The following is a 72,089-nucleotide window of genomic DNA, read 5'->3' as shown; positions in this document are numbered from 1 at the left end:
AAGCCAACACTTAGAAAATTATACAGAAGACTTATGCTTCTATATCATGGAAACCTTCTTTCAAAAATAATTCAAAGTTATTGGATATTTTGAATACCAAAGAATATCACTAAGAATGCAATTGACTATATTTCAACAGACAGAAAATATTCATTATGGATATGGGACTTTTCTCTGACTCAATTGTCTTTCCATAGTTAGATGGTCTGACTTGTCAGAACATCAGAATTTATAATGAAGACCCAAGAATGGTAATAAGAAAAGGCCATGCCTTTTTATTTTTTTAATTATTGAAAATCAAATGTGGGAAGTAGATGAGAGAGATGATAGCAGAACTAGCTATAATTCTATTTAGAAGTTGAACCAATGTAAATTAATTGCTAGATCTTGGAGATCAAAAGAGCCTCAAAAGTGCCTTAGTCAGCAAAACTTGACATACTTGGCAAACAGAGATGGCTGGCAAAGGCAAAAGTGAATTACAATATAAAAATCTTACATAGAAAGATAATCATTTATTATTATCTGTATCCTTTCATAAAGGAGAGAGAGGCAGTAGAGGGTAAAACCACTTCAAAGAAACCATGGAAATATATTATACAGATGAAAGTCAAAATTAGGATATTTAAGGATGAAAATGGAAAGATAACAACAAAGAGAAGAAAAATAGGAACAATTTGCAAAAATTTCTACAACTTAATGTTTTCTCTTTTTTTGAGATTTATTTTATATTTTTAGATTTCAGCATTGATCTTCACAAGAGTTCAAATTACAAATTTTCTCCCCATTTATACCCTCCCCCCCACTCCAAGATGGCATATATTCTGGTTGCCCTATTCCCCAGTCAGCCCTCCCTTCAGTCACCCCACTCCCCTCCCATCCCCTTTTGTCTTTCTTTCTTGTAGGGCAAGGTAAATTTCTACGCCCCATTGCTTGTGTATCTTATTTTTTAGTTGTATGCAAAAACTTTTTTTTTTGTTTTTGAACATCTGTTTTTAAAACTTTGAGTTCCAAATTCTCTCCCGTCTTCCCTTCCCACCCACCCTCCCTAAGAAGTCAAGCAATTCAACATAGGCCACATGCGTATCATTATGTATAACCCTTCCACAATACTCATATTATGAAAGACTCACTATATTTTGCTCCTTCCTAACCTACCCTGATTTCTCATCAAGTCACTAGCTTCCACTTGCTCGAATCTCATTTTTATGGTAGTATTTTCTTCAGTGGTCTTTTGGACCACCAAAGAAAGAATCCGAAGTCTGAGACTGAATCTGGGTGCATTTTCGCTGCCTGGTTACATTCCTAACCAACTAACTTGACCCTTGAGTTTTTCAGCAGGGTATGACTGCTTGTAAACTAAAGAACTCTATGTTCCAAGCTTGGGGGGATGTGCCAGCTCTGCCACACCTTCCCCAAGATCCCCCAACCTGGACTGGACTTAGATCTTCAGCAGGCTGTGCACTCCTGCTCTGATCCCCCACTTAATTCCTCCCACCAGGTGGACCTGGGGCCAGAAGCAACTGCAGCTGTAGTTCTGTAGCTGCCCCACCTCCACTGACCCCAGGGCAGTAGCCAAACTGTGAACTCCTTCCACTCCCGTAGCTTTTCCCACTAACCTTCTCTGTTGTCTTTGGTGTCGGTACGTTGAGAAGTCTGGTAACTGTTGCAGCTCACTGATTCAGGGCGCTAGGGCACGCTCTGCCCAGCTCCTGGTCTGGTTGGTCTGCACCGCCCACGCTGGGCTGTGCTCCACTCTGCTCTGCTGCGCTCCCAGCTCCTTGCGGGATAGACCTCACCCAGATACCATCCAGGCTGTCCTGGGCTGGAGCCCTGCTTCCCTCTGCTCTCTTGTGGGTTCTGCAGTTCTAGAATTAGTTCAGAGTCATTTTTTATAGGTTTTTGGAGGGACTCAGCGGGGAGCTCACGCTAGTCCCTGCTTTTCAGATGCCATCTTAGCTCCGCCCCCGGGTATGATAATTTCTTGAAAGATGATATCTAGGCTCTTTTTTTGATCATGGCTTTCAGGTAGTCCAACAATTGTTAAATTATCTCTCCTGGATCTATTTTCCAGGTCAGTGGTTTTTCCATTGAGATATTTCACATTGTCTTCCATTTTTTCATTCCTTTAGTTCTGTTTTATAATATCTTGCTTTCTCATCAAGTCACTAGCTTCCACTTTCTCCAATCTAATTTTTAAGGTAGTATTTTCTTCAGTGGTCTTTTGGACCTCCTTTTCCATTTGGCTAATTCTGCCTTTCAAGGCATTCTTCTCCTCATTGGCTTTTTGGAGCTCTTTTTCCATTTGAGTTAGTCTATTTTTTAAGGTGTTATTTTCTTCAGTATTTTTTGGGTCTCCTTTAGGAAGTTATTGACTTGTTTTTCATGGTTTTCCCACATCACTCTCATTTCTTTTCCCAATTTTTCCTCTACTTCTCTAACTTGCTTTTCCAAATCCTTTTTGAGTTCTTCATGGCCTGAGACCAGTTCATGTTTTTCTTGGAGGCTTTTGATGTAGGTTCTTTGACTTTGTTGACTTCTTCTGGCTGTATGTTTTGGTCTTCTTTGTCAGCAGAGAAATACTCCAAGGTCTGAGTCTGAATCTGAATCTGTTTTTGCTGCCTGGCCATGTTCCCAGCCAAGTATTTGACCCTAGAGTTTTTTGTCGGGGTATGACTGCTTGTAGAGTATAGAGTACTTTGTCCCAAGCTTGAGGGGCTGTGCTCTTGTTTTCAGAGCTTTTTCTACATGGGAAGCTCTGTCACACCAGTGCTCTTCCTCCCCCAAGAACTGTCAACCCAGGCCACATCTCATATCTGAGCAGGCTCTGCACTCTGGCTCAGATCTGCCACTTAATTCCTCCCACCAGGTGGGCCTGAGGCCAGAAGAAACTGCAGCTGTACTTCTGTAGCTGCACCACCTCCTGCACTGCACTGTAGTGCTGCACTGCAAACTCCTTTCACTCTGTCCCCACAGGTTTTTCCACTAACCTTCTCTGTTGTGTTTGGTGTTTGTGGGTTGAGAAGGCTGGTAACTACCACATCTCACTGATTCAGGGTACTAGGGCGTGTTCTGCCTGGGTCTTGGTCTGGTTGGTCCTGGCACAGCCCACGCTGTGTTCTACTCTGCTCCACTCCCAGTTCTATGCGATAGACTTACCCAGCGACCATCCAGGCTTTCCTGGGCTGGAGCCCTGCTTCTCTCTTGCTATTTCGTGGATTCTGCAGTTCTAGAATTTGTTCAGAGCAATTTTTATCTGTCTTTGAATGGTCCTAGGGGAGAGCTTTAGGTCAGTCCCTGCTTTCCAGCTGCCATCTTGGCTCCATCCCTTAATGTTTTTTCTTTCAAGAATTGTAGAGCCCTCATACCCATATCTTAAAATCAGACATGCTGAAGTGTTTACAGAAGAAGTGGGAATGGTGCTAAAGAGAATAAAATAAGGGGAAAATAGCTGCATTGGATCAAATATATAGAGAGAAGTTCTTTGCTAAAGTCTGTAAGGGTATTGTAGGAATGATTTCTAAGATTTAAGGAAAGTAACATAACAAAAGTAAGTATGAGAAGACACCAATAACTATCTTATGTGCCTTCTATTTCAGGTATACAAAATCTTTATTAGTGCCATCTTTATGCAAATTGAGGCCATCTTTTATGAGGGTGGTATTGGGAATAAGCAGCCTTTCAAAAACAATAATCCTCAAGATACCACAGCTTTACCTTTTTACAACTGACTGAAAGATGAAGAGAATATAATATCTCATTCTACTTATTTGTTAATTACAAAAAAAAAAAAAAGCATTTTTTTCAGTAGAACAAAACATTCTCATAAAGGCTCTTCATGCAAGGTTCCTTAGAATATGTAATGACCGAAATAACTCTGTTCAGTGACCCTCTGATAATAAACATCGGGCAAGGCATGTAATAGGGAGAGGTATATTCACTAAAAATATTTACTGCTGTGATGCATTAAGTCCTGTTAAGGGAGTGATTCCCTATAGATGTGAAGTCTTCCAGGTGCTCCTTGTTCCAGATGCCATGTACCACCAAGTCTTATGCTATCACAGATGCCCTTTGAAGAGATCAGTAATCATTTAAAGGGCTTTGGCTTATTCTTCTACTCAGAGAAAAAAAAAAAACAGGATGCATGAAGAATAACTTTTGATCAAATATGGACACCATACAGAATATTTATATGTAGGAAATCCAGGACAGGTAGATGGTGAGCTGGGCTAAAGGTTAAAAAGGAGGGTCCCTTCAGAAAATTGCCAAGCAGTTTTAGTGACCCCAAGCTCCACAACAGCAAGGACCCATCTGTTCAATATGTTTTCCCTGTAGTTACTGTATGGGAATAAGACCTAGAACAACATTTCTGCAGACTAACAATAGAGGAGCATCACACAAGTGACAACATGAAGGTGCATGGTGTATTTGAATAGATTGTAACATATATCCAAGAAAGAACTCCTAACAATGGGAATAAAGTATGTCATCAAAGAATTGCATGACAGAAGAGAGGATGAGTCAATTACATTGTGAATAAGGTATGGGAAAAGTGGAACCAAGATGGCAAAGCAGAAAGAAGTATGCTCCCCAACACAATTACTACATAAAGATCGAGAAAATGCAGCAGACCAAGTCCTGGTCTCAAAATTCAAGGACAAATCATAGTTCCTTTTTGTAGCTTTGGTTATAATAGAGAAGCAGACAAAAAGTTCTGGGGACAATGGCAACAGGGATGAAACCTGGAGCATATCACACACAGATTTCTAGCACACAAATTCCAAGAGGATTGAAGATGCACACAAAGTCAAGAAATAATCCCATTCCCACAAAAAATGGCTCAACTTTGTGTAGAATGAAGGGAGAGGTACTATCTGATAGGTCTGTCATTTATTACCCTTTTCCCAATCACATATCTAGGGTGAAATGCACCTTAGGGTGCCTCTTTCTGAGTGAAGAGTAAGCATGAGCATTAGGATGAGTACTGAGCAAGAAGCAAGTTCAAAAGCAAGAAGCAAATGTGTGACTCTTATCTTAGGAGTAAAATAGGGTCTCATTTCTGCCACCTAGTCCAGTACGCAACACCAAGCAGCAGTCCTTGGAGGCATCTGTGATTGTAGTAGGAGAAGTAGCAATTTCCAGGAGCTCTCCGGCCAGAGACAGTAAGGGGGTCAGACAATAGGTAATAAAGGATTGCATTTTGCTGGCACCAGGTACAGCTAGTGCTGATTGGCATCTCTATTATCCATACATGCTTCTACATTGTGGTTCTAGCCAGAGAGGAACATTTGGTAGACAAGTAAGCAGAAGTAAGCAGAAACCATGGTTGCAGTTCTAAGGCAGAGAGGAGCATTGATACTTGTGATTTCTGTGGAACAGAGGCCCTTGCTAGGTAAAGACCAGAGCACAGATGAGAACAGCAGTGAGCACACATCTCCCTGGATCACACCACCATGGAGCACTGAAAAACTGCAGCCTCCCATAACTAACTCTGAAAACAGTAGCACAAAAAAGGCCTAAAGCTTAGGACAGAGCATCCCCATCCGTAGGTGAGCAGAATCAACTTTACTATAAAATTCAAAGTCAAGAAATAAGCTGGAAAATGTACAAACAACAACAACAAAAAATGTTTAAAGGTACTACAGTGGCAGAAAAGATATGAACTCAGAAGAAAACAATCTGAAAATTCCTACAACCAAAACCTCCAAGAAAAATGTTAATTGGGCACAAGCCCAATAAGAATGAGGGCAGCTATGTGGCTCAGTAGACAGAGTACCAGGGCTGGAGTCAGGAAGAATCATCTTCTGGCCAAAGACACTTACTAGTAGTATAAACCCTCAGCAAGTCACTTAGCCCTGTTTCATCGGTTTCCTCATATGTAAAATGAGCTGGAGAAGGAATTGTCAAACCACTTATTTGCCAAGAAGACCAAAAAATGGAATTACAAGGAATCAGGCACAAATGAAAAACAACTGAAAATAATAATAACAAACCCATAAAAGAGACAAGAGTGATAGAAGAAAAATTAAGAAAAGAAAGGAGAACACTACAATTAAATTATGAAAAGAGAATTAACATTATGGTAAAAGAGGCACAAAAATACAAAAAGAACCTAAAACCTTAAAAAACAGAATTGGTCAAAGGATAGAAGAGGCAAAAAGATTCACTGAAGAAAAGAACTACTTGAAAAGTAGAGCAGGCCAAATGCGAAAAGGTCCAAAAGCTTACTGAAGAAAGTAATTCCTTAAAAATAGTCATTGTTATGTTGATTAGACATTTCTGACTCTTTGTGACCCTAATTTAGGTTTTCTTAGCAAAGATATTGGAGTGATTTACCATTTCATTCTCCAGCTTATTTTGTAGAGGAGGAAACTAAGGCAAACCGGGTTAAGTGACATGCTCAGGGTGACAGAGCTAGTAAATGTCTGAGGCTGGATTTGAACTCAGGATCCCCTTACTCCAAGCCTCTAGCAACAGCTTTATTTACTATGCCACATGGCTATACTTAAAAATTAGAATTGGACAACCATAAGCTAATGACTCCATAAGCTATCAAGAAACAATAAAACAAAGTTGAAATAGAAGGAAATGTGAAATATCTCATCAGAAAAAACAGCTGATCTGGAAAACACATTGAAGAGAAATAATTTTAGAGTTATTGAACTACCTGAAAGCCGTGATAAAAAATCTATTTTTCAATAGCCTATAATTTTTAAAAGAACCTATAAATTCAAGAGATCATCAAGGAAAACTGCTCTTATATCCCCTAACTAGAGGATAAAATAGAAGCAGACTTTTAAGGAGGGACAAGAGAGAGGGAGAAGGGAGAGAGAGGGAGAAGGGAGAGAGAGGGAGAAGGGGGAAAGAGAGAGAGAGAGAGAGAGAGAGAGAGAGAGAGAGAGAGAGAGAGAGAGAAGGATAAATGGAAGAAAACAGGCTGAAGGGAAATTCTGTTTATAATTGTAACCATAAATGGCGATGGGATAAGCTCTCACATAAAATGGCAAAGGATAGCAGAATGGAATAGAAACTAGAATATAACAATACAGTGCTTACAAGAGACACACTTGAAAAAGAAAACACACACAGAGTTAAAATAAGGGACAAAAGCAGAATCTATTATGCTTCAGCTGAAGTAAAAAAGAAAAAAAAAGGAAGGGGTTAGAAATCATGGTCTCAGATAAAGCAAAAGTGAAAGTAGACCTCATTAAAAGAGATAAGCATGGCCAACTACATTTTGAGGCAAGGTACCACGGACAATGATATAATGTAAAAAAAAATTATAGCAAGTTTCTCTGGTAAAGGCCTCTTTTCTCAAATATTTGGGAACTGAGTTAAATTTATAAAAATAAGAGCCAATGATAAATTGTACAGGATTGTGAGTAGGTAGTCATTAGAAAAATAAATACATTTATCAATAATTATATGAAGAAACTGTTCTAAATCACTATTGATTAAAGAATGGTAAATTAAAATAAGTCAAGTACCACCTCACTCCTATATGAAATGACATATTCTGGAAAGAATGAGGGAATAGGTATACTAATGAATTGTTGAAGCAGTTGTTAACTGTTCCAGCCACTCTGGAGAATAATTTGGAACTATGCCACATACCATTTGACCTAGTAATACATTAGTGGGTATAGCCCAAAGGAAAAAAAAAAGAAAAAAGAAAAAGATCTACATATAAAAATATTTATATCAACTCTCTTAGTGGTGGAAAAATTGGAAATTGATGGGATGCCCAGCCATTGGGGGATAGTTGAACAAGTTGTGGCACATGATCATGATAGAGTACTAATGTGCAACAAGAAATGATGAGGGGTTGGCTTTGAAAAAAAAATACTATGATCTATATGAAATGATGAAGAATGAAGTGAGCAGTACCAGATGATTGTACAAAATAATAGCAATATTTTAATGATGACCAACAGTGAAAGACTAAGCTACTCTCATCAATACAATGATCCAAGACAATTCCAAAGGACTCGTTAAAAAATGCTATCCACCTCCAGAGAAAGAACTGGCAAAATCTGAGTGCAAATTGAATTGTGCTTTTCTTTATTTTTCTTGCTTTTTTGTGGTATGGATAATACAGAAATATGTTTTGTATGATTTCACATGTATAATTGATAACATATTGCTTGCCTTTCCTGTGGGTGTGGGAGGAGTTAAAAGGAAGGAAAGTATTTGGAACTCAATCAAAAAAAGAATGTTAAAATAAATAAAAATATTTTTAAAAAAGAAACTTGCTCATATAAGCAGAGGGAAAAGTAAAAATAGAACATACTGGTCACATCCTGGGGAGAAAATAAAAACTCCTTAGAACATTATTGACAAAATTGAAAATGTATAGGAGAAAGAGAAAATGTTGCAAGTAGCCAGAAGGAAAGAATTCAAGAGTCAAATAGTATAGTCAAGATCACATAAGAGCTAGCAACCATCACCAAAAGAAGAAGAGAGTTTGGAATATAATATTCAGAAACTGAAAGATATGTACTTATAACCAAGAATGACATAACTGACAAAACTGAGATTAAACCTACATGGAAGAAAAATGAACTCTTAAAGAAAGAGAACTTTAAGCATGTCTCATGCTGCTCTTCAAAAAGAGAGAGAGAGAGAGAGGGAGAGAGAGAGAGAGAGAGAGAGAGAGAGAGAGAGAGAGAGAGAGATGATGATGATGATGGGTGAATGTGATGAACTTAACCATTAAATATAAGACAATAGTAGAATAGATTAGAAAGAAGAATATAATAGCATGTTGTTTATAAGAAATTAACTTAAAACATGAAGATTCATAGAATTTAAATAGAAACATGGAGCAAAATTTATTTTGCTTCAGCAAAAGAAAAAAAAATCAGTGGTAGCAATTACAATTGCAGACAAGTCAACATCAAAAATAGACTTAATTAAAATAAGTTAGCAGGGAAATTACATTTTGCTGAAAGGTAGAATGCACAATGAACTAATGTCAATAGTAAATACATATGCAAGCAGCTAGGTGGTGGAGAGGATGGAGTGCTGGGCCTGGAGTCAGGAAGACTCATGTTCCTAATTTCAAATCAAGCCTCAGATACTTACTAGCTGTGTGGTCCTGGGCAAGTCACTTAGCATTATTTGCCTCAGTTTCCTCATTTAGAAAATGAACTGGAGAAGGAAGTATACCTTTGTGCATATTCAGTATCTTTGCCAAAAACAAGAACAACAAAAATATATAGCATCACAACGAGTCAGATATGGCTAGAACAACATACACACATTTATAATTATATATAGTTATAAGTATATATATATAGATATATATACATGCACCCAATAGCATAGCATCTAAATTCTTTTATGAAAATTTTGATGAATTAAAGAGAGAAATGGATGGAAATTCTATAAAAGTGGGGAACCTCAATTTACCCCTATCAGACTTAGCTAAATCTGACCAATAAATGAACATTAAAAATAATAAGTAACTGAGACTTTTTGAAAAGTGAGATATGACAGATTCTTAAAACAATTGGGTAGGGAAAAAAAGGAGCATACATATGCCAACTGATAAAGCACTTATATAAAAATGACTATGTATCACACATAAAAATTCACAAATGTACAAAATCAGAACTATTGATCACATCTTTTATAAACCAGAATGCAATAAAATGTTATTTAATAAATAGCTACTGAAGAAAGTGTTAAAATTGATTGGACAATAACTAACCTAAATCATAAAGAATAGGTAAGTGAAAGAAAAATCAGCAAAATAATCATTTTCTTGAAATTGACAACAATGAAACAATATACAAATTTTTGGCATACAGCCAAATCAGTTTTTAGAGGAAAATGTAGAGCTATAAAAATTTTTATCAATGAAAGAAAGAAGGAGCAGATCAAAAAAATGGCACTTGTATCTTTAAAAATAAAAAACCTAGGAAACCACCAAATTTAAAAACTACACTATTAAACCCCAAAATAGAAGCTCTGAAATTAAAAGAAGAAAATGACAAAATTGAAGTAAAATGATCTATTCAATTAGTACAACTAGTCTTTAAAATATAAAATAAACCATTAACAATCTTTATTTTAAAAAGAAAAAAATTGTTAATATCAAAAATGAAAAAGTTAAATTACAAACCAATGAAGAAGAAATAAAGGGATTATCAAAAACTATTTTACTTAGTTAAATTTTTAAAAACTGATGATCTAAAGAAACATAAATATTTACAGCAAAAAAAATAAAACACAAAATGCTTAGATTAATAGAACAAGAAATAAAAGACTCAAATAATGCAATTTCAGGAAAGAAGAAATTGAATAAATCATGCATGAATTCATAAAGAAAATGAAACTGGGACAAAGTGTATCTTTGAATGATTAATCTCCTGGTTATTTGAAGACCAAGTGATTCCAATATTATGTAAAATAGGAAAAGTAGAAGTCCTACTAAATTCTTCTAGGATTAAAAAAACAATAGCCTGGTCTTTGTATCTAACCCAGGGAGAGGCTGAAATATAAAAACAAAGTGCATATATATCCATATATGCATATATGTATATCCCAGTAGAACTAATGAATACTAATGCAAAAATAAAATGAAATACTGGCAATCTAATGCAAAAGCTATATACTGTAACAACAATGTTGCTAGCAGCTGCTGTGGGGGTGAAAGATGAACAAGACCAGCAACAAGAGCTGCCAGCACAGGTTCTTTGATATGTTTTTCTAAGGAAAGCAACTTTAAGGGGTTAACAATCTCACTTTAATTAAACATACATATACCATTCATTTAGTTCAGGTGGAAGAGCCAGAACCCTGAACTTCAGAACTAATACAAACAGAAATTACAAACAGAGATAATATAAACAGAGCAAATAACACAATTCAGCAGACAGGCTTTGTCTGATCAAGACATCACATACATAGTTACCAAAAAGAGAAGCAACAATGTCTGGGTTTCTTCAAAGTTGGGAGTGCGGGGTGGGGCTCCTTAATGGCTGCCCAGAGTCTCTGCGCCAACACTCTTCCAGTGAGTGAGAGCCCCACACTAAATGCTAACCTCTGAGTTTATATACCCTTCTAAGGGCCTGAAAGTTTCACACCTAATCAGCAAAAGGGTGTGGGCCTGGGCCTTTCCACCTAGTTAGCAAAAGGGTGTGGGCTTGGGGTTTAGCACTTAGCAAGACTTAATCAAAGACACTTGATTACTTTAGCATTCTAAAAGAGAAAACAATAAAAAAAGTCCCACCTTAATTACCAATACATACACTATGACCAGGTCAGATTTATACATGGAATGGAGTGAAGGATTGGTTCAATATCAGGAAAACTATAACTATAATTGGTCCCATTAATGCCAAAAAGAACAAATCATATGATCATATCAATCAATCCAGAAAAAGCTTTTGATATACTCTTTCTTTAAAATCACTAAAAACACAGCAATATACATATCTCTTCTTAGTATATGAGGTAGTATCTACTTAAAATGCAGAGCCACCATTTTCTATAACATGGATAAACAATAGACCTTTCCAATAAGATGACATCGAAAACAAGGATCACCATTACAGGGTATCATATTCAATATAAAGCTAGAAAACCTACTCTAACAATAAGGAAAGAGAAAAAGATATTGAGGGAATAAGCAAAAGTAAAAGGAAACAAAATTAATTTTTTGACTATGGTTTATTTAGAGAATCTTTAAGAATCACCCAAAGAATTAACTGAAACAATTAACACCTTTATATAAAATGCAAAGTAGAAAGATATAAAATAGACATACATCATCAGCATTTTTGTATATTAACAACAAAATCCAGCCAGAATAAAGAATCTTTGTAACAAACTTCTCTGATAAAGTTTTCATTTCTAAGATCTGTAGTGACCTGATAGAATTGTATAAGAATAAGGCCCATTTCCCAATTCACTGAACAAAGGTTATGAACAAATAATTTTGAGAAAAAGAAATTTAAGCTATCAATAGCTACATGAAAAGAATGCTCTAAATCCCTAACAATAAGAGAAATGCAAATTAAAAGTCTGAGGTTCCACCTATATACCCCTCAGATTGGTAAAATTCACTAAGATAAATGACAAATGCAAGAGTTATTGTGAGAAGACACATACATTAATTCACTGTTGGTGGAGTTGTGAACTAGTTCAGTCATTCTGGAAAACAGTTTATAATTATGCCCCAAACCTGTTAAATTGCGCATACCTTCTGACCCAATGATGTCATTGCTAGATCTATACCCCAAAGATTCAACAAGAGGAAAAGAACATATATGTACAAAATGTTTATAACATTTTTTTCAATAGCAAAGAATTAGAAACTGAAAGGTTTCCAATCAACCGGTGAATGGATGAATAAGACAAAGTACGTGAATATTATCAAGTACTGTTATAAGAAATTATAAAGGTTTGGTTTCAGAAAAACTTGGAAAGACTTAAATAAACCAGTGTAAAGTGATCTGAGCAGAACCAAGTGACCAGTATTTGCAACCGTATTATAAAGACAAACAACTTTGAAAGATTTAGGAACTCTAATAAATGCAGTAACCAACCATGATTCTGAAGGACTCATGATGAAAGTTATTGAGAGGTTATGTATTCAGAGTGAAGACTGAAACACATTTTTTGGACATGGCCAATGGAAGAATTCATTTGCGTTGACTGTACACAGTTGTAAGTGGGGCTTTGTTCTTTTTGCTCTTCCAATTGGGGAGTGGAATTTTGGAGGGAGAAAATGAATAATTTTGTCAATTGAAATGAAAGAAAAAATGTTAGGAGAAAGCAAGAGAGGCCTCCAGTGCATCAGTTGGATCTCAGGGGTGAATTCTGGAGAGGAACTTAATTCGTATCATACAGGAGGCAAGGATGGATTTTCCTCTACATCATTGTGGGGAGGTCCTGAACCAGTGAGATCACAGATCCATTTGAATATTTTTTTTCCTTTATTGTCTGTCTTTATTTCAGAAATTGCAAAAAAAAATCATTACATATCCGGAGTATGTTACATTTATTATTCCCTGCCTATCGCTTATCCAACCTGGAGGAATTTGGAAAATATGTACAGTATATGGAGCAAAAGAAATATCATATTCCATATCTAATTACTACTTACAGATTGAAGCTATGGCTAATCAATCTAGACTAATCAAGGAAGAAAGATGTCTAATCTACAAACACGAATGCTACAAATCTGTACAAAATTTCTTGATTCAATAAAATCATATCTTCTAGTGTCATCATGGTACTACCTGTCTAATGGGAGAGCTTTTTAGTCAATGTCACTCAGGTTTTTGGCATTCACCTGCATTAAACTATCTCAAATTAACATTTAAATTCCTCTGAAAGTCATCCTTATGGATAAATTAATCCCTACCCCTCAGACATTCTCATACATACTATGCTTAGAGGTTCAAGGCCAACTGCTCACAGCCCTATAAGATTGTATCACCTGAGATATCATTATTTTTCCATTAGCTACCACGGCAGGCAGCTCCATGTGTTCATCTCAATAAGGGCATTGGAACAAATTCTTTAAAAAATTATTATAAAGCTATTTTGAATAAGTAAGTATAATAACACCTCCCCCCACTCAACTATTCCTAGAAATGAAAGGAAGGAAGGATGGTAATGCTTTGCCTTTTTTTAACAATCAGACTTCCTTTATACAAAACTGACTCATCCCTCAATAAGGTAAGTGCTGCCAAGTTGCTATCCCTCAGGGGTGTGGGATAGGGGTTGGATGAACACTTGCTATGTTTGGTTTGTGGTTGTTGAGATAATGATTGGGTATGGGTTCGACAAGAGATCCCTCGCAAAACTTAAATTGTGTGATTCTGGGTGAAAAGGACCAAGATATGAGTCTGGAAAGCTGGGAAATAATTATATGTGGCTTGACTATAAAAGAAATAATGAGAAGAACATAAGGATGCACAATTCTTACATTTCACCCTTGAACCCTCTCTTTCCATTTCTTTCTCCCTTCCTCCCTCTGTCTCTGTCCCTCCCTTTGTCTGTCTCTGTCTCTCAGTCTCACTATGTCTCTCTGCCTTTCTCTGTGTTTCTTTCCCTGTCCTTGCCTCTTTCACTATTTGTCTGACGCTGTCTCTGTCTCTGTTTGTCTGTGTCTGTCCATCTGTCTGTCTGTCTCTCTCTCTCATCTTCTCCCCATACGTGCTTCTCCTCTCTTTTTGTTAATAAGACAATAACCAAAAGCAGTTCTCCAGAAAAGTAAACTTCAGGAATTTTTTTTCTCTGTGAATCACTCCTTGCCTCCCTCTGGTGGTGTGGGGCTGCAGTTGCTATCAGAAGGGCTCTACTTCGGCAAACTACCAGGTAGATGCATACATAAGCTCAAGCTGTACCCGCTGACCCAGCTGGCTTTGCACAAACATCCTGGCTCTTCCCAGCACTGACCTACAAGTTCACTGTCCGGGTGCACATACAGAGAACATCAATTATCTCCAAAACTTCCCAACCTCTATATCTCTCTAAGTGCCTTTCTGGGATACTATCTAGAGATTTGTAATATAAATTTCCAAAATAACCTGACAACTCATTTGTTTGTTCATTCACTAAATCCTCAACCTTTATTTTCTCCTCATCCTTTCCCCTCGAAGAATTCACTCAATCAACATTTAAGCAAAAACATATTATAAGAATAATCAAACATCTGAAATACTAGTAATACATTGTGAGTGTCCACTTCACTTCCCTTCCCTGACTTTTCTTTCCCTCAAGGGAAAATTATCTTATTCCATCCTATTTCCATGACTTTGTAACTTTGGGGTTACTATTAAGAATTATATCCTCAATTTGTAGAAGCTTTTTCAATGGATTATCATATTTACACTGAACTAGAGATTCTGCCTAACATTTGCATGATCTCATTAAATATTCCCTTCATTTTTCAAGAAAAACTGCTTTTGTATAAAAGTGCTTTTATATAGACATCCTATTGTTCTATGATTGATCTCCTAACGAAAGACCATGAGAGTTATTGGTAGGAAAAGATTGACGGGTCAACTGCACTCCAGGTTAACTTGCTAAAGCAATACCTATGAGAAATCTGGTGGTAATGGTGGATAAAGACATTTAGAGAAAAATTCCATGAAAAGAAATTATCTATCCTCTCAATGTTGTACAAATAAGCAATGAAAATTTCATTGGGAATTCATAGGGAAATTCATAGGGAATAAGTAATAGTGACTAATTGAAGTATACAGCCTATCAAAATTCTACCAAAACTTTATATCAGAAACATGAATAAAAAAAGATAAACTGTATTGCAGGAATGTTAACTGGCCAAATAGCGATTAGGGTTGTAGCACAATAATGAATACAGATAGATGATATTTATAAAAAAGAAAATTCACCCTTCTTATTAAACTTCTCTTTACATAAAGTATGGTGATTAATAGCAATGATTATTTGAAATATGCAGCACATTTCTAGCATTCAATTACTGGAATTTAGTATATAATTTCAAAATGACTCTAGGAAGAGGCCTGCCATACTTACTCTTCAAGCTAGCAACAATGAAATTTTGTTTAACATAATTTTTTTCCAACACATTTCAGAAAAGAAAAAGTTTTTGTCTTACCAGTTTCTCTTGGCTGGAATTTACCAGGCCACATATACAAAGGAATAGGAGTTAAGCCCCTGGGTCTTTTTATTCCTTCTAAGACAGTTACTCCTACTTTTAGATCTTACTTAAAATAGACTTAGAATCATACTATTTTAGAAAGTAAAGACCTTTCTTCAAGTTTCAATGTGCACTCGCAACATTAGTAAAGAAAACATCGCTGTTAGATAATAGTAACTTTGATGAAGATTCATTCTTTTATTTCAGCTTGTAGAACTAGCATAATGTTAATAGAAATATATAATATTAAGACAAAGGAAAATTTAATTAACTCTAACTAGTTTTCAAAATAAAATACTATATTGCATGGACCAAGTGATGTGGTAACTAATTTCTCTTTTCATTGAAGTCTCCCTGGATATTTGGTAAAATTTAGATTTAAGGACTTTTTATCCTTTTTTTTACTGCTTTTCAGTCAAAAGTGTAAACTCAAGTACTGATAATTAAATTATACATTAGAAAGCTTATTTTAATGAATGCTGAGTTCAGGAAATTCCCTTATATAAACCATAATCTCCCTAGATCTTCTCATCTTGAAGGGATTCTTGTCCATATCTTTTAGAGTTTCTCCAGTAGGATCCACTCAAAACTAATAGCCTTCCCCTCCTTCCTTTATTATATAAATATCAATCTATCATATCAATACTATCAAGTAGAATTTTAACTGTCTTTCTGTTTTTTTCTTCTCATTTACATGAGATAACTCCTTTTAATGCATTTCTCAAGTACGACACATCAAGAATAACATACTTCAGTAAATATCCCTATCTCTCTGTATCCTTTAAGATAGTTACATATATATGAACTATTTAAATATTGATATATATATATAAAACTATATTATCTGTAGAGCTATTGATCTCCAGAAGGATTAATATTATATGTATACACACACACATATATATATACATACATATAAATAGATATATATAATATATACATATATGTGTGTATATATCTATATATATGTATATATAAAATGAGAGAGAGACAGAGAGGATCAGAAACATAGTACAGGGGATATAGAGCTGACCAGCTCTTCAGGAAGGCTTCGGTTTATGTTCCATCTCTAAAAGATAATGATTGTGTGACTCGGACTAAATTGATTGATATAATAGTGCCCTAGGGAATTTTTAAAGACTGAAAAGTGCAGAACTGATGCAAATATGCTTTGTTAGATTGCTTCCTTGCCAGAAGTTCCCCATAAAAATATTCAATGTATTATCTCTCAATCTATCTACCTTTCTGTCTATCCGTCTGTCTGTCTGTCTGCCTATCTATCAGAAATAGCCCTGTCTCTATGTATCTCTATATTTTGAGTCAATTGAGTCACACAAACACACAAGTACGCACATACACATATAGCTCAAAGTTCTGTCTATCTAGCTGTATGTAATATTTGAGGGCAACATATATGTTTCACCCATCCTGTTTTGTTGTGCTTTTTTTTTCTTTTTGATGAACGGTCAGTATCTATTTCTACCTTGATATAGTTTTTACTTGAGAGGCCTCGTAGTATTCTAAAGATGGTATATCTAACACCATAGCATGTGAATAAGAGCTTTTGAAGAATTTTGTCATCAATAAAGCATGCTATTTTGGGGAGGAGGGTACAACTATGCTTGAACTTTGCATAGGACCTTCTCATGACACTAGCAACAAACTTTGTGTCTCATGTGGCTTCCTGTTTTACCCTTCACTTAATATCAATACTCAGCAGACCACAGAAGACATCAGTTTATCTACATATCTATTATGGTCTTAACACAATTTTAAAATATCCTTAAAAGGCACTATTTTAGGAGATCCTATAAAATGGTATTTTTTCTTTTGAATCATTTTTAAGATCATAACTTTTTTGTATTCTTTACATGCATGTCTTCATCAATTGTATATGTATGTGAGTATGCATACACACGTACATCTAGGAAAGCCTATTGCTTCTCTTATCATGCTCAAGGATATCCTTGATGCATGCATAGATTATTCTCACAAAGATTTTGGAAATATAAGTAAATGATGATCTGGATTTAGCTGTAGGAACATATGGCAAAGCTAACTAGTTGAACCTTGTCCCTCTAGTGTTGCTAAGGGAGAAAGATCTTAAAAAGAAAGACTTTGACCTAATTTAGCTTTTTGTGTTGGTCATTTACTAGCTGAACCAAGGGAACGCAGACAAGAGACCTTAGGTCAAAATATTTCTGTCTAGAACTCAATTTCTTTCCATGGATATTTCTCAAACCTGCTACATATTTAGGTCAGGGAGATTAAAGTTATTAACTCCAATCACGCCCTTGGCAGCTAGAGTAGGGGCCTGCAAATTACCTTAAACTTTCTTACTGACATTAGAGGGCAGGGGAAGGGTAAATGATCTTTTGCCTGAATTTTTTGTTATTACATGAAGATCTCTGTCAATTTAACAAAGAGATGAGGAAAGAGGCACATGGATTAATAGTTGATGATATCTTCACAGATATTAGGAGGGGTTTTAAAAGCAACACATGTGAACCTTTCTATTCTTTCAGAATCTTATTTCCTTTAAGATACCTTGAAAACCAATGAGCCCCTTTAAAGAAAAACTGGGTAAGGTGTCATATTGTTTTGGAGACTTGGGAAAGGAAATTTGAGGACATCAAAATTAAAAGAAAATTTAAATTTATAAAGAGGCATTAGGAGGGTATAAAGATGCAAAGAATATGCTTAGAGGAGATAAAGTATAAACAAACACAAGCAGTTTAAAAGAGGAGGCTTGGAGATGGAACCAAGATGGAGGAATAAAGAAGCACTCACCAACAAGACTCCCAATTACCCCTCTAAATAACTTTAAAGTAATAATAGCTCAAATCCAATTCCAGAGAGGCAGAATCAACAGAAGGTCAGATAAAACAATTTTCTAGCCCAAGATAGGGCTGGAGCAAAGTGCAGACCACATTGAATAGGCCATGCAAAGGGCCCAGCAGTGGGCCTTGGAGGCAGATTCACTGGCAGCAGCAGCAGCTTGAGGAGTCCTCAGCCCATGAGTATTGTAGGGATTGGACAACTGGTTAGCAGAGGATTACAGGGGACCTTTTGCTGGTGCTGGGTTCAGGGCCTGTTACATTGCCCATATACAGTTACAGGTAGCAGTCCAAAGGCAATGAGGAGTGATAGCACTTGTGGGTGCCAGGGACCAATGAACCTGGTCATGGTTCCAGGTCAGAGAGGAGTGCTTGTGGTCACTCACAGGGGAGTAGGGACACTGGTTTTAATTTTAACATGGAGAAGAGCACTAATAGCAACTACTAGAGAGCAAGAGACATAGTCATAATCCCAGTGACAGAAGGAATGCTAGGGCTGGTAGCTACATGGGAACAGGATCCATTCTTGGGTAAAGAGGAATACACAGTCCAAGAGAGCAGTGACCACATCTTTTCTTAGATCATACCACCTTGGAAGCACTAAAAAGCTAGAGATCACCAAAACTCATTCTGAAAATTGCAGCAAAGAAATCCTGAAGCTTCAGATGGTAACAGAACAGAGCCCAGATTAAACATAAAGTTAAAAGTAAAGAAATAGTTTAGAAAACTGAGCAAACAAAAACAACAAAACAAAAAAAAACTGACTGTAGAAAGTAACTTGATAGGGAAGAGCAAGACACGAACTCAGAAGAAAACAACAAAGTCAAAACAGCTACATACAAATCCTCAATGAAAACTGTGAATTGGTTACAAGCCCAAAAATAATTCCTGGAAGATCTCAAAAATAATTTCAAAAATCAAATAAGAGAGATAGAAAAAATGGGAAAAGAAATGAGAGTGATGCAAGAAAATATGAGAGTCAAGAGCTTCATAAGAGGCACACAGATACATACACAGACACACACACATATTGTAAAGAAAATGATGGGGGGGTGGAGCCAAGATGGCATCTGGAAAGCAGAGACTTGCGTGAGCCCCACCCCCCAATCCTCAGGTCCTTCCAAAAACCTATAAAAATGGCTCTGAACAAATTCTAGAGCTGCAGAACCCACAAAATATGAGAGGGAAGGAGGGTTCCAGCCCAGGAAAGCCTGGATGGTAACAGGGGAGCGTCTATCACATGGAGCTGGGAGCAGAGCAAAACAGAGCCCAGGGTGGGCTGTGCCAGGACCAACCAGACCAGGAGCCAGGGGGAACAGGCCCTAGCACCCTGAATCAGTGAGCTGTGGCAGTTACCAGACATCTCAACCAACAAAACCAAAGAAAATAGAGAACATTAGTGGGAAAAGCTGCGGGGACAGAGTGAAAGGTAGTTCGTGACTCGGCCACCTCCCCCGGGGCAGTGGAGGTGGTGCAGCTCTGAGGACAGAACTACAGCTGCAGCTGGTTCCAGCCCCAGGCCCAACTCTGTGGAAGAACTTAAGTGGCAGATCAGAGTGGGAGTACAGAGCCTGCTCATATCTGAGTCCCAATCCAGCTTGATGGTTCTTAAGGGAGGCGGAGCACTGGTGTGGCAGAGCTTGCTGTATAGAAAAAGCCCTAAAAACAATAGCACAGCCCCTCAAGCTTAGAACAAATTACCCTATACTCTATAAGCAGTCATACCCCGATGAAAAAATCAAGGGTTAAGCAGTTGGCTGGGAACATGGCCAGGCAGCAAAAACAGATTCAGATTCAGACTCAGACCTTGGAAGCTTTCTTTTGTGACAAAGAAGACAAAAACATGCAGTCAGAAGAAGTCAACAAAGTCAAAGAGCCTACATCAAAAGCCTCCAAGAAAAACATGAATTGGTCTCAGGCCATGGAAGAGCTCAAAAAGGATTTGGAAAAGCAAGTAAGAGAAGTAAAGGAAAAATTGGGATCACAAATGAGAGTGATGCAAGAAAATCACAAAAAACAAGTCAGTGACTTGCTGAGGGAAATCCCAAAAACATTGAAGAAAATAACACCTTAAAAAATAGACTAAACCAAATTGACAAAGAGCTCCAAAAAGCCAATGGGGAGAAGAATGCTTTGTAAAGCAGAATTAGCCAAATGTAAAAGGAGGTCCAAAAGACCACTGAAGAAAATACTGCCTTAAAAATTGGATTGGAGAAAGTGGAAGCTAGTGACTTTATGAGAAATCAAGATATTCTAAAATAGAAGCAAAGGAATGTAAAAATGGAAGACAATGTGAAATATCTCATTGGAAAAACCACTGACCTGGAAAATAGATCCAGGAGAGATAATTTAAAAATTATTGGACTACCTGAAAGCCATGATCAAAAAAAGAGCCTGGACATCATCTTTCAAGAAATTATCAAGGAGAACGGCCCTGATATTCTAGAGCCAGAGAGTAAAATAGAAATTGAAAGAATCCACTGATTGCCTCTTGAAAAAGATCCCAAAAAGAAAACTCCTAGGACTATTGTTGCCAAATTCCAGAGCTCCCAGATCAAGGTGCAAATACTGCAAGTAGCCAGAAAGAAACAATTTGAGTATTATGGAAACACAATACTCAGCATAACACAAGATCTAGCAGCTTCCACATTAAGGGATAGAAGGGCTTGGAATATGATATTCCAGAGGTCAATGGAGCTAGGATTAAAACCAAGAATAACCTACCCAGCAAAACTGAGTATCATGCTCCAAGGCAAAATATGGATGTTCAACAAAATAGAAGAATTTCAAGGTTTCTCAGGGAAAAGGCCAGAGCTGAATAGAAAATTTGACTTTCAAACACAAGAATCAAGAGAAGCATGAAAAGGTAAACAAGAAAGAGAAATCATAAGGGACTTACTAAAGTTGAACTATTTTGTTTACATTCCTACATGGAAAGAAGATGTGTATAATTCATGAGACCGCAGCATTAGGCTAGGGTAATTGAAGGGAATATACCTGTGTGTGTGTGTGTGTGTGTGTGTGTGTGTGTGTGTGTGTGTGTATAGAGAGAGAGAGAGGGAGAGAGAGAGAGGGCACAGGGTGAGTTGAATGTGAAGGGATGATATCTAAAAAACATTAAATCAAATTAGGGGATGAGAGAGGGAGAAAGGGAGAGACAGGGTGGTATAAATTATCTTACATAAAAGTGGCAAGAAAAAGCAGTTCTGTTGGGAGGGAATAGAGGGCAGGTGAGGGGGAATGAGTCAATCTTGTTCTCATCGGATTTGACCTGAGGTGGGAATAACATACACACTCAATTGGGTATCTTACCCCACAGGAAAGAAGGAGAAGGGAGATAAAAAAAGGGGATCATAGAAGGGGGCAGATAGTGGGAGGAGGTAATAAAAAGCAAACACTTTTGAAAAGGGACAGGGTCAAGGGAGAAAACTGGATAAAGGGGGATGGGATAGGAAGGAGCAAAATGTCGTTAGTTTTTCACAACATGAGTATTGTGGAATGGTTTTATGTAATGATACACATGTGGGCTCTGTTGAATTGCTTGCCTTCTTAGGGAGGGTGGGTGGGGAAGGTAGAGGGGAGAGAAGTTGGAACTCAAAGTTTTAAAAGCAGATGCTAAAAAAACGTTTTTCCATGCCACTAGTAAATAAGATATCCAGGAAATGGGACATAAAAATCTATCTTGACCTACAAGACAGTAAGGGAAAAGGGGATGGGGGGAGTGGGGTGACAGAAGGGAGGTTTGACTGGGGAACAGGGCAATCAGAATATATGCCATATTGGAGTGGGGGTGAAGGTATAAATGTGTAGAAAATTTGTAATTCAAAGTCTTGTGAAAATTAATGCTGAAAACTAAAAATATTAAATAAATAAATAATTATTAAAAAAAGAAAATAATGCCTTAAAAAACAGAATTGGCCTAATAATTAGTAAAATAGATTAAAAATTCACTGAAGAAAGGACTTATAAAAAAGCAGAATGGAAAAATTCACCAAAGGAAACATCTCTTTGAAAAGTTTAATTGGTGGTACAAAAGCTTGCGAAAGAAAATAATTCCTTTAATAATAGAATTGGGCAAACTGAAGCTAATGACTCCAGAAGACACCAAGAAACAATAAAACAAAATCAAAAGTATTTAAAATTGATGAAAATCTGAAATATTTGATCAGAAAAACCATTCCTCTGTTATATAGTTTGAGGAGAGATAATTTAAGAATCATTGAACTACCTGAAAGCCATGATAAAAAAGAGCCTAGATATCATATTTCAAAAAATTATTAAGAAAAACTGCCTTGATATCTTAGAATCAGAGGATGATATAGAGCAACATCTCACAGCATACACCAAATTAAAGTCAAAATGGGTACAGAATTTAAAAATAAAGGGTGATATCAAGCACCTTAGGAGAAAATGCAATACTTTACCTGTCAGATTTATGGATAAGGCAAAAATTTTATGACTAAACAAGAGACAGAGTGCACTTCAGGATGTACAATGGATAGTTTTACTCACATAGAATTAAAAATATTTTGCACAAATAAAATCAATGTAATAAAGATTTCAAGGAAATAAGGAAACTTGGAAAAAATCAAATCAAGTTCCTCTGAAAATGCCCTCATTTCTCACATATATAGGGAAATGAGTCAAAAGAAAAAGAAAAACCTGGGAAAACATACATGAACTCGTACAAAGTGAAATGAGCACAAGCAGAAGAACACTGTAAACAGTAACAGGATTATTGTATAATGATCAGTTGTGAAAGACTTAGTTATTCTCAGTAATACAAGGATCCAAGACAATTCCAAAGGACTTATGATGAAAAGTAATATCCGCTTCCACAGAAAGAACTGCTTGAATATGAATGCATGTTGTGCAATATGACTAATAGGGAAATGTTTTACATGAGTGCACATATACAACCTATATCACCTTTCTTGCTTTCTTAAGGTGGGGAACAATATTGAACTCAAAATTTTAAAAAAGTTTAAAAAATTTACATGGAATTTAGAAAAAATAAAATAAAAATTGAATGAAAGCATAAAACACAGAGAGGGGAGGCCTATGGCTTTCAGGTAGTGTGGAAATTAGGACAAGTTTGAAGCAACTTATAATGAACTGCGATGTTTGCATTTCTGATGCAATCAAGTGACCATTGCCTATGTTCAAAATGAAAACGTGTCTTCTTCCTAGAAAAAAAAAAAGGGTTGAGGACTTTTAGAAATACTTCACCACACATCAGACTATCAGAGACTATGAAGTGAGACTCAAAATAGCAACAAGCAAAAGAAATCTTGAATTGTAGAACAAGAATTGAATGTAGAACATTCAATGTAGAACAAGGATTTGAATAAGTGATGAAAAATTTGGCTTGTGTCAAGAGGTTGAAGATTGAAGAATGTAATATAGAGAATAAAAGGAAGGAAGGACCACTGCCTACTGGGAGCCATCAAAGAGAAAATTTTCCTCAAGAGGAGGAATCAGGACACTTTAGGGTTTCCAGATTTTTTTGTAGTAATGTCCCCTTCTTTTCACACAAGCAAAACTTTGCCACATCAGTATATACTTTTCATTTCAAAACCTGATACCTCATTTTTTGAAATAAAATTAAAATTTGTACAACCTTAAAATTGTAAACATACAAAAAATACATATGCAAAGATAAATTTGTTTTAAATTTTCATACCGAAAACCCATTAAAATATAATATTAATGTGAAGTGTGGGCTTATTTCAGTTGTAAAATTTCTCAAAACATGGTGTCATTGGGATGTTACTCAATTCTTTCTCAAATAGTAATCAAGAAAGTTTTTTTCTTTATAACAGTTGTAGCAGAATTTTTTAACGTAAACACAAGATGTTACCAATGTTAGAAAAGTTTGTATTGCTTTGTTCCATAAACCACAACATTTGTTATTCACTTGCAGCTATTATCAGATTCAAATATTTATTTCAATGTAGTACCACAAGGGAAGTCTATTAACCATTCTTGTTCAAATGGAGCAAGCATAAGTATATCTCTTAGTTAATGGAGCAGGATGTAAAAATAATATAAACAACTTATTTCTTTATATTTAAAAAAAATGAAGATATCAAAAGAAAAATTTCATTCAAAATAACAGGCAAACAAGTAAAATATTTGGAAACCAACATAATAAGATAAAAAGGATAAAACTTTAATATTATATATGTATATATACATATATTTACAGAAATAAATATAGACAAATGATTAGAGAGATATTTGTCACTCATGGTTGGAGCACATCAAAATAATAAATATAAGTTTGCCTAAATTAATCTATACAGTGTCATATTAAACTATAAAGCTAGACAAGTTTTTAACAAAATCCATTTGGGAAAACAAAAGTTCAATAATCTTAAGAGAAATAATATAAAGATTTAGAAAGGGGAACTAGCAATACAAAATTCAAAACTACTCTGCAAATCAGTAACCATCAGAACAATTTGGTAATAGTTAAAAATAGAAAAATCAGTGGGACAGATTGGATATAAAATAACTGGATACTCAATAAACACCATGACACCAACAACTGAAGTTAGAAGATGCTGACAAAAATAAAACAAACCAACTTCTGGTTGAGAGAGAGGGAGAGAGAGAGAGAGAGAGAGAGAGAGAGAGAGAGAGAGCATGGATTTGTTTTGGTTAACTATGCTTATTTGTTAAAGGTTTTCTTTTTTTGTTGTGTTTTGTGTTCTTTAAGGGAATTTGTGAGAGATAGGAGAAGTAGTGAAGTTGATGAAAAATAGGGAAAAATAGTTTTATTGCAACACTTAAAAATGTACACCGAAACAAAATAGAAGTGATTCAGAAGAAGAAACAAACATGACAACTTTAACACTAAAATATTGATTTTATTATATAATATCAAAAAGAAATGCAAAATAAACTTAATGGTGGTTGTAGGTGAAGGACCCCTGGAAAAGTTGGAATTGGCAGGGAGCAGAAGTAAGGAGGGAGAGTATGCAGAAGAGTCAGTATAAAGCAGCATGGTCAGTAGAGTGTCTAATGCCAAGAAAAATCAGAAATCGGACTATGTGGTCAGAAATAAAGTGTAAAAAGACTAGAAAGTTAGGAGGGGAAATTATATAAAGGACTTTGAATATCAGATAATTTTATTTTATCTCAGAAATAATAGGAAGTCACTGAATTTTATTGACTAAAGGGTTGAGTCAAATCTGGGTTTTGGGAAAATAATTTTGGCAGCTTAGTAGAGGATAGATTGGAGTGAGGAGAGGTATAAGGAGATCAATTAGACTATTACTAGACTTTTGTCATGGAATAATAGCCACCAGGGTAGTGGCTATGTGAAAGAAGGAAATATTTATGGGGGATGCTGTAAAGTAGAAATGAAAATACTTGCCAACAGACTGGACATATGGAGTGAAGTGTGAAAGAGGAGTGATGTTATGAAACTGGCATCTTCTATGATAATAGAAAATGTTTTGAAGAGGGGAGGAGTGGTGGACACAATATCTTTATCCCATGTCCCATTCAAGTTAGGCTGTTTTGTTTTGTTTTGTTTTGTTTTCCTCAAAACATATGGAAATCATCATCAAGGTTTGATTGGGTCAGTGGACTAAAGGCTCAATCAGTTGACATCATCACCTGATTGCCTGAAAACAAAGCATCCATAAGAAGCTCTAGGTGCACTCTCTCTAATGTTTGGCTGGTGGAAAATGAGGGGCAACTCAGATAAAAAGAGCTTAGCTCAGTTTATCTCACTCAAGATTTTTTTTAAATGTATATCTGCATCGAATATCCTCCTGCTATGGCTAAGTAAATCTCCTTTTTTTGTTAATACAGAACAAAACAGATGATCTCACTGAAGTGGGGACACTCATATTGGTCTTCAAGTTTTTGGTGGTATGTTTTGTGATGTTTCCAGACTTTCCGTTCTTCTAAAAACAAAACAGAGAAGGAAAACTCTATTGCTTAGCATGTAGAAAATGAGAAAGTAGGTTTACCCAACTGAATAGCTGAATCAATTTGAGGTGTTCTCAATGAATATCTTGTTTTTAATAATTTTGTCCTACAGATAAATATTAAATGTTGAATGATTTAAGAGCATCTAATTTGATCTAATATTGAACATTAATGGTTGCCTTGACTGAATCAATGAATAACTGGTTTGATTGAATCAGGTCCAATGCAGATGAGTGTTTGGTGTGCTTATGGGACAACCAGTTTGGGATGTTGCTGATGTGGGCCTGAAGTCCAGGAAAGAGATCAGGTCTCTCTATACACAGGTGTGAGAATCATCTGCAAAAGATTGCAATTGAACTCCCAGCATTTGTTGAGATACCCAAGTGACATAGTTGAGAGAGAGACAACAGAGGAGCATCCAGTAAAACCCCTTGGGAGACACTGACAAGCTATTAGGCTTGGTTTGGATGAAGACCTAACAAAGGAGGTTGAGGACATCTTCGTTGGTTGTTGTCTTTCTTTCTCCAAGAGGACCAAAAGGACGTAACTATGTTGAGTCAAGGTACAGTGTGTCCAGCTGTGGTTAATCAGACCAATCTGAGCTTGGAAACCTCTACCACAAACAGTCTACATGAACTCTGAGAGTGGAGATGTCTGCAGGTTTGTTCATCTCACACTTCTTTCAAACTACTGTAAGTCTGTTTCATTCATACAGCACAATGCTTTCTTTGATGCAGGCACATCATGCTGGGTGGTCCTTTGCCAGTGTCAGGCAACTGATTCCAAAGTTCTTCAACAAGACCTGGAAAATGTCTTTGTATCACTCCTTCTCACCTTATGTGAGTTTTCCATAAAATAGTCTTTTAGCCAAATGTACATTTAGCAGTTGAACAGCATGACCAGCCCTTTGAAGTTGTGCTCTCTGCAGTAGTTTGAATGCTTGACCTCAGTGTTCTGGTACCTTATCTTGCCAAGTTATCTTCAGAATTTTTCTAAAATTATTTGAATTGAAGTAATTCAGTTTCTTTGCGTGGTGTTGGTAGACTATCCAGGTTTCACAGGCACATGAGGAAATCAGCACAATGGCTCTATAGACCTTTAGTTTGGTAGTCAATCTAATACCTCTTCTCTCCCACACTTTCCTTTGGAACTTCCCAAACACTGAAGTAGCTCTAGCAAAGTGTGGGTCAACCTCATCATCTATGTGCACATCCCTGAAAAGTATACTGCCCTGGTAAGGGAACTTAGCCATAGTCTTCAATATTTCTCCATTTGCTGTAACTGATGGTTCCATGTATGGATGTGGGTGATGAAGAACCTCTGTTTTCTTGGTGTTAATTGTTAGGCCAAAATTAGAACAATCTATACTTTGTTTCATCTTGGCCTCAGAGCCTATACTGAATGCACAATAATCTACAAACAAAACATCAGGCAAAAACTTTCCTTCCACTTTAGTTCTGGCTTGGGATGATGTCTTTTGATTCATGCAAAAATTGGATTTAAGTGACACAGAGTTGGATGAAATTGACAGCCTTACTCTCTCTTCCAGAGTCATCAAAGTCCAGATGGCGAGACAAAAGTCAAGATGACTGTTGATGGCTTGGGATGCAGTGGATGACCTTTACATCTTCAATATCCAAGCAAGCTCTAAGGACTCCACAGCACCTTATTCAGCTGCCTTTACGGCCACTGAAACAACTCGTCCTCATCTGCTGATTATGCCAGGGGAAATCTTCACATAATTCACACCCTTTAGCTCACCAAAAGGTTTGAGATCCCTTAGTTACCTTCAACCTGGTTTAGCCCATCTGCCAAAATGATTTTACAAGGATGTGACTACTATGCATATTATATCTTCTTGGAACCACCGGTGAGAGTTGGGTGAATCAAGTGAATACCAAAGGTGAAAGAATCCCTAAAAAGGGCTCAGTAGCCCTCATGCCAGGGGTCCTAGTCTTCCCTGAACTCACTCTACACTCCAGGATTCATTTTACAGGTAGAAGTAAGACCAGAAGAGAATAGGAAATATCTAGGAAGAGAATGTGATCAGGGTCAAAGGCTGAAAAATGGTCAAGAAGATTGATGATTGAGAAAAGGCCATTAGATCTGGAAATTAGGACATCATTGATGACTCTGAAGAGAGAAGTTTTTTGTTGGATGATGAGGTTGGAAGCCACATTGAAGAAATTTTAGAATCAAGTGAGGTGAGAGGAAGTACAAACATTAAATATAGACAACCTGCTCAGAGTTTAACCAAGAAGGAGAAGAAAAATAGCAGGGATGGTAGAATCAAGTGAGGATTTTTAGAGATATAGGTATGTCTCTGAGCAACAGGGAAGCATCCAACAAATGGCGGAGGGTGTTAAGAATTCAGAGAGATAATGGATTACAAGAGGTAGCAATCTGCTGGAGAAATGGGATGAGCTGTGGTCAATGGTGTGTATAAAGAGTTTGTCCTGGCAAAAAGAATGGCCACAACTTCGTTAAAGACAGCTGTAAAGGAAGAGAAAATCAGGGACAATGTCTCAGTGATGGAATGTGAGGAGGAAGAAAAATGTGTTCTCAATTTTTTCAGTGAGGTCTTCAGCTATGCATGTTGGGGGAGGGTGGGGAATGACTGCCATAAAAGACTTGAGAGATGAAATTGTTTGGAATAGCTGCTGTGATGAGTTGGAAAATGAATTGATTAGGGAGATAGAAAGTAATTATGATATTGCAGTGAGGACCCAGTTGAGAGTGTATAGCAAAAATTTGTATTGTACAGTGAGAATATTTGTGTGAATTTCTCCAGTTCTGTGTAGTCACAAGTGGGTAGGACCTACCATGGTAGGTGATGAGAGTGGGATTTGGCAAAGTTTGATCAAGGATAGAACAATGGGGGCAAAGGATTCAAACAGAGGATAGTGTACAGTTGAATAAATTTCCTCTTTGTTAAATGTTACTTCATCTTTGAGTGTCATATTTCATTCCAATCATGAGCTTGAACCACCAGATCAAACAGAGTCAGACCTAGCCCAGATCATGTAGCAAACAGATTCATTAAATATTCATAATTAGAAATAACTAAGTTGTTAAAGTATTGCCTTTGTAGACAGGTTAAGTAATTTATAAGCACGTCTTTACTTTCTTCAATTAATTCACAATGCAGGTATTTTGTAACCTGGGAAACATACCAAAAGCTCTTAATTTGTTCATTTATCATACATAGTTCTAACTTTTTCATAAATGCATTCTCTTTAACTCTCTAGATGAGAGGAAGTACTTGAGGACTTTGGATTAGTTTGTTTAGAGTTCTCAGTTTAATAAAATCAAACAAATATTCAACTTTCAGGAAATGTTTTTGTTAAGAAATTAATTTGTTTCACTATTTCCATTACCACTAAGAAAAATTACAGTTTTATATTTTTGCTCAAGAATAGCTTGGTATAATTCACTATAAGCAAGACAGAATGTTTTGCCATTATGTAGAAGTCCCCACATCATCGCAGAATTTTTGCACTCTTACATTTTTTGGACCATTTTTAAATAAAGTTGATAGCTTGATAACCAAATGTTAAACCTGAAAATTTGGTTGAAGGAAACAACAGAGCTAGGTGATAGAAAAATCCATGTTGTTTATTATTTTCCCTTAAAGCATAGCTAGGCTAGCTTACTTGTACAGACAAGGAGTCAGAGCATAGGCTTTGGCTGCCTGAACAAAGCAATGAGAAAACTTATATACGTTATTTTAGCAGAGCTGGCAAGCTTGTATTACCTCACATTTATGGCCCCCATGTATGTTTAACCATGATACAAGAAGAGGATTTTCCTTAATGGAAAGAATGTTGACAAAGGTCAGTTAATATTAGGCGAAGTAGTCTCTCTTGGGATTAGGGTCTCATCCTTTAATGATCTGGCCTTGTTGACAGTGGTAAGGGTATTTCCTGAGCAAACTTTTAGAGAGAACAAAGAAGCCCAGGTCCTGGATCTTCATCCAGTTGCTCATTAATTCAGGCTCTGGGTCTGGTTGAAATTAGAAATGATATAAAATAGCATAATATTTTCCACACACCTTACACAGGGTAAGTAATCCTTTTGATATCAGAGATGTGATTTTTGGAAAATATTGTTTTTCAACTCTAAGGATTAACTTCACACTTGGAAAACTTGAGAAACTGCACATAGAACCTATCTCATGTTTCTCAATCCAAGCAACTGCCTGTGAAACCTTGAAAGATGTCAAAAATTGAATCTTTTAGTGCTTATAGATGTGCTTCATGCTAGCACTGACTGAACTCTGTCACTAAATTTTCCAATATGATCCCCCCATGCTAATATCATTTTTATTAATAAAAATAAAAACCTAATTATACTGCAGATATCTTTTTATTTAATATTTTTTTTATTTTTCAGCATTGATTTCCACAAGATTTTGAGTTACAAATTTTCTCCCCATTTCTACCCTCCCCCCAATCCAAGACATCATACATTCTGATTGCCCTGATCCCCAGTCAGCCCTCCCCTGTGTCACCCCCCTCCCTTCCTGTAATAGTAATTAAGGTGGGGCATTTTGCTTTTCTTCTCTTAAGTGCCTTTAATGATTCTGGCCTTTGTTTGAATGGGACAGATAAAGTGGGATCTTTTTATCTTGGAGTATTTTTCAGCACTGAGACAACTGGGAGTCATTGATTTGTATGTGATGTGATCCTGGAGATGGAGAACTTTCTCAGACCCAGCCTGGGTGAGGTCAGAGCCCTCAGGGCTCCAAACTGGATATAATTGAGGAGAGCTTGGCATTTGATTTTTGGGTCACACTCATGGAAGGAGTGTTGAGACTCTGGGCAAGCTGCAAACTGCCCCCCCAGCTTTGCAATCCAGATGTTGGTAGTGGTAACTATGTATTGTGATTTGAATCAGACAAGGTCTGTCTGTTGATGTTGTATTGTAATTTGTTCACATTTGCTCTGAAGTTCGGGGTGCTGGCTTTTTCCCCTGAAATAAGTGAATGATATTTGTATGTTGGTTTGAAATAAGATTGTTAACCCCTTAAAGTTGCTTTCCTCAGTAAAGCAGATCAAAGAACCTGTGGTGGCAGCTTTCTGGGTACTGTGTTGGTGGATCTTACACCCCCACAGAAGTTGCTAGCAAGATTGTTGAAACACTTCCCCACCCCATCCCTTTTCCCCTTACATTCTTGTAGGGCAAGACATATTTCTATGCCCCATTGCTTGTATATCTTATTTCCCAGTTGCATGTAAATAAACTATTTTTTGAGCATCTGCTTTTAAAACTTTGAGTTCCAAATTCTCTCCCCTTCCCTCCCCACCACTCACTCCCCCTAAGAAGGCAAGCAATTCAACAGAGGCCACACATGTATCATTATGAAAAACTCTCATAAACAGTCATGTTGTGAAAGACTATATTTCCCTCCATCCTATCCTGTCCCCCTTTATTCAATTTTCTCCCTTGACCCTGTCCCTTTTAAAAAGTGTTTGCTTTTGATTACTTCTTCCCCCTAACTTCCCTCCCTTCTATCATCACCCCTTTCTTATCCCCTTGCCCCTACTTTCATGTGGGGTAAGATACCCAATTGAGTGTGTATGTTATTCCTTCCTCAAGTCACATCCGATGACAGCAAGATTCACTCATTCCCCCTCACCTGCCCCCTCTTCCCTTACAATGAACTGCTTTTTGTTGCAACTTTTATGTGAGATAATTTACCCCATTCTATCTCTCCCTTTCTCCCTTTCTCAACATATTTCACTCTCATCCCTTAATTTGATTGTATTTTTTAAATACCATCACTTCATATTCAACTCACCCTGTGCCCACTCTCTCCATATACGTATATTCCCTTCAACTACCCTAATACTGAGAAAGATCTCATGAATTACACACATCTTTCCATGTAGGAATGTAAGCAAAACAGTTCCACTTTAGTAAGTCACTTATGATTTCTCTTTCTTGTTTACCTTTTCATGCTTCTCTTGATTCTTGTGTTTGAAAGTCAAATATTCTATTCAGCCCTGGTCTTTTCACTGAGAAAGCTTGAAAGTCCTCTATTTTATTGAAAATCCATATTTTGTCTTGGAACATGACACTCAGTTTTTCTGGGTAGGTGATTCTTGGTTTTAATCCTAACTCCTTTGAGCTCTGGAATATCATATTCCAAGCCCTTTAATCCCTTAATGTGGAAGCTGCTAGAGCTTGTGTTATCCTGATTGTGTTTCCACAATAGTGAAATTGTTTCTTTCTGGCTGTTTGCAGTATTTTCTCCTTGACCTAGGAATTCTGGCATTTGGCAACAATATTCCTAGGAGTTTTCTTTTTGGGATCTTTTTCAAGAGGTAATCAGTGGATTCTTTCAATTCCTGTTTTACCCCCTGGCTCTAGAATATCAGGGCAATTTTTCTTCATAATTTCTTGAAAGAAGATGTATATGCTCTTTTTTTGATCATGGCTTTCAGGTAGTCCAATAATTTTTAAATTATCTCTCCTGGATCTATTTTCCAGGTCAGTGGTTTTTCTAATGAGATATTTCACATTGTCTTCCATTTTTTCATTCCTTTTATTCTGTTTTATAATATCTTGATTTCTCATAACGTCACTAGCTTCCACTTTCTCCAATCCAATTTTTAAGGTAGTATTTTCTTCAGTAGTCTTTGGGACCTCCTTTTCCATCTGCCTTTCAAAGCATTCTTCTCCTCATTGGCTTTTTGGAGTTCTTTTGCCATTTGGGTTAGTCTATTTTTTAAGGTGTTATTTTCTTCAATGTTTTTGGGATTTCCCTCAGCAAGTCACTGACTTGTTTTCTGTGATTTTCTTGCATCACTCTCATTTGTGATCCCAATTTTTCCTTTACTTCTCTTACTTGCTTTTCCAAATCCTTTTTGAGCTCTTCCATGGCCTGAGACCAATTCTTGTTTTTCTTGGAGGCTTTTGATGTAGTCTCTTGCACTTTGTTGACTTCTTTAGGCTGTATGTTTTGATCTTCTTTGCCACCCAAAAAGATTTCAAAGTCTGAGTCTGAATCTGAGTCTGTTTTTGCTGCTTGGCCATGTTCCCAGCCAACTACTTGACTCTTGAGCTTTTTGTCAGCATATGACTGCTTGTAGAGTATAGAGTACTTTGTCCCAAGCTTGAGCGGCTGTGCTGCTATTTTCAGAGCTACTTCTACTCAGCAAACTCTGCCACACCAGGGGTCCTCCTCCCCCAAGAACCACCAACCCAGACTGTGATCAAGCTCCAAGCAGGTTCTGCACTCCTGCTCTGATCCATCGCTTAATTCCTCCCACAGGGTGGGCCTGGGGCCAGAAGCAACCACAGCTGGAGCTCTGGAAGCAGCCCCAGAACTGCACCGCTTCTGCAACCCCAGGGCTACGAGCAACTGTGCACTGCTTTCACTCTAATCTAGAAGTTTTTCCACTGACCTTCTCTGTTGTCTTTGGCATTTGTGGATTGAGGAGTCTGCTAACTGCCACAGCTCAATGATTCAGGGCCCTATGGCCTATTCTGCTAGGCTCCTGGTCTGGTTGGTCCTGGCGCAGCCCACGCTGGGCTCTGCTCTGCTCCCAGCTCCATAGAATACCAGTAACCATCCAGGCTTTCCTGGGCTGGAGCCCTGCTTCCCTCTGCTAGTTTGTGGGTTCTGCAGCTCTAGAATTTGTTCAGAGCCACTTTATAGGTGTTTGGAGGGACCTGGGGGAGTGCTTAAACAATTCCATGCTTTCCAGCCACAATCTAAAAAAAATCAATTGGCAAAATATTTCAAAAGGCAAAAAATGAGCCTTAGAATAAGATGATAGATTTCCTTGCAAAACTGACTGTCATTCAACAGGACAAAAAGTAAAACTTTAGCAGAATAGAATTATTTGATTCATTTTTAAAAATAAATTTTATTGCTATATGTAGTTTTTACACACAATTTTCTCTTTCTCTAAAGGTGTGGGGGATATTTTTCTTAGGGGGTCCGTGCTTGTTCTTTCTAATATCTCAACACTTATTTTGAATCATTCATGGCTGCTCTTTCAGTTAACAATGTTGTAGATATTGTTTTCTTGGCTATACTTATTTCACTCTATCAGTTCATCTATCATGTTCTCATTCTCCTCTGGCATACTAATGCATTGTCATTGGAGCTGGGAAATGATTTGACCATTCTCAAAAAGAATTTGGAAACTACTAGATATATACCCCAAAGAGATCAAAAGACAGAGAGAAAAGACTCATACGTACATTCAAAGCATTACTTATTGTTGCAGCAAAGAACTGGGCACTAAGGAACTACACCTTGACTGCAAGTGACTGGACAAGTTAGAGTATATGAATGTGGGATAGAGACATAGAGAGGATTTGTCATTGCATGACTTTGGAAATTCCTAGGTGAGTAAACTCCCTCTACCAATGTAGAAGTTAGCAATTTCTCTGCAACTTACAATCATGTAGAACTCCCTAAATCAATGAGAGGATAAATTACTTGCATGAAGCCACAGAACTGACATGTGCCATAGGTATCACTTGAACCTATCCACTACTCCATGCTGTTTTTCATATGAGAATATTGGAAAATTGTTGTACCAAAAAAACGCAACAACCAAGAACCCCCAAAATAAAACATGACTTAAACAATGATTCAAGAAAAGCTGAGGAGATTTACATGATCCAATGTAGAGAAAAGAAAGCAAAATAAGGACAATTAGTTATAAAAATAATTATGATATTTAAAGGAAAATAACTTTAAAAGACTTAATTTACCAATTCAATGATTATTCCAGAAAACAAAGGATGAAATAAACTTACTTTTATTAGGAAGGTGATGAACTTAGTAGAAAGATGAATTATAAGTGCGAAAATAGACACATTTTCAGATAGTACCAATGAAAATAAATTTATTTGATTAAACATATTTTTCTTACAAGGAATATCTTTTGGGGGATCATGGAGTACAAGACAGTGAGGGACAGTGATGGTGACAAAAATAAGAAAAGACAATAAATGAAACATTTTTAAAATCACTGAAGAATATAGAAATATAATTCAGAAGGGAGCACAAATATAGACCAATATTGTTATCACAGTAAATTTAATATACCAACATACAATATTCTTTTTCTGTTTTTATGTATTATATGTTTTACATATAATATAATACAATATAATATAATGTAATATAATACAATGTAATGTAATATAATACAGTATAATATAATTAATATGACATGACATGACATGACTAATATAATATATAAAAGTTTGTGATACATAAATGTAATATAACAAAGTATATAAATATAAAATATATTAACATTATCCATAATATTGGTAATCTTCTAGTTCATAATAAAAAACAATTTTGAAAGCAGGGAGAAGAACGCACCAGGGAAAATCCTCCTCAGTAACAGGGAAGAAGTGGCTGCTATTTTGGAAATGTTAGAAAATTTGTGGGGAAGTGACCACTGTCACTTATAGTTTGTAACAGAGAAAAGGAAAAACAGGCCTAGTATAACACAGACTCTAGATTTGGGGAGACAAATTTCAAAGACTAAGAAGGAGCTCATGAATGAAAATGAAATTTCAAAGATACAAAAAGAAATAATTCTAATGAGAAGGAAATATGGGAGGTTGCAAGAATAGAAAAATGATAGAACTATTGTGCTCTACTCTGGTCAAACCAAATCTGGAATGTTGGGCTTGGTTCTGGGTACTAAAAATATGAAAAATATCCAAAAGAAAAGAATGGGAATAATAAAGTGACTGGAGAAAAGAGTATTTAAATGTCACATGAGACATTAGACTTAATTTGCCTGGATGCACAGATGAGAACTAGTAGCAATGGGCTTGATTTAAAAAGAGGCACATCTCAGCAACACAAGGTGCAAAGACAACTTCAAAGAACTTACTATGGAGAATGCTATCTACATCCAGAGGAAGAACTATGAAGTTTGAACGCAGATTGAGGCACACTTTATTCTTGCCTTTTTTTTCCCTTTTTTTTCTCTCTTTTGTTTTTGTTTTTGGGGTTTTTTTGGTTCTGTTTTTTCTTTCTCATGATTCATTCCATTGGTCATAATTCTTCTTCACAACTTGACTAGTGTGTAGATAAGTTCAATGTGAAGTTATATATAGAAGATATATCGGACTCCATGCCATCTTGGGTGGGGGGGAGGGAAGAAAATCTGGAACTCAAAATTATGTAGAACCTAGTGTTGTAAACTGAAAAAAAAATTTAAAAAGAGGCACATTTAACCTTGGAATAAGGAAAAATTTCCTTTTCTCAGTCCTCTCCCATCTTAACTTCTCTGCAGCCTTTGACATTGCAAATTACCCTCTAGAGTTTTGTGACATTGCTCTTTCCCAGTTCTCTTCTTATTTTCTTGACTGTTTCTTCTCTCTTCTCATAGTGGATAGTGGAGTATGGAGTTAGGAAGCCTTGAATTGAAATCTTGCCTCAGATACTTACTACCTGTGCCACCCTGGGCAAGTCATTTCGCTTCTGTGTCCCATAGTTTCCATGTCTAACACCTAACTTCTGGAGTTGTTTTGATGATCAAATGAATAACAATTATAAAGTGCTTAGCACAGAGCATGGCACATAGTAAGTACTACATCATTTTCACCACCACCATCATCATCATCATCGTCATCATCAACAACAACGGTAGTATTACTATTAATTATATCGCTCCTAAAGTTGAATGAGCTACCTTAGGAGGCAGACCCTATTACTTGGGTCTATAGACATCTACATTATGATTCCTTATCAGGCATGTTGTTGTGAGGCCTGGGGATTCTTTTGGGGATATAGGTCAGCCTAGATAGATGCTGAGGCCCTTTCCAATTCAGAATTCTGTGTTGCCCTATTCTTTGACTGTCTAGGCATTCAGTGAGATGCAGCCTTTCCTTCTGACCTTGTCTCTCAAGAGCTTTCTTTGCATAACAAATAAGATTCTGAGCTAGTCCTATATATATCTGCTTGTTTCACTTTTATCACATAAAACAAATGGTAAAAAAAAAAAAGCATCAGCAGATTTGTTCCATTTCTATCTTTTTGTTATTCTTCCTTTCTCCTCAGATTTTTTACTCCGTTTTATAAATTAACATGCAGTTATCATCTGTATTCTGGATTTTCTATTTTAAAAAAAGTTTATTAAGTAATCATAATTGGTTGTTACCTTTATTTATTAAGTAAATTAGATGTTTTTGCTAGGAACAATCAGCTATTTCATAATTTATGAGAATTAGTTGCTTTCTCTAAAATTTCATATTCCTTCTCCTTATCCACAAATTTATCAATAGAACAATTAGTTGCAAGAATTTTAAAAATCCTGTAAGTTATTGTTATTCTGGGATCAAGAGGGTCTTTGAACTGACTTGGTCATACTGGTTTAATTTCCCCCCTTTTATATACTTTCTCTTTGCTTTGAGAATTATGACAAATCGCTAAAATGAGAAGTGAAAAACTTTAACTTGTTTTGAAGGACTGAATTTTTTTTCCCCATAGTACATGGAGGATGAGAATGTTTTGACTACATCGCTTAATGGGCAAGTTGTAACAAGAGGCCATGGGAATAAAGTAAGAAATTCTCCTTTGTTTTCCATGACAATGGATTCTGTTCATTCTCTTCCTAGTTCTCCCACTATTCTAGGGCAGACAATTAATTCATTAATTTCCCTTCTGAACCAGAGTAATTTTTCTGACTCCCCATCAAAACATACATGGAAGACATAAGTTCTTCAGTCAAAAAGAAAAAGTGAGTGTACATAAAAGGAAGTTTAATTTTGAAATAAAGATTTATTTGAAAAATTCATTGTACTCTTTGTGATTTATTCTTCCTCTTAGGAAGAAAAAATCTCCATGAGTGTCAGACAGAACACTTCACAATATAAAGGCTCAATAATGTACCACCCTTCGCTCATGGCAGTTATATATTCCAAGAATGCACAGGACATCCCTTTCTCCTGGGTAAGACAGTTTAAGTCAGTAAGATTAATGGAAAGGGGTTTTAGTGAGAAGTAGATGGGGTCAGATATCAATATGATTGTGAAAGACTAATTTATTAAATGATCAGTAAGACAGACATGTCTTCCCTGAAAACTGCCCCTTATGCCTATTTTAACCTTCCTCTTCACATGCATATTAATAACAAGACATTGCATTGTTCTTTCCTGATGAACCATGGAAAGAAGAAAAATGTATGTGGAAATTTCTCTGAGACTAAAGTAATGGAATAATAATGATAACAATGATGATGATTAATGTTAATTACATTGATATTAATATAATATTGTACTTATATGTAATATAATTACATTAATAATATATAATAGAATATATTATAACAAAATATACATGACATGATATGACATATGATATAATATGATATGATGTGGTATGGTGTGGTATGGTATAGTATGGTATTGTATTGTATAGTACAATATAATATAATATAAACCATAAGAAATTATTGTTAATAATAATGTCTTTTAGTTCTATAGTGCTTAACATGTTTCACTGTGTCTTCACAAATATAATCTCATTTGAAGTGAGGGTTATATTTTTTTCCCATTTTATATATGGATCTAGAAATGTTCAGATTCATGATTCATCCACAGTCACTCAACAAGAAAGATTGAGCCAGGACTAGAATGCAGGGTTCCCAATTTCCAGCCTGTTCTTTCCATTACCTCATTGCTCTAAGGAATGAGGGGAAAAGGGAGAGACAGAGGAAGATTAAATCCAAGGTGGATTGTCTTCTGAAACTGGGGATGAGCACTGGAATGAAAACACTAAACATTTAAGAAATGAAATCTTTGTTCTAAAACTGAGCAATATGAGAAAAGTTTTTCCAGGATATGCACATAGTGCCTACACATCCACAGAAAGAGAAATCTAGAAACCAAAACATCTGTTACTGTGAAAGTTTGGACAATAAAATTTCACTGTTGCAGATGCTAAATACCTGCAATTGGTATCAGAGCACACGCCCCTCCAAGTAATATCTCACATTTTAAATTTCTAATAGCACTTTATATGAATTGTTACATTCTACCCCATATTTGACTTACTGATAAAATTACTATATGACTGTCATTACAATGTAAACTAGCACAGTGTCTGGAACATAGTAGGCATTTAATAAATGCTTGTTGAATGAATGAATAAATGAATAAGCTAATGAAAGGAAGGCAATGTGTTATTTTTCATCTTTTTCTCAATGCTTACCAAAATGCCTTTTTGTACATATTAGTCACTTCACATATTGAAACTAAAACTGTAAATTAATTTAAATGCACATTGTTGTTAATTTGTTCAGTCATACTTCACTCTTCATGATCCTATGGACCATACTGTCCATGGATTTGTTTTGGCAAAGATACTGGAGTGGTTTGCCATTTCCTTCTCTGGTGGAATAAGGCAAACAGCAGTTAAGTGACTTGAGTGACTTAACTGTCACTTAAGTGACAGGGTCATGCAACTAATACATGTCTGAGGCTGGATTTGAACTCAGTCTCCCTGACTCTAAGCCCAATACTCTATCCATTGAGTGACCTAGCTGCCTCCTTAACTGTGTAAGACCCTTTCAAAATGGTAAATGGAGGAAGATGGAATGCACAAGCAACATTCAACTTACAAGTTATTTTTTCAATGGCATAACATAGTACTATTTCTATGACACTGTGAAGCAAGTGTCCCTATCATCCAAAGCATATTCCTTTGGGGAATGAGTTCCAAGTTCTAAATAAGCAACTTATATGCTTTTGAAAAATAATGTGTTTGTAAGATGGAAACGACCTTTGGCTGATAGCACCATAGATACAAATAAAGGCCTTACATCAACAGGTATAAGAAAAAGCAACACAGAATAGTTGTGCTTTTGAAATACAATGAAAGGAAAAATCTCAGCTTCAAAGTCTTAAAATAGAATCAATGATAAGACACACATGATTCATGACCTTCCTCTATTTGTCGTCTTTCGAAGTAGTTGGCCCAGTTAAATTTACTCAGGTGTTAAGTATCTTCCATAGCAAAATTTTACTATGAAGCCTTTCACAAGAAAAGAGATAAATTTGCAAGAAGAGTCCTCTGTGAGCCATTGTATAGAAAACACTAGTATGGTCTGAAAGAATTGCTTTATTCTGTTCACTGATAGATGAGAAAAGTTGAATATTTTCATTCCACTGCTTATCCACCATTTCAGAAGATAATTGCCATTGGATTGGCTTGTTCTTTCTTCCCAGTATCCAAGCACATATTCCAAAAGAAGAAGAGGGCATTTTTAAATTTGACTGGCAGCATTTTTGAACACTGTATTCCTTTATAGAGCAGAAGTGCCTTTTCAAAATATGTACTTTAGAGAAAAATGTCCCTTGGGATCTCAGAGCCTGTGAAAAAACCTTCACTGTTTGTTTATTCGCTGGGCAGGTTCAGTGTCAGGAGTCACAAAAAGATTATCTCTCTTCTTCCATCTCCCCACTTTGCCAGTAATAGTGCCTGACCACCCACGATATCCCATGGTGCACTTTCAAGATGGATGTAAGGCAATTACTCCTTTCACACTGCCGATCCCAAGCCCCTTCTTAGACAAAATCCTGAACTGAAGTCTGAGTTCTCACTGTAGTGTTCTAGGGACCCTGCTGAATTTCCCCAGTTCACCACATACAGGGCCCCAATGTACATTCAAAATAAGAATTCCAGTGATAGGAAGGGCAGAAACTCATTCATTGAAATCACAGCTTTGGAAATAACATATTCAAGAAGGTATTCAGGGCACTGCTTTCAGAAATTATTGAAAAGGCAAAACACGGAGGGAAAGGGGCAGGGTTAAGGTTTACAGCACTATCTGAATAGAAGTTTGTATTGTATATAGATGCTTTTACTTGAAAGGAACTGTTGGCTTGGAAATATGATCTCCATGAGGACTAAGTGACAAGTTAAACCAGGAAGGCTGCTGTGCTTAATTTGAATAGATTTCATAAATGTGTGTTGGTATTATGAAATTGTTTATAATAATAACACTAATGCATCTGCTCCATCACTGTGCAGTTACCTAGACTACATTGCTTGACACAGCCGTTCTATAATAGCCTCCATCTGCTGGGCTCTGTCTGTCACTTTCACTATAACATAATGTGACAGAGGCTTCATTTACCTAAACTTATCTTGGCAACTTGTACTTCATTACAGAGAATCCTGCAAGCATCAGTTAAAGCTTTCTTATCTAGCCATGCATAACTAAGCTTCATAAATCATTCTTTCACTTTCTATTTTGCTGCTTCTGGAAAGGTAACATTATTGAATTTAGATCACTGGAATAAAGCAGTACTAAAATGTTTATTGACCAGCTTTTAGGGACCATGCTCAGCTTTGAATGCAGACAGTAATATGGAGCTTTTGAATTTAAAAGGTTTGTCACTAATATGGTTTATACAGTGCCACGAATACACCTTGATGGCAGAACACTTTAGCACCCTAGTCTTAATCTGGTGAAGAAAAGTCTGTCATTAACCCATAGATTTCTCTTTCTTCCCTTCATTGCATAGCTCTGGCTAATGTCAATAGAAGCATACTTCAGTGCCTCAAACAATTACCCCATCCTAAAAAATGTATTGAACTGTCTCAAAATGCCATATATTGGCCAAGATGGCGGCTGGTAAGCAGGGACTGGAGTGACCTCCGTACCGAGCCCCTCCAAAAACCTATAAAAAATGTCTCTGAACCAATTCTAGAACGGCAGAACTCACAGAACAGCAGAGGGAAGCAGGGCTCCAGCCCAGGACAGCCTGGATGGTCTCTGGGTGAGGTCTATCCCACACGGAGCTGGGAGCTGGGAGCTGGGAGCTGGGAACGGAGTGGAGCAGAGCCCAGCCTGAGCAGCGTGGAACATCCAGACCAGAAGCCGGGTGGAGGGGGCCCTAGCGCCCTGAATATGTGAGCTGCGGCAGTTACCAGACCCCTCGACCCACAAACACCAAAGACTGCGGAGAAGGTTAGTGGGAAAAGCTGCGGGAGTGGAAGGAGTTCGCGGTTTGGCTTCCAGCCCCGGGGGCAGCGGAGGTGGGGCAGCTACAGCTGTTGTTACTTCCGGCTCCAGGCCCACCTGGTGGGAGGGATTAAGTGGCGGATCAGAGCAGGAGTGCACAGCCTGCCCAAGATCTAAGCCCAGTTCGGGTTGGGGGTTGGGGAAGGAGCAGTGCTGGTGTGGCAGAGCTGGCACCTCCCCCACCAAACGTGGAACATAGAACTCTCTAGTCTACAAGCAGTCATACCCCACTGAAAAACTCAAAGGTCAAGTTAGTTGGCTGGGAATATGGCCGGGCAGTGAAAACGCACCGAGATTCAGTCTCAGACTTTGGATTCTTTCTTTGGTGACAAAGAAGACCAAAACATACAGCCTAAAGAAGTCAATAAGGTGCAAGAGCCTACACCAAAAGCCTCCAAGAAAAACATGAACTGGTCCCAGGCCATGGAAGAGCTCAAAAAGGATTTGGAAAAGCAAGTTAGAGAAGTAGAGGACAAATTGGGAAGAGAAATGAGAAGGATGTGAGAAAACCATGAAATACAAGTCAATGACTTGCTAAAGGAGACCCAAAAAAATACTGAAAAATACACTGAAGAAAAAAACACCTTAAAAAACAGACTAACTCAAATGGCAAAAGAGCTCCAAAAAGCCAATGAGGAGAAGAATGCCTTGAAAGGCAGAATTAGCCAAATGGAAAAGGAGGTCCAAAAGACCACTGAAGAAAATACTACTTTAAAAATTAGATTGGAGCAAGTGGAAGCTAGTGACTTTATGAGAAATCAGGATATTATAAAACAGAACCAAAGGAATGAAAAAATGGAAGACAATGTGAAATATCTGCTTGGAAAAAGCACTGACCTGGATAATAGATCCAGGAGAGATAATTTAAAAATTATTGGACTACCTGAAAGCCATGATCAAAAAAAGAGCCTAGATACCATCTTTCAAGGAATTATCAAGGAGAATTGCCCTGATATTCTAGAGCCACAGGGCAAAATAGAATTTGAAAGAATCCATCGATTGCCTCCTCAAATAGATCCCAAAAAGAAATCTCCTAGGAATATTCTTGCCAAATCCCAGAGCTCCCAGATCAAGGACAAAATATTGCAAGCAGCCAGAAAGAAACAATTTGAGTACTGTGGAAACCCAATCAGAATATCCCAAGATCTGGCAGCTTCTACATTAAGAGATCGAAGGGCTTGGAATGCGATATTCCAGAGGTCAATGGAGCTAGGATTAAAACCTAGAATCACCTACCCAGCAAAACTGAGTATCATGTTCCAAGGCAAAATATGGATTTTCAATAAAATAGAGGACTTTCAAGCTTTCTCAGTGAAAAGAGCAGAACTGAATAGAAAATTTGACTTTCAAACACAAGAATCAAGAGAAGCATGAAAAGGTAATCAAGAAACGGAAATTGCAAGGGCCTTACTAAAGTTGAACTGTTTTGTTTACAATCCTAAATGGAAAGATGATGTGTATGATTCATGAGACCTCAGTATTAGGGTAGTTGAAGGAAATATGCATATATATATATATATATATGTATATATATATGTTTATGTATATATATATAAGTGAATGTGTATATATGTATATATCTATGTGTGTATGTATGTGTATGTATGTATATATATGTGTATATATATATATGTAAAAGAGAGAGAGTAGACACAGGGTGAGTTGAAGATGAAGGGAAAATATCTAAAAGAAATAAAAAGAAATTAAGGGATGAGAGAGCAACATACTGGGAGAGGAAGATAGGGAAAGATAGAATGGGGTGGATTATCTCGCATAAAAGTGGCAAGAGGAAGCAGCTCTGTGGGAGGAGGGGAGAGGACAGGTGAGGGGGGAATGAGTGAACCTTGCTCTCATCAGATTTGGCCTGAAGAGGGAATACCATACATACTCAGTTGGGTATCTTACCGCACAGGAAAGAAGAGGGAGGAAGATAAAACAAAAATAAAAGGGGGGGGGATGAATGAGGGGAGGGCAGATGGGGGTGAAGGTAATCAAAACAAACACTTTGGAAAGGGGACAGGGTCAAGGGAGAAAATTCAATAAAGCGGGATGGGTTGGGAAGGAGCAAAATGTAGTTAGCCTTTCACAACATGAGTATTGTGGAAGCGTTATACATAATGATACACATGTGGCCTAGGTTGAATTGCTCGACTTCTTAAGGAGGGTGGGTGGGAAGGGAAGAGGGGAGAGAATTCGGAACTCAAAGTTTTAAAAACAGATGTTCAAAAAAAAAAGTTTTTGCATGCAACTAAAAAATAAGATACACAGGCAATGGGGCATAGAAATTTATCTTGCCCTACAAGAAAGGAAGGGAAAAGGGGATGAGAGGGGAGGGGGGTGATAGAGGGGAGGGCTGACTGGGGAACAGGGCAACCAGAATATATGCCATCTTGGAGTGGGGGGGAGGGTAGAAATGGGGAGAAAATTTGTAATCCAAACTGTTGTGAAAATCAATGTTGAAAACCAAATATGTTAAGTAAATAAATTTAAATTAAATTTAAAAAAAACTAAAAAAAAATGCCATATATTACTATCCCTTCTAACTAACCCTTTTTTACTCTTCCTCTTATATTCTTCTTGATTTTCAACATATTATTATTACTGATCCTAAAACTCAGATATGAAAGAACAATATTAAGATTGTGACTTGTCCTAGAATTCTTTCTATCTGAACTCCTTCAAAGACAAAAAAGAAGAATGAAACAATGATAACAGAAATGGTAGGAAGGAAAACTGGATAAAGATTTATCCTCAGAATCAAGAAAATCTGCCTGAAAATTCTGTCTCTGATACACATGGTTGCATGGCCCCTGGGAACTGAGCCTACTAGTGCCATAGGCATCTGCAGAGCAGGGTCAATATGCATTGGCATAGGAAGGTTTGTATGACAATGAATTCAAAGGTTCATGCCCCCTCCCAAAATGATGATGGTGATGATAATTCTCTCATTATATTTCATAATCTAAAATTCAACAGCTGGAAATTACTCTATAAAATACTGTGGATCAAGTTGGCCTTTTACTAAATGGCACCAAGGATGAATATTCCATCCCACAGGTTTGCATACATATTTGTATAAGAATTTCAATATTTATACTTGCAAATGTGTAGTTACTTCAGAGCGATAACAAATACTTCACACCATAAAAAAGAGTGAAAATTGAATCAGAACATTTATGAAACCATTTCTTTTTGAGAAGAAATATTTATTTTCCAAAAGGCTCAATAGAATCAAGAGAGCAAAGATTGTCAGACACTTTATGTCCTCATGGAAACTGTTAATGGCATTTTTACAGGTGACAGCATGGTTAGAAATCATAGGTTATTTATAGTGGGTCATTAGGGTGAAATTGCATTTTCCATTCTGTGTATAAGACAACTGTTTTGTCAACCTGAAATCAAAAATTTCAGAACGCCTGAAGACAAAGCCATTATTAGCATAGTCTATTAACACACAGTGAACCTTACTTAGCATCTGAGTTTAAAGAAGTTTTCCAAGGCAATAAGTTGGAATTACTTTATATTTTTATCAATGACTTCAAAATTATTTTCCAATTAAGAACTTTGCAATCTATCTAGAAAACGATGTGATATATTTAAAATGGAAAAAAATTGGTATCTATCAGTATTCATTTAAGCTGGAATATTTTCTCCCCTGGATCAGAGTTTAATGATAGGAAAATGGAGTCATTGTTGTGACCAAGAAAATTCTATTTTCCAGTGAGTTTTATCAATGAATATTTAATGCTGATCATAATATGAAATGGCATATGTCATATGAGAAGCATTAGGTCATAGAGATCTAATCTTGGAGTGAGAAAGAGCTTAGTTCAAATACCATATTTCCCCATGTATAAGACACACCCCTTTTCAAAAAAAAATTGTGGTCTAAAAACTGTGTGTGTCTTATACAGTGATTGTAAATTTTTTTACTTGCACTTCCTGCTTTTTCACACTTCTTGTCTTTGTGCTCATTGTATTAGGTTACATTTTGCTAGGTTCTGCCCAGAAACAGCTCAGAAAAGATTTTTGTACAGTGCTGAATTCAAGTTAAAAGTGATCCAGTTTGCAAAAGTGAATGGAAATCATACTGCTGAGCATAAGTTTGGTCCTCCTCCAACTGAGAAAACAGTCCAAGACTGGCTACGGGAAGAAGAAACCCTACTGAAAATGCCACAGCAGAAGGCCATGAGAGGCAAGAGTGAACAAACCAACTATAGGAAAAGCTTGTACCTGGGTGAAAAAATCCTGGGATAATATCAAGACTGAGATCATTGTCAAGTCATTTAAGAAGTGTGGCATTTCAAGTGCCATAGATGGAACTGAGGATGAGGCAATATATGAAGACAGTGATTCGTCATCAAACACAGATGAGGGCAAGCTAATGGATGGGAGTTTTGACAGTGATGCGGTGTTGTATGAATTTTATGATGAATAAAACTTGAGTTCAATAACTTTATGTAATACATGTTTTTCAAATTTCAAGCCCCAAAATTAAGGTGTGTCTTATACATGGGAGAGTCTTATACATGGGGAAATACTGCATTACTTCATGGCACAGTGGGTAGAATACTGGCCCTAGTATTAGGAAGACTTGAGTTCAACTTCTCCATTGCTGTATGACATTGAGCAGATCACTTATTTTCTCTGATTCTTAGTTTCACCTTCTATGAAATGAGGGAGTTACTTGTCTTCCAAAGTCCCACACATGCCAACTTTGTGACACTGGGAAAGTCATTTAATCTTTTAGTGTCCCCAGGCATCTCATCTTTTACAGTTATGATTTCTGTGTGTATTTTCCTCTATCCTATTCTCTTCTGTTTGCAATTTTTTATCTGCCTTCCCTCTTATCATATCCCTTTCTCTTAGCCCCTTCCCTCCTACTTCCCTGTTGCATAAGATAAATTTAATACCCAACTCTTTATGTGTGGATAGATATAGATATTTATCTATAGTGAGATTATCTCTCCATAAACATATACATCTTCTCTATCAGTATGTGTATAGACATAGAGATAGATGGATAATAGATAGATTCACAGGTATATCTTCCCTTTTTGAACCAGTGAAGATGAGAGTGAGTTTTGAGTGTTGCCCTCCCATTCCCCCTTCCACTATAAAAACTCTTTCTTCAATACCTCTTTTACCTGAGATAATTTTCTCCATTCCCCCTCTCCCTTCCTCCTTCTCCCAGTACATCCCTATTTCTCATGCTTCCATTTTTATTTTGAGATCATCCCAATACAATGTACTCATATCCATGTCCTCAGTCTATTTAGATGCCTTGTAATTGCCCTAATGATGATAAGTTCTTTGTGGTTGCATGAATCAACTTCCCATTTGGGAATACAGTTTAAACTTATTAAGTAACTTATAGTTTTATCTTTTAATGCTTCTCTTGAGTTTTTTTAATGTCAAATTTTCTATTCAATTCTGGAGTTTTTACCAGGAATTCTTGCAAGTAATCAAATAGATTAAATGCCTGCTTTCTCCATCTTGTAGGAGTATGCTCAGTTTTGCTGGATAGGATATTCTTGGTTGTAATCCTAGCTCCTTTGACTTCTAGTATATCATATTCCAAGCCATTTCTCTTTGATTGTGATAGCTGCTAAATCTTGTGTGCTTCTGAATATGACTTCATGGTTTTGTAATTGATTCTTTCTAAATGCATACAATATTTTCTCCTTGACTTGTGAGCTCTGGCATTTGACTCTAATATTCCTGTGAGTTTTCATTTGGAGATGCATTTCAGTAGGTGGCTGCTTCTTTCAACTCCTATTTTGACCTCTGCTTCTGAGATACATGAACAGTTTGATCTCTAAGGTCTCTTTTTTATCATGGTCTTCAATTAGTCAAATAATTTTTAAATTGTCTCTCTTTGAACTACTTTCCTGGTTCCTTTGATTTTCCTATGAGACATTTCATATTTTCCTCTACTTTTATTTTCATTCTTTCAATTTTGTTTTCATATTTCTTAATTTCTCATAAAGTCATTATCTTCTACTTCACCACTTCTTATTTTTAAGGAATTATTTTTATAGTGAGGTTTTATATATCTTTTTCCATTTTACCAATTCTGCTTTTTAAGGAATTTTTTTTCAGTGATGTTTACCATTCAGCCAGTTCTTGTTTTTAAGGAGTCATTTTCTTCATTATTTTTGTGCCTCCTTTGCTAAGCTACTATTGTTTTCATAATTTTCTCTCATTGCTCTCATGTCTTTTCCCAATTTTTGCTCTAGTGCTCTTATTTAATTTTTTTTGCTCTTTTTTTAACTCTTAATTTTCTTTTAGCTTTTCTAAGAATCCTTGTTGGTCTTGTGTCTGACATGTGTTTTCCTTTAAGGCTTGGCTTGTAAATGTTTTCACATTTTTGTCTTCTGAGTTTGTTTCTTGCATTTCCCTGTCAACATAGTATACTTTTATGCTCATGTTCTTTATTGTTATTGTTGCCTGCTCATTTTTTTCAAATCTATTTCTTAACTTTTGACTTTATGTTAGAGTTGGGCTATGCTTACCGCTGGGGTGGGAAGGGGTGATCATTGTCCCAAGCTTCAGGTTTTTTCATCGTGTTGTTTCACAGCTAGTTCTGGAGGAATGAAGGTATTTGGTGCTTCCCTGACAGCATTATCCAGGTAGAAGCATAGCTACTGCTCTGCTGGTCTGTATTCTGGTCATTACTCAGGTAAGGCCCCATTCCCTCATGATCACAACATCCCTCCTTCCTGGAACTGTGATCCCTACTCAGGAAGGATCTCTACTCCCTTAGGACCACCAGCACTCCTCTCTGCTCTGTAACCATGACTCAGAACTGATTAATGGACAATGGAGATGCCAAATGACACCTAATCATGAACCCGGTGCTAGCCCAGGGGTGCACTCTACACCTCAAAGTTTTTCTGCATTGCCGCCATCACTGTCATTCCCTCCTTCTGTGATTTGGTATCTAAAAAATGTAATTTTTCTTTCCAAGAACAACAAGTTCTTCATCATATCCTTTCTATTTTCCTCTGGGTCCTCTTAATTATTTTCCCCATTTTACTTGTCTTCAATCTCTCCTACCCTTTATCTCCTTCCTTTCTGTCTACAAACATGGTAGGTATCCTATGTGTATGTATCTATAACTATATATCTGTATCTTTATTTCACTATGCCATACCCTTGAATTACTGTTCTGTATTTCTTCTCCTACTCTCAGACAAGCTCCTGGAAAGCTTTGCTTGTTTTTCCTTTCCTTTCTTTCCTCTCCTTTCCTTTCCAAAGGCAGAAGGCAGGGCAATTGGGGTTAAGTGACTTGCCCAAGGTCACGCAGCTGGTAAGTGTGTCAAGTGTCCGAGACCGAATTGAACTCAGGTCCTCCCGACTCCGGGGGCCGGTGCTCTACTCACTGCACCACCTAGCTGCCCCATTTGTTTGTTTTTCCATACTTGTTGCCTCCATCTCTCAGTTGTTTTATAATCTGGTTTTCAACCCCATCTCTAGAATGAAATCCCTCTCTCTGTCTCTCTCTCCCTGTCTCTCTCTCTCTCTCTCTCTCTCTCTCTCTCTCTCTCTCTCTCTCTCTCTCTCCCCCCTTGACTATAAGATCCTTGAAGGCAAGGACTATCATTTTACTATTTTACTTTTTACCTTTGTATGCCCACTGCCTCACATTTTATGTGGCACATAACAGTTGCTTTATTTATGTTTATTGATCTATTGTTGTTGTGTTGATTCAAAGACTGGCAAAAAGATGGCAAAAAGATTCTGTAGCTATGCATATTTAAAACCTCACTGTTTTCCTTGACTATTCCATTTCCCTCACTCTCATATAAAACTAGTGCCAAGTGCTATTGGTTCTCTTCCAGTAACCCCTTCTCTCCACTCTGATAGCCGTTACACTTGTGAGGCCTTCATCACTAGGAATATTACATAGTGTCCTAATTGTCTTCCCTTATTCCAGCCTCTCTCATTTGCGTTGTATCCTCTTTACAGCCAAAATGATTTTTTTTAGATAGAGGAATGATCATGTCACTCAAATATGTGTGGTAGCTCCCTCTTCACTCAAGAATAAAATGTAAATTTCTCATCCTGACATTCCATTACCTGGCCTTCATTCACCTTTGGGGCTCTTTTCATGTTACTCCCCTTCATGAATTCCCAACCCCAAGCAAAGAGGTTTACCGGTTGTTGGCTTTCCTTAGAATTATGTTTCCCAATTCCAGGCATTTCCACAGATTATATGCCATACCTGAAATTCACTATTTCCTCACCACTTCTTCTCATAAGTCCTATTCTACCCCTGGCACAGTGTTGTTGTTGAGTCTTTCAGTCATGTCACATTCTTCATGGCTCCATGAACCATAGCATGCCAATGTGGTCCATGTAGTTTTCTTAGCAAAGATACTAGAGTGGTTTGCCATTTCCTTCTCCGGTGGATTATGGCAAACAAAATTAAGTTACCTTCCTGGGTCACACAGCAAATTAATGTCTGAGGCTAGATTTGAACTCAGGTCTTCCTGACTGCACACCCAGCACTATATCCACTGAGCCACCTGGCTGCCCTGACTGGAACATAGCAGTTGCTTAAGAAATGTTAACTATTGATTGATCTCCTTTAAAGGTTCATTTCACATCTATTTTCCTATGCAAAACCTTTACTAACCTCCATAATTAGTGCTCCAATCCATAAGACTAATTTTTCTTTACTTAGTTGTGTTCATTTTTATCTCCCCTAGTAGAACACAAGCTCCATGAGGACAGGGAGTACTTCGTTTTTATCTTGCATTCTCAGTGTTTCACATATTGTAGATGCTTAATCAACATTTGATGCAATGTTTGTTACTATTAGAATATTTCTGGCATAAAGTAGATATGTAATCAATTAATATTTGGCAGGTGTGTTGGATGTTTAAATCAAAACTTTCAGGTAAATACAAAATACCTTAGAATCAGAATCCCAACTAGTATTTGGAATTTAGAGCTTTTCTATTCTAACCTCCATATTTTATAAATGAGGAAAAAGTAGTTTTACTATTTTATCCAATTATGATATTGTAATCATTACTAATATTGTTTCTAATTATAGTTGTCAGTATCCAAAGTATAAGAATTCTAAAATGCAAAGTAATTTCTTAGCATTTCAATAGCCCAAAGATGACTTGCACTAGGGAAATTTCCCAAATGGAGTTGTATATAATGTTTAAAATTACTATTGACCTAAGTTACAAAGCAATTCACAGAGAAACCTCATTGCATTTTCTTATGAGCTACCCCAAATTCTTAACAGCAAACTCAATATAGGTTTTAATGTATTCAGAAAAATGAAGCCTTCCCTGCACTACACTGATAGTCTTTCCCAGTCAAAAGAGTGAGTGTGATAGAAAGTCTAGTTTCTTAGCACATTCTCTATGCTGACAAGCCCCACCCTAACTTTCAGAACTTAATGATGTCAAAATGCATATTTTCATAATTTCAAACTTTGTTCAGGTTGAGGCGCTCTGCTTAATAGAAGTGAATAAACCTGTATCTTTATTTTCCTAGGATTACGATAGTCGAGAAAAATATTTAACAAAGAGGCCATTTATTTATCTAATTTCTGACTCTCAGTCTTAAGGGAACATGCGTTGATTTCTCCCTTAAATTAGAATTCACCTTCCAAGCCAGAAGGGCCCTTTGTTGAAGAGTTTTTTAAAGCCACTTACTTTCCATGTAGCTAAAGAAATTCTATACCATTAATGTGGATTATTTTATCAGGCAAGTTTGCAGATAGTCTAGAAATGGTTTTTCACTGGTACCCTGAAAAAAATGTTGAACTTCCATGGGACAGAACTTTGAATTCTGGCTCTGCAACTTATTACCTCTGTGATTGTGAGCAACACCTTTAAACTCCCTGGGCCTTCAATTCCTCATCTTTAAAATGGCAGCATTGGACAAGATGCTTTATAAGGTCCCTTCTAATTCCTAATTGTATTAATCAAAAAGAAGAAAATTACTATGTTTTTCTAATTTATGTTGGTTGCAAAAAAAAAACACAAACACAAAAAATACCCACACCAAAAGAAGTTTTCTTGATGTTTCCAAAGTAACTGAGTAATGTGCCCCCATTAATTTTATTAAAGATGTGCCCTAGGTGGACAGAAGGAAGAAAAAAATTCTTTTATAGGATTCAAGCCTGATTGTTTCATTTCATGTCTATGTTATTTAATGTCAGCTCTGCCCCAACAACTTCATGAAAATCCTTTTAATCTTTCTTCATTGACTATCACATTAGCAAGAATAGTTTTTCCATTCTCCTTTCTTATTAAGCCATGACACTTTCCCATCTTCCAAGTGTAGTAAAATCACAAGATTCATAGATGAAAGAGACCTTGGAAACAATCTCATCCAATCTCTCCATTTTTCATATGAGGAAACTAAGGCACAGGTGAGTTAAGTGACTCACCTAATACTATATAGTTAGAAAGTTTCAGAATTGGGTTTGGAACTTAGGCCCTCAGAATTCAAACTGATGTTCTTTCCACAACTTTTGCCAAATAACTTGACTTCCTATTTTACTGAGCAAGTCAAGTTTGCCTTGTTTGAGGACCTTCTTCTTACCTTACTTACTACACATCTCACAACTCTACATTTTCACTAATCATCCTCTCTTCCTTTATTCTAGTCTCAGAGAAAGTGGTACTAATATCTCTACTGATACCCTTGATAACATTTCTTCCTTTTTCCTCTGGGAGCTTGGGCATTGATTACTCTCTCTCTCTCTCTCTCTCTCTCTCTCTCTCTCTCTCTCTCTTTGTTTCTTCATCTCAACACCTAGCCCAGTGGAAATTGGTAAATATTTGTCAAATTGAATTGAAACTGTGATCATTCTCTTTCAGATCTTTGATTTCTCCTTGTATACTTGTTTTTTTCCTATAGCCTACATCCCACCCACCCCCAACACACACGCACACACACATACACACACACACATGCAGATACACAAACACATCATCATCATCATTACTAAATCTTTTCTATCTGTATTCTGCCCCTTGCTCATCTCATCTGGTCATATGAGAATATATAGTTATTAATCTATTTCTCTATCTATCATATGTCTCCTGAATTCCAACCCTGTATCATCAACTGACTGCTAAACAATATATCTAAAATTAAATTCATTACCTTTCTTCCCAAATCTCTCTTTTTAAATTTTCTTATTTTGGAAGTTATCCCTTTACTTTTATTTACGTAAGACCATCGTTGACTTTTCTCTTTCTCTTTCATGCCTCATATCCTATCGGTTGCAAAGTTAATTTGATTCAAGACACTATATTAGCCTCTACAAAGAAAATGAGAAGAACAAAGCAGTTCTGGCACTTAGAGAGCTTACTTTCTAATTGGAAGGAACATCACATATATGTATATAAATTTAATATAATTTAATTTTATTTCATATAAAGATGGTACAATACAGAATATGATAAAATATCACTTATAATAAAAGTATTCTGAATTATTACTAACTGAAAAAACAGCAGCTCAAAGAGTACAATCACCAGAGACAATTACCAAAAATCTATACGACCCATCACACGTCTCTATCACCTTTAGCTTTCTCTGCCAGGTCTGTTTTTTTCATTTCTATTTCCTCTAGAATTGTCTCTATCCTGTATCTGTGAGGTTGAGTTTTCTGAAAGAAAACATAAGATTTTACATTTCTCTCCATTAAATTTCACATTTTTATATTCAATGTTCTACCTTGTCTTCAAGCTCTCGTTGGGTGCTTATTATCATTTGATATGTTTCATCTTTGTGTTATCTTCAAATTTTATAAGCATTCCTTTGTGCCTTTATCCCAGTCATTGCTAAAACTATGAAATGGTCTCCACTAGATTACTTGGCATTCTGCCCCTTTCATTTTACTGAGCCTCAAACTAAATCAATGTTCAGAGTGGACAGGCGACTTACTGAACCTCATACATTGAGTTAGAGGCAGAGTTGAGACCAGCAAACAATCAACAAGAATTTATTATGCATCTACTATGTGCCTTACACTATTTTAGGAGTTAGAATATAAAGATACAAATTAAACATTTCCTGCTCTCAAGGAGCTAGCTTTCTAGTTCCTAGTTCTCAAAGGGAGACAGCTTGTATATTTGTGCATACATACATACATTGCATACAGGATAAATTTATGAGTCTGGGAAGGCAGGTTGCAACCAGATTGTAAAGAGCTTAAAACACCAATAGTGGAGTTCTTATTTCATTCAAAATGCAACACTGGAGTTTAGTGAATAGGGGAATGAAATAGACCTATGCTCAAATAAAATCAAACAGGTCAGTGGAGGATGAATTGGAGATGGAGAAGACTTTTAGTAAGGAAACCAATGAGGAGCCTATTTTAATAATCTAGTTTAAACATGCTCTAGTTTAGACATAGTCAGAGACTTAATTAGGATAATCACCATGGGCATGGAGAAAAGGGGTTTAATGTAATAAATATGTATTTTATATACAGAAATATTTAAAGTAGTTCTTTTTATCATGTCAAAAAAATCCTGGAAGCCAAGAAGATAGATGTTCAGTAATTGAGGAAGGCTGAATAAGTTATGGTATATGAATGTGATAGAATAGTATTATACTGTAAGAAATGAAGAAATAGATAATTTCAAAAAAGTGTAGAAAGACATATGAATTGATGCAAAGTAAAGTGACCAAAACAATGAGAACAATTTGTTTGATAACATCGATATTATAAAAATGAGTAATTTTGGGGATTCCTATCAACTGATGAAGAAAGGAACATAATTAGGGGAATAATTTATACATGAACAAAACTGCAGAAACAATTTTGAAAGCTGTAAGAACTATGAACAGTTGAAGGAACAGTCATGATTCTAAGTCACTGATGGTGAAACACACTATCTATTGAAGAAAACTGAAAATTGTAGAATGAGACACACATATGCATGTATATATGGACATAAATATATACATATATACATATATATGTGTGTGTCATATATATTTATAGGTATATGTACATACATTTAAATATAAATGTATATGTGTCATGTATATTTATATGTATATGTACATGCATTTAAATATAAATATGTATATGCAGCCATTGCAGGAATTTGTTTTGCTGGAATATGCACATTTGCTACAAGAACTCTTTTTTTCCAATGGGGTAGAGTGGGAGGGAGAGAAAATACATGTCTGTTTGTTTTGTTTTCCTTTTTTTAATAGAGAGGTGGGAGGGTGGTGCTAAAGATGTGAAATGTTTCATAAACTTTTTGATGAAGCAAGCATGTTACTAGTTTTACTTAACTATCTGACTTTGGTATAGGAGGCATCTCAAAAAACAAGTAATCTGTAAATATTTTCAGTATAGTAAGAAAACACTTCACTAAAACTAAAAATGGTGAGAGAGAAATATAGAGACAGAGAGACAGAGAGGGAGGGAGGGAGAGAGAGAAAGAGAGAGAGAGAGAGAGAGAGAGAGAGAGAGAGAGAGAGAGAGAGAGAGAAAGCTAGTTATCTGGAGAAAGAATAATCAAGATTTGATAACTGACTGAATATGCAAAATGAGGGAGAATTAGCAGTTAAGGACACCAATAAAGTTATGAACCTGGGAGACTGTAAGAATGGAAGGTATTAAGGAAATTGAGAAGAAGAGTGATTTTGGGAAGAAAGATGAGTTCAATTTCGAACAGGTTGAACCAAAGAAGCATTTCCATTTTGTAATATCCAAGTTGGTGATGTGGGACTTGAGCACAAGAGAAAGAACAGAGCTGGATATATAAATGTGTGAGTGATAATAACGATGAAGGTGATGACGATGACAATGACAATGATGATGATGATGTTGATGGTGATAATGATAAATAAATCATTAAGAGTTTCCATTAAAAATGTCCATTTTGAAATGTTCAATATGAAGTTGTTTATGTGGAGCCAGAGCTCAGAAGAGGGACTAGAGCTGGAGATTATATATATATATATATATATATATATATATATATATACACACACACACACACACACACACATATATATACACGAATATATGTACATGTATACATACACACACACACACACACACACACATATATATATATATATATATATATATATATATATATATATATATATGAAATATATGAACAGAGATGAATATGTGAGGTTACCAAGTGAGAAACCACACAGAGAGAACATAAGAGGGCTTGTAAGAGGGCTGTGAGCTTTACCCAAAGGACACTGAGAAAGCATAGTCAGGCATCTAGGAGGAGAACTGGAAGAGAAGAGAAAACATCCAGGAGGAGAGGGTATCCAACAGTTTCAAATGCTTGAGAGAGAACCCAGAAATGTGGACAGAGAAGAGATGATCACACCTGTCAGTCATCAGATCCCTAGTCACTTTGAAGTGATCAATTTCAGTCTAGTGATGTGGTTGAAAACCAGACAGAAAAGGACTGAGATATAAGTGAAAGGAGAGCAATGGTGACAGGAGCAGACAGCTTTTCCAAGGAGTTTTGGTTGAGAAGAAATGAATGATACAAGCTGATATCTTGAGAGCATGGTAGGATCTAATGCATTTTCCCCCACCATTTTGTTTTCTTTAGTAGCCAGGTCTCCTTATTTTCTGTTCAAAATGCTTTCCTCTGTGTTGCTATATGTTGAGCTGGTACATTACTTTCTATTTATAATACTTCTGTCATACCATCTCTTTCCTATATTTAAAAGCCAGCAATCAGAATATGGTTTTGTTTTTAATGTAGGGGGAAAACAAAGCACAACTTATGTACCTGGAAATAGGCCTTCACCTCGCAAGTGGTAGCATAAGAAACATTTGATAATGAAAAAAAAACAGAATACAAACATGAGACTAAAATTGCTTTTAGCAGGTGGCTGCATCCCTAGCCATGACCTCAAGCACTGCATGAACCAAGTGATTTTGGAGTCATTTATTTCCTCCTCAGCTGGGGCTTCCTTGCTCTGTTAATTTTTGTCCTGAGCTTCATTTATTCAACTTCTCAGTTTTTTAGGGCATCACTGAATTCTGATGCTCTGAATATAGCACAAAGAGGAAAATGGAACATTCAGGACCTTAATCCAGGCCACCATCTATGCTAAGGAATGATGCTCACATAAGAAAATAACATTTTCAATTTCCTCAGGATACCAACTGAAGTTTTCATAAGTTAGCAAAAACCTTAAAGCCTTTGAGGACAAAGACCTATTGAAAAATCCATTTTGCTAGCTATGTAAATGCACTTAAAAGCATCAGGAATCTTTGTGCCAAGTGAAGGAAACCTGAAGAAGGGTAGAAACGCATTACTGTGGAATATAGTATTTTCCTTTGCCATACTTTTCTCTGCTATCATAAAACTATACACAAACATACACACATATATGTGAAAAACCACTGACCCCTTCATTTTGCATTAAACCCTGCTACATTTATATATAAATACACATATTATATATATATATATATATACATATATTCATGTACATGCATGTAAACATGTTTGTCCTGAGACTTATTTGTTCAACTTTTTAGTTTATGTATACTTGAATATACATTTATGTGTTACATTTAAAAAGAAACTAATGTATATGTATATATGTATATATAAACTATATTTATTCCTCCACTCACTCACTGAATTGTAAATATATTATTATTATTTTTAAATGCAAACAAGATCAACACTAGGAAGAGCATGCTATCTATGATAATGCTTCAAAATATTTTTAAAACTCTACTTCCTTTCATAAATATGAAGAGGGAAGATGTCAGTTTCCAAGATACTGCAAAGATGCTAACCCCAGCATATTAATTCCCAGTTCTTTCAAATTCTGCTCTTCTGTGAAATGACCTCTTTCCTCATCCTCCCTAGATTCCAGGGCCTTCTCTCTCCAAATCACCTGGTATTATTTATTTCAGGTAATATTATCACATCAGACACATACATACACATATATACATGTATGTATACACACAAACACGTTATATACATATAACATACATGCATGTATACACACAAACACATGATATACATATAACACACATGCATGTATTCAATATTCTATATTGAATATATACACATCTATATGGAATACACACGTGTATCATATAGATTTATATGTATATACACACAAATGTATGTTTTCTGTATATGTTCTCTGCCTTTATAAGATGTAACCCCTTTCAGAGCAAGCACTATTTCTTTTGGTCCCAGTTTTTAGAAGAATACATATTTGTTGTAGCTATTGCTCAGCATTTCAGTTGTGTTCAACTATTTGTAAACTCATTTGGGGTTTTCTATTCAATGATACTGGAGTGGTTTGTCATTTCCTCCTCCAGCTCATTTTATAGATGAGCAAAGTGAGGCAAACACGGTTAAGGGACTTGCCCAGGGTCACACAGCTGGTAGTGTCTGAGGCCACATTTGAACTCAGGATGATAAGTCTTCCTGACTCCAGGCCTTGTGCTCTGTGCACTATGGTGCCATCTAGCGGCCTACCTCTCATATGTTAGGCGCTTAATAAATGCTTGCTGATTGATTGATCTCAGGTTTGAAAAAGGAATGATAGGGCTATCCAAAATATAAATATTTTATAACATCCAACTTCATCATGTAATTTTGAATTTATTGAATGAGCGTATATTCAATGTGGGAAGCAAACTTAATACAGGTGTTATATATATATATATATTTTATTTTATACACATGTATGTCCATTCTCAGAGTGATATTTAATAGGCCTTTGAAAGAAGTGTTTTGCTTGTTTGTGTGTTGTTATTGTTACTGCTTTCTATGATCTAGCATTATTTAGACATCCTTATACTATATCAGACCAGACTACTGTAACAAAAGTATTAATAATTCCAGATCTAAGTAAGCATTAGAAAACATAAACATTATAATTAGGATCAGATGGTTTTAGCAACGTCAAAGATTATCGTAGATCCCCACCATTGGCACAAAAGACTCATCTTTTGCTCTGTCTGTTTGCTTGGTAGTTAGGACAGGTGGGTATTTCGAGCTCTGTTAAGCAGTAAAGTTTTTATGTGTCTCTCTGGAAATGAATTTGGATTGATGACTGATCTGTCATCAGCTGCTTGAAAATACTGAAGCATTTGGTAAATAACGTGGACAGATTCTCATCATCATCCTTCTCCTCGGTGTTGATGCCTTTGTTGCTTAGTTAACACAAAAAGTGCTTTTTTCCTTCTCCCTAATTAAACTGAAATAGAGAGCGAAAAGAAGTTGGTAGTTAATTTGATCATAGTACACAAGGACTAGGCCCACAGAAAACCAACTCAGATGTCAGGAGATACTGTAAGGTGTTACTAGGGCATATACTGCTATGAGCAGTGGCAGAACTGAAGTATCAAGTAAAGACAAAGAGACAGAGAGACAGAGCCAGACAGGGTGGCAGAGACTGAGTCAAAGGGAGAGAGAGAGGCAGAGGCTGACCAAAATGCAATATAACCCAACTTTAGCAATGCACCTCACTTTCTGGAGACTGATTTTGGAGAAACCAGATGGTATCTTTTAAACTGAACTTGCCAAATAATTACAGCTAATTCAGGAATGGCTTATAGCAATAATTTCACTGTTACGAAGTAGCTGGCTGAACAAGAGAATCTATCTTTGTAATACTCTGACCTTGTAAGTTTGACCCTATGGAGTTCTCTGATAGGGGAAACAGATGGACTTCTATACATATGGGTTTGGCTATAATTTCAGTGGCCAGTGGTATAACATAGAAGAAGAAAATATCACCGGGTGAAATTATGGGATAACATTTTTATAGCTACAAATATCAGAGGATGTTCCACTAAATAACACAAGATCCTATGCCCAATTCTTCAAGAAAATATTTACAATAAAGGAGTTGGTTTTTGCTCAGGAAATTTAATAAACTCAAATCAATGAGCATGCAAGTTTTTAAAAAAAAATTTGTCACAGAAAAATTAATGGAGCTTGTTCAATGCTATTTAAAATCAGACTTCAAATTGCTTTTCAGCAATTTGGAAAGTAATAAACAGAGTATCGCTTAAAAAAAAAAAAAAACTTTCTTCTGAAGTGCCCAGAAGAAAATTACAAAAGAGTTTTTAGAAAAGTGACTTTGAAAGCTTTTGGTTTTCCATGTAAAACAAAAAGATGCTTTTTAAACCCTAGAATTATTTCTTCATCTTTTTACAGTGTAATTAAATATTATAAAAGGGGATGGAAATAAAAAACTATAAACTCAAAATAAACTGATTGCATCCTGTCAGGGAGGCTGCAAGGGCTTTCAAAAAACTTCCAATGTTACTTCTACAGTCAAATTCTGATGTGAAAAAGTTCATTGTATCACCTGAGAATCAGTCTTAGGGCTGCTACCTTCCCTGTCTCCTCCCTATCTCCTTAAGATACATGAAAGAGAAAAAGAATGTCTAATTTGGAGATGGAAAGAGCGACAGACTATGAGGTAGCAGCTTTTTGTTGTTCTTCCTCCTTATCCCCCATCTTCCTAACGACTATCATTTCCTTTCTAAAAAGAGGACAAAAGTGATAATGAAACATATGAGAGCCAGCCGAAGTCAAAAGTACATTGTATTTATTCTCTCCTTCCTGTCTCAGTTTCCCAATTCTCCCTCTTTGTCCTTCTCCAAATTCCTTCCATCCTTCACTTCCCACTTCCTTTGTTAATGTTTTCCAGACCGAATACCAAATCCCACATTGAAATTTTCCTGACTCATTAACTTTGGTACTTAAGGACTTAATAGTCTTATGTGGTGTGTGTGTTTGTGTATATGAATGTACAGTTGTGTGCTGGTAAATGTTTAACAACCAGCTCCCTGGGGATAAATGTAGGCATAACAAACATTTAAGTTTAATCTGTATTAACATTTTATTAATTATTACCTTTATTAACTAGGCAATCAGCAAAATAATAAATCAAGCCCTGATTCGTATTATTTGCCAGTATCCAAGATGTAAGTATTCACACTGAAAATTAAACAATTGGCTTGCTTTCTGAGTTTGTTCAGCTGGCTCCAACATACTACTATGAGTGTCTTCTCTCCCTAGAGCAATCCTAAGATTCCTATGGGTTTAGATCTCATTTTATATTTTATCTTCCACAATGCTAACACGAAGCTAAACACACAGTAGACTCTTGATAATAAAGTTTTAAATCAAATGGAATTTTTCTCCCCTAACCTCATTCTATCATTGCTTCAGCCCAGGTAGAAGGCATGGTTAAATAAAAGATAGAAAAAACCAGACAGCATTATCAACTGTAGACAGTGTCCTACAAAGCTAAAGGGAGTCTAAGGAAAAAAAAAAGATGTGAATATGTGGTTTGGTACGTGTGTGTAGCCGAGGAGGGTGAGTGTTGTAGGTGCAATGTGGTATGTGTGTGTGCTATACGTATGTGAGGAGCAGGTATTTGTGTATGTAGTGTGGCATATGGTATATATGTGTATGTATATATATATATATATATATATATATATATATGTGTATATATGTGTGGCATGTGGTATATGTGTGTATGTGCTGTGGTGTTTGTGTGTGGTATGGTGTTTCTGTGTGTGGATATGTGTGTGTGGTGTTTCTGTGGGCGTGTTTATGTCTAGTGTGGCGTGTGTGTGTGTGTGTATTTGAGAGAGACAGAGAATGAGATTATATGTGTGTAGGAAATAGAAACCAGAAAGGGAGATTGGGGGAAAGAAATGAAGAGCTTGAGAAAAGATAAGAGAATTTTCGATCTGGATTCTTACTGACTCATTAAACTTCTCTTGCAAAATTTCCATTTAGCCACATCTCAGAAAATATATGATTTTGGTTATTAATTTTCCCATTCCAGTGCCTGCCACATAGCAGGTATTCAATAGTTTTTCATTTGTTTATTTTTTGATTGATCATAACCATAGCCCCGGTTACCTTTTCATGGCTTTCTCTTTTATTTCTCATAAGTTCAAAATTCCCAAACTTGGGAAATCTATCCAGCCTATCAGAAAGCCCTTTGTACCTTTTAAAAAATTATAAGAGGCCACACACAGTTCAAGTCACTCTACTACTGTTAGTAACAATGATTTTAAAACCATTTAGTTTCCTTCATTTCACTTTCCAACCTATTTTGGAGGGGCCCCCCAGGGTCGTCAAAGACTGTAATGTGCTGATAATTATGTCATTGCTCATTAGGAGGTCCTTCTCTAAGAAGTCCACTGTCTCTCTAGCCCCCTTTCCTCCATGACATGACAGCCCTCTGGCTGTATTGGCAGCTGCTTTCTGCCATGGAACTCTGTGTGTTCTGGCCCATATAACTGCAGCTTTCCCCACAACTGTTGCTAGAAAAGAGCTTAGGAGTTCCCTCCTTAACTAGCTGTTAATACTGCCTTAGCTGGATTGACCATGGGCCACTTCCTTAAACCCACAGGAAACCTCTGGGCTCCCTCTGGTTCTTATCTGGAATTTGTCACATTTCAGAAACTGCATGATACATAAGAAAAAGGACACAAGACTAAAAGTGAGAGGATCTGGGTTGTGTCCCCAGGTACTGATTATATGACTTGTAACAATCTTCTTAGATTATCTGTGCCTCAGTGTTCTATTCTGTAAAAATAATGGGTTGGATTAAGTAATTCCTACAGGGTATTTTTAATTTCAGCCCAAGCATTCTATGATTCTTTAGGAATAAAGCCATCATGTTCCAAGGAAAAATGGTCAATGGGAGGAGTAGGATTGTAGAATGACACTCAAGAATGACCTACCTCTCTCATTTATTGTCCAACTTTCCTCTTGTCTTGTCTGAGGTCCTGGACTCAGGCATTTTACTTGAGTCAAGTGACCAATGCCTCACTCCATTCTGATTGTCCTTCAAACTCCACTTGGGAAAAAGTAAGGTTTTTCACCTGGGGCACCACACACTAGCTCTACAGGGCCTCAATTCATTCCCATGAGGCACAAGTGCACATATTAGAAATTGAAAACAAAAATACCCAATAACAACAAGGAACCGACCAGAGTATATTCAGAACCAATAAAATTACATTCTAGCAAAGTACAGAAAGGCAATCTACAGTCACTTGTGATTCTTCAAATATACTATAAGGATAGGGACTAAAACTATGATTTTATTAATATAGAAAACTCCCAAATAATAGAAATTCTTCTACATATTGAAGTCAGAACCTGTTCTGAAATTTAATTTTAGAGAGTTGTCTAGAATACTCAGAGATTAAATGACAGAGACACATAGCCACTAGGTAGGAGGGGAAGGAAGTGAACCCAAGTCTTGACTCACAGATGTTTTTCTTCATTTTTGTTTTTACATAATCAACTACTTTGAGTGAAAGTAAGCACCACCTCCTTCTCTAATCCAATTGCTTCTTCACAATACAGTATATATTTTCTTGGTCATCTACTTTGTTTCTAATCTTTAGTTCTTTTCATCATTTCCCTTGAGATTCTGGACCTTTAATTTTAACACAAAATTTTGTCATTATTTTATCAATCTCTGTAAAGTATTCTCTTGGAAATTTGAGTGGTACAGCATTAAAATGTAAATTAATTTCAGTAGAATTGTTATTTTTGTTATGTTGGAATGACCTAGTCACAAGCACTGAAAATTTATGTAGTTATCTAGGTTGAGTTTTTAATTTTTTAAGGAATGCTTTTTAATTGAATCTATACAAGTGTTTGCATGCTTTGGGAGGTTAGTTTGCAAATATTTTGTGCATTTTATAGTTATCTGAAATGGCATATCCCTTTCTGTGATTACTTTTTGAGTTTTATCATATAGAAATGCTATCAATTTTTAAGGATTCATTTTGTAGCCTGAAAGTTTTTTCAGGCTGGTAATTGTCTCAGTTGATATCTTTGGTGATTCCCTGGAGTTTTCTAAGTAAACCATCATAACACCAGCTATGTTTTATCTCTCCTTTACCTATCTTTACTCCTTTAATTCTTTTTTCTTGTCTTATTGCTATTACTAACATTTTCAGTATTATATCTAATAATAGTGGGGAGGATAGGCATCCTTGCTTCACTCCTACATTTATTGGAAAAAATTCTCATGTATCTCAATATCATATGATGCTTGCATTTCCTGTAGAGAGATGCTTTTGTGATATAAAAAGTCCCTCTATGCCTATCTTTGTAGGGTTTTTAGCTTAAAAGACTGTTGTACTTTGTCAAAGACTTTTTCTGCATCTATTGAGACATTCATGTTGTTCTGGATATTTGAATTTTTAGTATGATTAATTAATTATATTGTTTTCCTCATCATCAACCATCCTTGCATCCCTGGTATTAATCTCACTTCATGATAATGAGTGATTTCTTCAGTAGATTTTTATAATCTGCTAAGTAGAATTTTATTTTAAAAGTTAGTCAACATTCATTAATGATATATATATAGTTTTCTTACATATAGTTTTCTTACAATGTTTTATCTTTCCTTGTTTTAGATATTAGGACTATGTTTATCTCATTAAAAGATACTGGCAGAGTGCTTTCTCAATGTTTGAGAATAAGAAGAATGGCTGCTAACTGTTAAATGATTGATAGAATATTCCTGTGAATTCATAAGTTTCAGGGTGTTTACCTTTGGTAGTTCTTTTACAATTAGATTTATTTCCTTTTCTAAGATTGAGTTTTTAAGATATCTATCAGATCTTCTGATAGTGTGAATATTTTATATTTCTGAAGGTACCCCTCTATTTCTTTTACATTCTCTTTTATTAGTTTATATCTGTGTGTAATATTTCCTGTATTTTTTTCATTTCTTCTTTTGCTATAATTCCACTTTGCTCATTTGCTATTTTGTTAATTTGATTTCCTTCTCCCTTTTTAATTAGATTAGCTAAAGGTTTATCAATTTTAGTTAGTCTTTTTAAATAGATTTTAGTTTTATTCATCATTTCTGTAGCTTTTAGGTTTTCAACATATATATTATCTCTCTAAGTTTATTTGTTGATTCTCTAATTTTTAAATGCATTTTCATTTCCTTAATTTTCCCTTTTTGTATTTTGTTAATGTATTCTATGATTTTTCACCTTGAGGACTCCTTTAGGGGCATCCCAGAAGTTGTGGTATGTCATTTCCTCATTATCATTTTCTTTTACATGGCTATTAACTATTTTTATGATTTATTCTTTACCTCACTAATCATTTAATTTTACCATTAAGTTTCCATTTGGGTTTGTATTCTTTTGCTTGTGGTTCCTGAATCAATTTCTATGCTTATTCTTATTGTATTATGGTCTATAAAGGATGCAACATATATGTGTATATGTGTGTGTATGTGTAGATAGAAAGATGATAGATAGATAGATAGATAGATGGATAGATGGATAGATAGATAGATAACATAGAAAAATCTACATGTCCTACGTAGTCAAATTTCATGTAAGTTTGATATGGTACAAAGAAATATGTATATTCTTTTGTTGTCCCATTTAGAAGATGCCAGAAGTCTTTTAATTCTAATTTCTCCAGAACATTTTTTCAGTTCCATATTTTTCCTTTTGTTTTTCTTTATTAGACTTATTACAAACCAGCAGATGGATATTGAAATTACTTTGTACTACTATATTATTAGCTATGTCTTCTTGAATCTCACATAATCTTTCATTGATGAATTTGGATGCTAAGGCATTTTAATCATATATTTATTATTGATACTTGTTTGTTGTCTAGGGTTCCTTTTAGCATAATATAATTTCCTTATTTATCTCTTTTAATTTTTTAATTTGCTTCATCTGAAAGCATGATGGCAACTCCTTTTGAGGATTCACCCGACACATAGAAATTTTTCAATCCACTCAGTTTTATCTTGTGTACAAGATAAAGGGCTGTGACCAAGTTGACTGTCAAGTTCCAAAAAAAAAAAAAACCAAAACTTCAGAACACGAATCTAGGGTATCTACATTCTTGGAACGGTGGAGGGGAGACTAGAATATAGGGATAGGTTTTGATGTAGGTTCACTGCCTCACTGCCAGTAGTGTGGGAGGTAGGACAGGGATGCTGAGTGAGTTCAGGGCATGTAAACATAGATTCCTGGGATTGGATTAATTTGTTAAACCTTATTTTAGATTCTTGGTGTCCTATACCATGGAAACAACTGAAGTTGCCTTATCTTTGGTGCATAATTTCTATTTGAGAGAAGTTTGAGAAGTCATAGAGATTGGAGAAAATATATAGTCCACCATTTTGTTACTCTTGTGACCTAGAAGTCTCAATATTCTTTTACATGACATTTTATTTCCTTAGCACTGTGACAATTTACTATCATGTTGTTGTCCTTTTCCTCTGACCTCATTGACTAATCTTTCTCTGAACTCTCAACTGGCTTCTATTTTGACTCTCACCTTCTAAATGTAGGCACTTGATTTATTTTATGTTGACTTTCTCTACCTTTCTTTGGATTGCTTATCCACTCCCACAACTTCATCTACAATTATGTTTAGTTAATAGTTTGGGCCACAAAAGCAGAGAACAGAACCTTAACCAAGTTAAGAAAGGCTGTGATCTGCATCAATAGAGGGGATATCTATATTTTATGTTCATCATACCACAAATCAGTATCATCTCTGAACCAAAATCAGATTCTCCTTCACAATTCTTTACTGCTTTTAATGGCACCAACATCATCACAGACATCCTGACTTAAAGCCTCAGAATCATGTATCTCTTCTCTCTTTCTTGTACCTGATATTCATTTAATTACAAAACCGTATTTACTCTATACATATAATATTCCCGACATCCACCCCTCCTTTGTATTCCTACTGCCACCTCCCTCCAGTTGAACTCCTTTTTGCTTCTCACCTAGATTACTGAAATAGCCAACAATCCATGGTGGCATGCAACAAGAAAAGCTGTATGAGTTTAGCATATGCATTTTTGCAACTGAGCCTATATTTTTTTTCTGCTCAGTCAAAATCTTCCTCATAATTGATACAAAATAAATATGATGTCCTTTATAACTTGCATGTTTCAGTCAATTGTGTGCCAGTAAAGATGTGTTCAGCTGGAGAAATTCATTTACGAATGCCTTTCTGTTCCTTTCACATATTTTCATAGATGATACTCTTGATACAAATGTAGAACATTTTCATAATGGTTTTTAAAATGAGAAAATAGGTATTGTAAATGGATCAGTGATTATCGATATTCTCTTGGTGGTATTTTTTTTAGGCATTAATCTTCTCCATAGTTTTATTTTCCCCTTTTGGTGTTATATCATCTCCCTAAGATCCCTTGCAAAATGATCCCTCAAGGCTTTCAAGATTTCATCATATCCAGCATAGATTTTCTCAGTGTGAATTTGATTTAGTCCAGCATCTTTACCCAACTTTGTCTCCTTTAGTGTGATTTTTACATCTTTATGTATCACAAGGCCTGATGTTTGCAAATGGAGTAATTCTGTCACTGACGATAGACCAGACTGTTCTTGAAATGTTGAAAAATTAGTTCTCATTTATTTTTATTTGTTTTAACCATGAATGCTTTTGGTATATGATGTTGATTATTTTGGTTTCATGCCAACCTTCTATTTGCTTCCACTATTCCTCATGGTCTTAAGAAGAAATAAGAGTAAAACCAGCTAGGTTGTATAGTGGATAGAACACTGGACATGGAATCAGGAAAGATTCATCTTCTTGTGTTCAAATCTGGCCTAAGACACTTAGTAGCTGTGTGACTCTGGGCAAGTCACTCAACCCTGTTTATCTTAGTTCCTCAAATGTAAAAAGAGCTGGAGAAGAAAATGGCCAACCACTTGAGTATCTTTGCCTAGAAAACCACAAATAGGGTCACAAAGAGTCAGATACAACCTAAAAAAACAGCCAATAAGAAGAAATAATCTTCTGTCATCCTCCTCTAGTGTACTTTGTAGATGAGTATATATTATAACCCACTGTTGTCCTTAGCTACTATCTCTCTCCACTTGGCAAGGAAATTCTGTTTACTGGATAAAGCAGGTTTTCAGAACTTCTACACTGCTTGTTTGGATAGCTGCTATACAGTGGTTTAAATTCTTCAGAATGTAAATATCTTTACTCTTTCAGTTTCCTAATTATTGACATGGGGCAGGTAGGTAGCATAGTGGATAAAGCACTGGGTTGGAACCAGAAAGACTCATCTTCGTGAGTTCAAATCTGACCTCGGTTACTTAGTAGCTGTGTGATCCTGGGCAAGTCACTTAACCCTGTTGGCTCAGTTTCTTCATCTGTAAAATGGGTTAGAGGAGGAAATGGCAAACCATTCCAGTGACTTTGCCAAGAAAACCCTACATGGGGTCACAGAGAGTTGAACATCACTGAAATGGGAATAATCTCTGAGAGCTCAGCATTACTGCCACAGTATGATGAGGCATTAAAGGAAGACTGTGTGGTAGATATCTTACTAACATATTAAATTCTAACCCCCCAGAAGATTCACTATTTATCTTCAATCTAACTCAGAACATTGGACAGTGCCATGAACAATGTTGTCATTAAATAAATTGCATTGAACTGAATTGATTTGAAGAAGTTACAGTTAAATACATAGATGATCCAGGGACTATATAATTATTTCTGAATAATTAAATGTTGATGCTGTTATTGATTTTCATTCAGCCTTCACAAGAGAGAAAATGGGGGAAAAGAATGAAATCACCTGTCCTGTATGCTTCCAGATTTAACTCTAATAGTACTTTGGAAATCAGGATGGAAGTGATTTTGCTTTGTAGTATACATCTTTTGCTATTTATTCAAAAATCACCTTCTCATGAAATTAAAAAAAGAAGCAACCATTTTTCAATATTCAATTTTCCATGAAGATACAGTTTTTTTTTGTTTTTTTTTTTTGCTTTTTTCAAATTTTTATTTATTTTTAGTTTACCACACACGGTTCTACATAGTTTTGAGTTCCAGATTTTCTCCCCTCCCTCCCCCCTCCCTCCCCAAGATGGCATGGAGACTCATATAACTATCATGTATAACTTTGCATTGAATTAATTTATGCACTAGTCAGGTTGTGGAGAAGAATTATGACCAATGGAATGAATCATGAGAAAGAAGAAACAGAACCAAAAAAAAAAAACCCCAAAAACAAAAACAAAAGAGAAGCAGAAAAGGCGAGCATGTAGTGTGCCTCAGTCTGTATTCACACTTCATAGTTCTTTCTCTGGATGAAGATAGCATTCTCCATCGTGAGTCCCCTGGAGTTGTCCTTGCACCTTACATTGCTGAGAAGAGCGCAGTATGTCAGGGTTGGTCCTCACAGAATCCATATATCTGTGGCTGTGCACAACGTTCTCCTGGCTCTGCTCCGCTCACTCAGCATTATGTCCTGTAGGTTTTTCCAGGTTGTTACGAAGTCTGCATCATCCCCGTTTCTTATGGCACAATAGTATTCCATCACCTTCATATACCACAGCTTGTTCAGCCATTCCCCAATTGACTGGCATCCCTTTGATTTCCAATTCTTGGCTACCACAAGAAGAGCTGCTATAAATATCCTTGTACATATGGGTCCTTTTCCCGCTTGTGTGATTTCTTTGGGATACAACCCTAGAAGTGGTATTACTGGGTCAAAGGGTATGAACATATCTATAGCCCTTTGGGCATAGTTCCAAACTGCTCTCCAAAATGGCTGGATCAGCTCACAACTCCACCAGCAATGCAACAATGTTCCAATTTCCCCACATCCTTTCCAGCATTTATCATTTTCCTGTTTTGTTATTTTAGCCAATCTGACAGGAGAGATGTGGTATCTAAGAGTTCTTTTGATTTGCATTTCTCTAATCAGTAGTGATCCAGAGCATTTTTTCATATGCCTATAGATAGCTTTAATTTCTTCCTCTGAAAAGTGCCTGTTCTTATCCTTTGACCATTTCTCAATTGGGGAATGGTTTGTATTCCTATACATTTGGCTCGGTTCCCTGTATATTTTAGAGATGAGGCCTTTATCAGAGATACTAGTTGCAAAGATTTTCTCCCAATTTTATGCTTCCCTCCTAATTCTTGTTGCATTGGCTTTTTTTGTACAAAAACATTTCAATTTGACATAATCAAAATTATCCATTTTGCATTTTGTAATGCTCTCTATCTCTTGTTGGGTCATGAATTCTTTACTTTTCCATAAATCTGATAAGTAAACTATTCCTTGCTTTCCCAAATTACTTAGAGTATCAGCTTTTACTCCTAAATCATGAACCCATTTTGACTTTATTTTGGTATATGGTGTAAGATATTGGTCTATGCCCAGTTTTTGCCCTACCATTTTCCAATTTTCCCAACAGTTTTTGTGAAATAGTGAATTATTAGCCCAGAAGCTGGCCTCTTTGGGTTTATCAAAGAGTAGATTGCTAAACTTGTTGATTTCTCCTACTTGTGCACCTATCCTATTCCACTGATCCACACCCCTGTTTCTTAACCAGTACCAGGCAGTTTTGATGACTGCTGCTCTGTAGTACAGTTTAATATCTGGTGTGGCTAAGCTGCCTTCTCTAGCATGTCTTTTCATTAATACCCTAGATACTCTAGACCTCTTGTTTTTCCAAATGAATTTTGTTATTATTTTGTCCAGCTCAGTAAAATAATTTTTTGGTAGTTCGATTGGTATGGCACTGAATAGATAGAGTAATTTAGGTAAAATTGTCATTTTTATTATATCAGCTCGGCCTAACCATGAGCAACTGATAGTTTTCCATTTATTTAGATCTGATTTTATTCGCGTGAAAAGTGTTTCATAGTTATGTTCATATAGGCCCTGGGTTTGTCTTGGCAAATAGACTCCCAAATATTTTATAGTGCCTTCAGTAACTTTGAATGGAATTTCTCTTTCTATCTCTTGCTGTTGGGCTTTGTCAGTAATGTATAGGAATGCTGAGGATTTATGTGGGTTTATTTTATATCCTGCAACTTTGCTAAAGTTGTTTATTATTTCAAGTAGTTTTTTACTTGATTCTCTAGGATTCTCTAGATAAATCATCATATCATCTGCAAAAAGTGATAATTTAGTTTCTTCTTTTCCTATTCTAATTCCTTCAATTTCTTTTTCTTCTCTTATTGCTACAGCTAATGTTTCTAGTACCAAATTGAATAATAGGGGTGATAATGGACATCCTTGTTTCACCCCTGATCTTATTGGGAATTCATCTAGTTTATCCCCATTACAAATAATGCTTGTCGATGGTTTTAGGTAGATGCTATTTATAATTTTGAGGAAGGTTCCACTTATTCCTATGCTTTCTAGTGTTTTTAATAGGAATGGGTGTTGTACTTTGTCAAAGGCTTTTTCTGTGTCTATTGAGATGATCATATGGTTTCTGCTGGTTTTGTTGTTGATATGGTCAATTATGCTAATAGTTTTCCTAATATTGAACCAGCCTTGCATTCCTGGAATAAATCCAACCTGGTCATAGTGTACTATTCTCGTGATGAGTTGCTGCAATCTTTTTGCTAATATTTTATTTATAATTTTTGCATCAATATTCATTAGAGAAATTGGTCTATAATTTTCTTTCTCTGTTTTGACTCTCCCTGGTTTGGGTATTAGTACCATATTTGTGTCATAAAAAGAATTTGGTAGGACTCCTTCTTCACCTATTTTCCCAAATAGCCTACAAAGTATTGGAATTAGTTGTTCTTTAAATGTTTGATAGAATTCACATGTAAAACCATC

Source organism: Trichosurus vulpecula, chromosome 6 (genome assembly GCF_011100635.1).
Source record: "Trichosurus vulpecula isolate mTriVul1 chromosome 6, mTriVul1.pri, whole genome shotgun sequence".
NCBI classification, from domain to species: Eukaryota; Metazoa; Chordata; class Mammalia; order Diprotodontia; family Phalangeridae; genus Trichosurus; species Trichosurus vulpecula.
This window is presented reverse-complemented; position numbering follows the sequence as displayed.